General features: G+C 39.1%; 8 protein-coding genes and 3 long non-coding RNA genes across 11 annotated transcripts; all 11 read right to left on the reverse strand.

The window, feature by feature from the left end:
* Positions 1-1,222: 1,222 nt before the first annotated feature.
* On the reverse strand, positions 1,223-6,240 carry LOC307037752 (zona pellucida sperm-binding protein 3-like; the record flags this gene model as incomplete). Its single annotated transcript, XM_079678820.1, has 8 exons — positions 1,223-1,355; positions 1,555-1,640; positions 1,739-1,844; positions 1,920-2,100; positions 2,190-2,278; positions 5,737-5,840; positions 5,929-6,095; positions 6,177-6,240. 8 exons carry the CDS (start codon positions 6,238-6,240, stop codon positions 1,223-1,225), a joined length of 930 nt encoding a protein of 309 aa, XP_079534946.1.
* A 1,382-nt stretch (positions 6,241-7,622) lies between these two features.
* On the reverse strand, positions 7,623-9,667 carry LOC307037861 (zona pellucida sperm-binding protein 3-like; the record flags this gene model as incomplete). The annotated part of the gene is made up of 8 exons (XM_079679049.1): positions 9,512-9,667; positions 9,249-9,433; positions 9,068-9,171; positions 8,904-8,995; positions 8,649-8,829; positions 8,470-8,575; positions 8,306-8,394; positions 7,623-7,749 (listed from the first exon to the last, which is right to left on the reverse strand). Exons 1-8 carry the CDS (start codon positions 9,576-9,578, stop codon positions 7,623-7,625), a joined length of 951 nt encoding a protein of 316 aa, XP_079535175.1. The 5' UTR covers positions 9,579-9,667.
* Positions 9,668-17,677: 8,010 nt separating this feature from the next.
* Positions 17,678-21,406, reverse strand: LOC307037186 (uncharacterized protein; the record flags this gene model as incomplete). The annotated part of the gene is made up of 5 exons (XM_079677964.1): positions 17,678-17,785; positions 17,876-18,234; positions 20,903-21,006; positions 21,095-21,261; positions 21,343-21,406. 4 exons carry the CDS (start codon positions 21,404-21,406, stop codon positions 18,138-18,140), a joined length of 432 nt encoding a protein of 143 aa, XP_079534090.1. The 3' UTR covers positions 17,678-17,785; positions 17,876-18,137.
* A 1,401-nt stretch (positions 21,407-22,807) lies between these two features.
* Positions 22,808-24,836, reverse strand: LOC307037187 (zona pellucida sperm-binding protein 3-like; the record flags this gene model as incomplete). The annotated part of the gene is made up of 8 exons (XM_079677965.1): positions 24,705-24,836; positions 24,442-24,626; positions 24,257-24,360; positions 24,093-24,184; positions 23,838-24,018; positions 23,659-23,764; positions 23,495-23,583; positions 22,808-22,934 (listed from the first exon to the last, which is right to left on the reverse strand). Exons 1-8 carry the CDS (start codon positions 24,769-24,771, stop codon positions 22,808-22,810), a joined length of 951 nt encoding a protein of 316 aa, XP_079534091.1. The 5' UTR covers positions 24,772-24,836.
* Positions 24,837-28,322: 3,486 nt separating this feature from the next.
* On the reverse strand, positions 28,323-35,906 carry LOC307037188 (zona pellucida sperm-binding protein 3-like; the record flags this gene model as incomplete). Its single annotated transcript, XM_079677966.1, has 8 exons — positions 35,791-35,906; positions 33,067-33,155; positions 32,797-32,977; positions 32,579-32,684; positions 32,395-32,480; positions 32,104-32,195; positions 28,646-28,806; positions 28,323-28,532 (listed from the first exon to the last, which is right to left on the reverse strand). The coding sequence occupies exons 2-8, from the start codon at positions 33,119-33,121 to the stop codon at positions 28,323-28,325; spliced, it is 891 nt and encodes a 296-aa protein (XP_079534092.1). The 5' UTR covers positions 33,122-33,155; positions 35,791-35,906.
* Positions 35,907-38,360: 2,454 nt separating this feature from the next.
* LOC307038058 (zona pellucida sperm-binding protein 3-like) lies at positions 38,361-40,954 on the reverse strand. The gene is made up of 7 exons (XM_079679356.1): positions 40,827-40,954; positions 39,322-39,506; positions 39,141-39,244; positions 38,977-39,068; positions 38,722-38,902; positions 38,543-38,648; positions 38,361-38,467 (listed from the first exon to the last, which is right to left on the reverse strand). Exons 1-7 carry the CDS (start codon positions 40,891-40,893, stop codon positions 38,375-38,377), a joined length of 828 nt encoding a protein of 275 aa, XP_079535482.1. The 5' UTR covers positions 40,894-40,954; the 3' UTR covers positions 38,361-38,374.
* A 5,960-nt stretch (positions 40,955-46,914) lies between these two features.
* Positions 46,915-47,689, reverse strand: LOC307037173. Its single transcript, XR_013807622.1, has 3 exons — positions 47,581-47,689; positions 47,397-47,482; positions 46,915-47,197 (listed from the first exon to the last, which is right to left on the reverse strand). It is a non-coding gene; the product is annotated as an uncharacterized lncRNA (long non-coding RNA).
* A 71-nt stretch (positions 47,690-47,760) lies between these two features.
* On the reverse strand, positions 47,761-51,062 carry LOC307037191 (zona pellucida sperm-binding protein 3-like; the record flags this gene model as incomplete). The annotated part of the gene is made up of 5 exons (XM_079677969.1): positions 47,761-47,957; positions 48,047-48,135; positions 50,607-50,710; positions 50,799-50,965; positions 51,047-51,062. 5 exons carry the CDS (start codon positions 51,060-51,062, stop codon positions 47,761-47,763), a joined length of 573 nt encoding a protein of 190 aa, XP_079534095.1.
* Positions 51,063-56,332: 5,270 nt separating this feature from the next.
* LOC307037875 lies at positions 56,333-56,558 on the reverse strand. Its single transcript, XR_013807796.1, has 2 exons — positions 56,519-56,558; positions 56,333-56,451 (listed from the first exon to the last, which is right to left on the reverse strand). It is a non-coding gene; the product is annotated as an uncharacterized lncRNA (long non-coding RNA).
* Positions 56,559-61,880: 5,322 nt separating this feature from the next.
* Positions 61,881-62,116, reverse strand: LOC307037184. Its single transcript, XR_013807623.1, has 2 exons — positions 62,079-62,116; positions 61,881-61,990 (listed from the first exon to the last, which is right to left on the reverse strand). It is a non-coding gene; the product is annotated as an uncharacterized lncRNA (long non-coding RNA).
* Positions 62,117-62,224: 108 nt separating this feature from the next.
* LOC307037192 (zona pellucida sperm-binding protein 3-like) lies at positions 62,225-64,632 on the reverse strand (the record flags this gene model as incomplete). Its single annotated transcript, XM_079677970.1, has 8 exons — positions 64,473-64,632; positions 64,210-64,394; positions 64,028-64,131; positions 63,865-63,956; positions 63,610-63,790; positions 63,431-63,536; positions 63,267-63,355; positions 62,225-62,357 (listed from the first exon to the last, which is right to left on the reverse strand). Exons 1-8 carry the CDS (start codon positions 64,537-64,539, stop codon positions 62,225-62,227), a joined length of 957 nt encoding a protein of 318 aa, XP_079534096.1. The 5' UTR covers positions 64,540-64,632.
* Positions 64,633-71,188: the final 6,556 nt, after the last annotated feature.

The following is a 71,188-nucleotide window of genomic DNA, read 5'->3' on the forward strand; positions in this document are numbered from 1 at the left end:
AAAAGATTTAAAAAATACAGATTTCAATGTTCTGAGGCTCTGGGCCCCATTTATTTTCCTCAGACGGAAACAAAAGTCCGAAATTATACGATTTAAAATAAAAGCAATAATTGTGGCTTGATATTGGGTAAGAACATGTTTTTATGAACCACACAGCTTCCGGTCTTCCACAACCCGACCGGAGAAAAAGACGTGCTGCAGGCACGAAACACATTACCAGTAGAAATACATTGCTTTTAAAATCGTGCTGTGCAACACGAAAAAAAGGGGAAAATCGTGTTGGTGAACACAAACTGCCATGAGACTGGGTTGGAGGAGCACATGAAACATACATGTTTGCTAGGAACCAAGTATTCTTTAGAGCAGTGGTTCCCAACCTTTTATCCCAAATGACTCCTGTTAGGCTAAATTATAGTCTCTTTAGTCATGAAGCAAAACAGCAACATATTTCAGCTAAGGTGAATAGGAGCGATAGAGTGTATTATGTACCAAGAATCAGTCTGCAATTGACAGTTTGACAATTACATGTTGAACCTTATGGAACAAGTCCATACAACAACAACGCCAATTGAGTACAGTGCTGAAAAGCTTTGAATCCATTCTTTTCATTGTTCAGCCATAATATTCTTTGGAAAATTACTGAGTTTAGCTTTGACCTGCTTGAAGAATACAGAATTAACAGTTAATGCTTATCATGTAAGTATTTTTAGAATTCTTGTTTGGAAATTTGAACAAAAAGTTGAACGTAATCATATTGCTTTCAAAGATTTAGTGTGATCAATATTTCTGGGAAATTGACAGGAAAAAAGTTCATGACATTGAACAGAGCTGGAAATGTTCCCAGAAATAAGACAAGGTCATCAAGATTCAGTAATACAGCTTAGTTTAAACCATTTCACACAAAAGGCAAGTCAAACCCAATAATTTCAGAACTTCAATTAAGTGGTTTGGAAACTTTTTTATTTTTTTTTATTGGCCACATACAATCTGAAATGCAAAGAGAACCAAGAATAAAAAACTAATTCAGATTGAAGAAACCAGTCAGCGAAATGGATCCATTCCTGTTGGGAGAACAAAGTTTAATATTTTCGTTCAGAATAAATGTATATTGTAATACGAAACCCTTACCTTCAGGAATTCACATCTGTGATGGTAAATGGCCCAATGACTGCTTTTTGTACCATTCCATGGTTCTCTGCAAAAATATATATTTTAGTACAAGTCAACCAAACAAGTGTAAAACAGCAGAAGTTGTGTACATACCTGACGCAACACTCCTCTGCCTCCTTGACTTGCATTTCGATTCACAGCAGTCACAAAGATTGCTCTGGGCCAAGTTGTCCAGCAACTCCCAACTGAGTTCATGAAGATTGGATGAAAAGATAATTAAAATGCATCTCAACTCTTTCAAATAAAGTCTCCACAAAGTTTGAATAGTTATGAACGGGATCCATCTGTATCTTCAGTAGACTGGGCTTAAGCTGAATAAGTCATCTCATGTAAAACAAATTAACTTACAAGTCAGATTCTGATATATTAAAGTACTATTTTTACCCATGCCCTTCGACAAAGTGGCAGGCTTTCTTAGTGCTGTCAAGACCATTGGGATCCCAAGCCAAAAGTTTGCAGTGGATAAAGACCTGTTGAGTAGAGGGGAAATATAGGCGTCATGGCATCAATTAATCTCAGTATCCACAATAAAACCTTCAATCTGAAAAAAATGTAAAGGCCAATTTACCTCTTCTCCCATAGCAAACTTAAAGGTCTGAAGTGATAGGCGGATCTCCGATGACTTTTGCCTTGGTTCGAATTTTGATCGTGACGACACACTTTCCAAAAGACATCTGTTGGGTTAAAGAAAATGTATTAGCATTACTACCAAGGTTTCCACCAAAATCAATGCTCATTGCCGAGAGTACCCTTTATTGGAGATGATGGGGTACATGGTGCTTTCAGGGTACAGCTCTGGCGTGGTAGCTGCTACACATTCCTCAAGAAGCAGCAGCAAGGGCTGATGGGTGTTCTGCACCACACTAGCCATGATGGGGATGATGGAGCCCAGAGGAAAGCGTGTAGATTCAGCAGGGCCTGAGAAGTCGTCTAGGGCAGTAAACAGAGGAAGAGTCATTAAGTTACAAAAGTCAGGGAGAGCTGCTGTTCGTAGAGAGTTTCTCATGTTGTTTACCCACCATTCATGAGGCCAATGTTAAACTGCAGATCTCCTAGACTGTAGGTTTTAAACACCGGGTCATAGATCGTAGCATACCAGTCTTTGGGCCTGCACAAAATAAAGCAGAAGGGTACAGAAAATGCTGCAAAGTGAAACTATTGAACTTTTTAGTGCAAGCTTGTTTACTCCTACGGACAAATTCTTTATTCTTATTCCGCCGGGTTATTTTGTCCATCTTCTTCTCCCACATCGCAGAAACTCCGTTCAAATATTACTTCTCATTCATAACTTTCATAATTCCCGCGATACATCCCAGAATTTCCCATTTTTAACATGGAAGTCAATGGAGAAACTCTTCAGACTTGAAAAATCGTCATGCAACTTCAACTGCAAACTGTTCCTTCACACTTCCACTCCGAAACATCATTCTACCTTTAACACTAGAACCGCCAACGGGTAAATTTTACCTGCAGCTGTTTGATTGTATGTAACTTGTTTTCAATAACATATTAAAGTCTCCCAGTCCGTGACATTTCCTGAAAGTGTGTTATGTAGCACCCTCTGTTGTTAACAATTGTCAATATGAAGTCAGATTGAAAAAAATCGCCCCAAAAAATGCCATTTATACCTATATCCGCCAGCGGGTAATATTTACCTCATTGAAAATGCAGCGTAAACATGAAGTGTTGCTATAGCAACGCCTTTTGTCTACTGCGGTTCCTTATGATAGAGAGATTGAGAGAGAGAGAGAGTTATAGATAGTGTAACATCTTGGAGAATACAAGATTTTGGATGACTGAGCTCACGTTGAGGACGTAATGCATGTGTGCAGGTTACGTGTCAGTTGAATAAAGATGGACACTCGGAATGAGAGAAGTAGTCCGCGTCGTCTGTTTATGTACTGTAGACAATTATATGTCCATTGAACAGAACATTACAGATAGATCGATATATAGTTATAGATAGAGAGATTTGTACCTAAACAAAACACAAGTCTAACACCAGGCGTTTAAATCAGCACTCTTAGCGATATTTTATACTTCATGTAATCTGCACAAACTATATCATATGAAAAGCTGAGAGTCCACATATTCTATTGGTATAAGTTTCATCCCTGTGCGATCAAAACTCACTGTTCTGTATGATAAATAAAAGAACATTGGACCTTGAAAATCAATAGTGGGTACATTTTACCCGTTGGCGGTTTTAGGTATACAGCGACCTCTGGCGGTTCTAGTGTTAAAATGTTACACATCTTTCTGACATTATTCATATTAAACAACTTTTAAATCAGATTTATACTTTTAGAAATATTAAACATTGCTCAGACCTTGGTAAATAGGCCTTCTTCAGATTTTAACATTAGTGTGTATTGCGCAGCTCGTTAATGCTGGAGTGCTTGAGTCACAGCTAGAGTGGAGGACTGCTTGAAATTCGCCTTCATATATATATATATTTTTAAACCTGCCATAATTCCCAAACCCTACACTCCTGAGACATCCTTTCTCATGAGAAACGTAGAAAAACATGTCGTAGCTCCATTAAAGCCCGTTGTACATTCAGGCTCATCTTTCCTCACAGCAGCAGCCGCACACCTTTAGTTAGTCTGCCAAAAATGCCACATTATTGACCCAAAACTACAACAAAAAAAGCACACTTCAGATTCCAAGGGTTCTTGAGATGCTTCACACGTTGAAATTTCACCGATAACTGTTACGGTTCTTCAACAAAACGTGCACATACAAGAGGTTTATCTCTCATTCAGAACAATGAAAAGTCTCTCCTCTCACTGATGACTGCACATCACCATGGAAACCTTTGATCTCTGGGCTCAAGGACAGGTGCTTCATAACGTTGTTAGCTCAAATATAAACACCTGTGTGATGGATCATGATGTCATAACTCCAATTGGCATGCTCAGAACGCCACCAAACACATGATGGTTAACACTGTGGCCCTGAACAGCTCTACATCAAATCTGATTTGCAGTAATCTGGTGTTACTATGGCAACGAATCCCTCACCATAAAACATGATATCTCTGTAACTCCAATGGACACGGTCCAATCGTCCCCCAATCTTCACTTGTATATCACCGGTCAATGGCTCTACGCCAAATCTGAGATTTCAGTATATGCCGTTTCCATGGAAATGCATCCCTCAGCTTAAAACACAATGAGGTTGTGATACCTAAGCAAATCGTCTAAAACAGCACCTGACTTCAGATAATGGTCTGGCCCTCAACAGCTCTATGTAAATTATGGAGTTTCATCATGTGCCGTTTCCATGGAAATGCATCCCTCGCCATAAAACACGATGTTGCTGTAACTCCAATGGTCACGGTCCGATCGTCCCCAAAACTTTGCTTGTACATCACCTGTCCATGCCTAAACAGCTCTATGCAAAATCTGAGGTCTCACCAAAGGCTGTTTCCATGGAAACGCACCCCTTGCCATAAAACACGATGTTGTCGTAACTGATATGAAAATGGTCAAAACACCACCAGACTTCAGATGACAGTTAATTGTCCAGCCCTCAATATGTCAATTAGTGAATTTTCCTCAAAAGCTTGCAATAAAACACAGTATTGCTATAACTCCAATGAAAAGTGTCAAAAAGTGCTAAAACTTCACATGTGTGCTAACAGTACTGCCGTGAAGACACCTAAGGGACAGCTTTGAGATTTCTTCAAATTCCGTTGCCATGGCAACACAATGCTCGCCATGAAACATGGTTCTCATAACTTCAGTGAAAATGAAACTGCCCAAAACTTCGCAGGTTTGGTAATGATGAAGCCATCCACATATCTAAGCGTATTATGGGGAGTCATCAAATACCATTGCCATGGTGACAGATCATTCGCCATCAAGTTAGTTCAATTGTTTGTAGTTCAAATATTCTGCTGCTTTTCCAAGCTTTTTTACTTTCTTTTCTTCTCAGACATTCCAGGCCCCCCCCAGTGTTCATGTATGATTTCAATCTAAAATTCTTCACTTTCTTCTTACATATTACATTTCAGCATAGCAATTCAGCATCAGCATAAAGTTTTCCCACTAGCAATTTCTTCAGGAATTGCATTCTCTATAGTTATGAACTGTTACTCCTATGCTAAAAGATAGACCAAAAATAAGTAGACATTAACTACTTCCTCCAAAATGCAAAACACTAGAGTGAATTTAAATGTATGATGTTCAATTAAAACTATGGGAAAAACTCAATTGACAATGAATTGGGGAAAACACAGTGTACCTTAGGGATTGTTCTCAGTAAATGGGTATATGTTTTGTTGAGAATACGTCAATAGATAAAGCTAATTTGGGAATAGAACAGAAACAGGCTGGAGATTCTCTAAATCAGTCTCCCATTCATTGTCGATAAAGCAGCTTCAGACTTTATACCTGATGACATCACAAGTTTGGGATGTACTTCCATGCTTGGTGGCATTGAGAGGGAGAAGCTTATTATCAAATTGAACTTTCCCAGGCCATGAAAATGCCACATTGGAATTGTTTGTTAAGGGTAGTGTCACCCTTTAGCACCTTACAGTATGTTGGTACGGAAACTAACCTCTCATATGCACAGACAACTGGGTGGGTGAAGGCCAAATTGTAAGAATCTGCAGAAGCAACGTAGGTCAGATCATTGCTGTACACCAGTGCATCCCCGGTGACCTGTTAGAGAGACAAAGATCCCCCTGAGAGAGCTGTAGGAAATATAGCAGACTCACAGCTTGCAGGTTTAAAATATATATACACATACCAGTCTCCTAAAGTTACAGTCAGTGAGATCCACATAGAAGTAGGCCTCTCCTGCTGAGAAGCTAGTTGGGAAACAGTTACCCAGACGGAGAAGCGACGTATCGGCCTGGGGTCGGCTTTCTGTCCACATCAGCGTCACAACATCTGGCCCACAGTCCACTTTCATGTCTGCAACACAAATAAATTAAGTTCAGACTCAAATATTTGAGTCAAGGTTAATAACAAGACTTTAATTGTTTCCAGTCTTACCTGCATATACTGCCATGGCAGCTGCCAGGCTCAGAAGCAGTGCACCTTGACAAAATGAAACCATCATGACCGAATGCTTGCTACTGACACAGTGCATGTTCTTATACCTTGTTCCTGAGAGGCATTCATCAAGATAACGTATTTCACCTGGTGCCTGTCAACAGTCCCAGCTGCAGCAGATAACACACTGATTACAGCATGGGGAGCATCCAATCACATTAGTCCTTACACCCAATTCATTTTTATTCAGCTTCATCAGCAGCACAAAATCACCATTTGTTAATCAATTTATTATCCTGTGTGACTACCTTACATTCTTATTTAAAACACTTTAAGGATGATAGTGCATGGGTTGTCTTAATGTTTTGCTGTTATTTATATTAACATTAATATATGTATACGTTGGGATTTTTTGTTCAACTTCAAGTCATGCAAGAAAAGGTTTTCTTTGAGAATTAAAAGGAGTCATTTCTAAACAAATGATCATTTGGGGGAAGGTAGTATTCCTTCATCAGATGTCCTCCCCTATTCAAATGTGTCATTTTTATATCTTTGACCTAATGGAAACTCAAGGTAAGGGAAAAAGGTACATTTAAGTTGTAATTGAGAAAATATCCACACTCACACATCTGAATATTAGTTGGTGCTATGATGTCCTCTTTTAACTGCATAAACACGTGCCATGCAGGCCATCCCTATTGGTTTTATATTCATGGCCAGAAAGTAAACTATGCTACATTCAACTGCAGGCATGAGTGCCCAGAAAATAAATTCAGATCAGAATTGCCTTTTCAAATGAGGCTCAACATAAATAATTGCCATAGTTGTAATACCAGACAGATCACAATAGCTTTTCAATCTGGTGGTGTATGTAATGTCAGAATGTACAGAGCTCAATCTAAAATAGAAAGTGAAAGAAATTCAGGGGCTATACTCCAACTCACACGGCCATTGAAGGTTACATTATAATTGACGGTATCTTTCAATGACAAAAGTCACACATAATTAGGAAAGTTCTACTGATGGGACAGATGGACACAGTTGAGGACAGTAGGACCTTCATATGAAGTAAAGATACTCGTTTTATACTCAACAGGAGTTAACAACAGTTTTATTTATACAGAGATTATAGACTACTTTAATCTGCATATGGATGTCGTCCACCTGGGCCCTCTGTTCAGTCTCCCCAATCTTAGACTGGACTTCCTGTTGAGAAAATGTTTAGCAACGTTAGTCTTATGGCAAGTTTTGAACAAAACTTCAAGACGAATACCATAAATAAATACTCATTAACCTTGGTCAGCAATGGAAACTTCTGATGCATTGTGGGCATTTTGTTGCGTTGGATCCATTATGATCAGGGGTCCCAACATAGAAGTGTGCATGAAGCCGTTGGATTCTGAGGTGGAAAAAAAAAACAATGACTTCATAATGAAAAAGACTAGATTAAAAAAGCACACAAGTTAGCATGAGAGAGATACCCCATTCGTCTCCTCTCTTGGAGCGAGTGTTGCAGGTCCTAGAACAGCAGTCACACATGGAGCTCTGCATGGGGTCATCCAGGAGTTCCCATCTGAGGAGGCAGCAATCGTTAAGGCTCAAATACATCAGCATGGCTTTAAAACATTTTGTATACACAGAAGAAAAAAGCCGTTATAAAAAGGTGTGATGTTTCTATAAAAAACAAAAACTGGTAAAATTATAAATATCAAGTTAATGACCAAAAGATATATTTCCATCTACAGTGCAGAAAAAGGTTAGCATTTTACAAAAGCTCAGGGCTTTTTTTATTTTATAAATCTCAATAGGTTGGCTAATCATTTGAGTGCCCCTCCTTTTAAAACAAATATATTGTTATTCTCAAATATTTTAAAAATATCATTCGTCACAATTGTTATCTATAATTTGTTAGTTAGCAGGATATCATTTATTATAGATATATAAAAGCACAATACTGATCAAAGTACATGCATTGATCTACTTCAAGTTGGATATGTTATGCTAAAATAAGCTAGCATCCTTGGCTAATGGTGCATACTTGTTGCTCATGGCATCAGTTGCATTCATCATATTAAACTGCTGGCCAGAACATTTTCACGTACTTCCAACAAATCAAACTCTTCCCTTACCGCTCATTTTCCTTTACATAGTGGCAAGCTTTCTTGCTCTCACTTAGAACTTCAGGATCCCATGCGAGCAGTTTGCAGTGAATGTACACCTGAGGAGCACATGAAACATACATGTTTGCTAGGAACCAAATATTCTTTAGAGCACTTTACATTTACCCCCTCACCTCCTCGCCGAGACCAAACTTGAAGGACTGCAGGTAGAGGATGATTGCAGACGAGTGGTACCGAGGGAGAAACCTGGAGTTTCCCTTCACACTGTCCAGGAGACACCTGAAGAAATTCAGATAAGCGATAAGGACTAAACTCCAGAAAACAATGAAAGAAATCAGAGACTGGATCTCACCCCTTATTTCTAATGATGGGGTACACATTGCTGTTAGCCTGCAGCTCAGGCGTAGTGGCTGCCACACATTCCTCCATGAGCAGCAGCAATGGCTGATGGGACTTCTGCTCCACTGTTGCCCATATTGGCATGAAGGAGCCCAGGGGGATGACATTTGTCTCCGCTACCGCTGTCATTTGTTCTGTAAGGGGAAAAGTAAAAACGGCTCAGTGTGCATTTTTTGAGTGTTTGGCCTTTGGGAGCATGAGCCCTCACCATTTAGGAGCAGCATGTGGAACTTCAGCCCTCCTCGGCCTTCGGCAACACCTGACCCCGGGTTCAGGAAAGGAGGAACCCACCCCTTAGGTCTGAAACATATTAACAACATTTATCCATATATCAGCTTTAAACTTGAATTTAAATAAGAAAGAAGCTCCTACCTTGGATAAACGCACTCGATGGGATACACATAAGCTGCAGGACTCGACCTTGGTTGGGGCCTGAAAGTCAGCTCATTTTTGTAGATGAGATTCTTCCCTTTCACCTGAAGAAAAAAAAGAAGCTCATTATGACATTGAAAAGGCTGAGAGGTATTTTGGTGAAACATGGCAGTTACATTACCAGTCTTTTAAAATTGCAGTCATCTAGTTTGTAGTTAAACTCAGCTTTCCCCTCTCCCCTGGGCAGAACATGAAACCCAGATGGCATGCAGGTTCCGAGGAAGTGACGAGCTGCATATTGCCGCAGCCTCGAGGGGATCGTCCATGTGATGCTTATGGAGTCTTTTTCACACTGTACTTTGATTTCTGCAAACAAATCATTATTATATATTTCCCTACATTCCCCAACAAAAGCAGATGTTTACATACATGTGCTAAGCATACCTGCATTGGCAACAGTCGTTGCAAAAAGAGTCACGACTATCACACCTAGGTAGAGTTGAGTCCCCATGACTGAATGATCTAGATCACACAGGAAGTGGCACCATTTGTAGACTCCCTGCCAAATGAGCTGAACGAGCAACACCTGTGTGAGAGCAGGGCAGCACCTGTCTACTTATACTGGGGTGTCATTTCACATTCAATTTCATTGTAGAGTTTTCATTTGGATCATTTCTATTAAACTTATTCAAGTACATTTTTATTTATCTGCCTAATTGCTTTTTTTTTTTATTCTACTGAATTTATTTTTCAAAAACTACCTGATTATTTTACATACAACACTATTTATAAAACAATACAACAATTCAGATGAAACTACTTAAAGGCAATTTTCTAAAATCAGCCCAACCATAACATGCTTCCAGGTCTATATACCTACAGGTTAGTAAGTCAGAGATGTGAAACTACATTTAACCTTTTGTTTTACATTAATTAATAAATGATTATGGGAAGTGCCCTTTTTCTCACTTGAGCTCCCGCCCCCCAAAATGTCTGTGCACGTCCCTGGCCCCCACCGTCGGTAAATGGAAGTACTACAAAGAACCCTGTTAATTATGTGCAGTTATTTCACGACTTGTATTACATGGCTTAGTTGAATACTCGATTTTGATTGGTCAATTCAGAACACGTGACACATTGTTAATCCAGAACAGACAGATCGCTGTCATGGACTGAAATGAATAGAGCAGCGTCCTCTGGTGGCCTCTGTATAGATCAGTCAGTCCAAAAAGAAACAAAAAGATAATTACCAACATTAAAGTGTAAGAGACATTTATTTAAAGTTAGCTTTAGCCTTTTTGATTGAGTTGGTGCAGATGCCCAAAGTGCATTAAGGTGGGAAAGATGTACAGAGTGTAACGCTCCAACAGTTGATCTTTGTAAGGAGGCTTTCACATCAGAGACCGAGGCAGGCCCGGCTCCAGGATGAAATGACTGAGGGGGCTGTTAAAAAATCCGAGGGGGCGATTTTTTTTTCACAACAACGAAAAATACTGGCAATGTAATGAATTGACACACCAAGCTTTTTTCCTTCTCACTGCTTTACAATCTCTTTGCTTCTTTATTTGTTATTCTGGATTTACCTCTGTCGTTCTGTTCTTTTCCTCTGATCTTTAATATTAGGTAGTACATTATTAGATGGCCGAACTTTGTTTAACAGACTAACATTGATTTCCTCAATTTATAAATGGACAGGCTCTGTAATTATACCATAACCTTTTCTCCTCTATCCCTTAACTCGTCTTCCTATACAGATTTACTTACCTCTAGTCAAGTCAGGATTAAATAAACATTAATCTGGTTGATTTTTTATTTTCAGGATTGAATGTTCAAATCAAGGCCTAAAACCTGGCATTTCATAAGAAAGTTACTAATATATAAACCAAATGTAATATTGGATCAAATACTACACCAAATGGACAGACACAGATTAAAAATTAAAATAAAGTCCCCTGGTTTGTCCCTAGAGTCTAACTGCCATGAGAAAAATCAAATCAATGTTCCAAAATCTGTCACGAGATGTCGCTCATTGTACCAATATGGTTGATATAATACATAACATATTATTATTCTAGTAAAAGAGCTCGCTTTGGCAAAAACCTGATCCATTCAGCCCTAAATAATAACAAGTAACCATCACGTGTGGTGCTATCTGTAGTTGTTTGTCTTATTTTTTGTTGATGTCAAACAACATGGATTTCAAGTCAATATACGAAAGTAAATCAAGAAATTAAGCAAACAAGCTGATCTTCAAGTTCCTCAAAAACACTGGTCTGAGGACAAGGATTTAATATGAACATTTAATAAATCAACAGTAGGTGGCGATATATGCTCCAAGGGGAAGCGATTCGCCAATAAAGACAAAAGAAGAAGAAGAAGAAGAAGAAGAAGTAGTAGAAGAAGAAGAAATACGCTAACTCTACAAACAGGCACAACACTGTTACTCTGTTGTTACTGACATGTAACATTTGATTTCACCTTGCTCTATTTTTTTTAACGCACGTTCAAAAACGGGGACATTTTCGGGAGTTTCAACCGGGTACCAGCCACCGAAAACGGGGACGTTTTGGTCACCCATCCGACTGTGTTTACAGCTAAGCACACACGCTAACATTAAGACTAGCTCACTTGGGGTTGAGGCTTTTTTACACGTTGCTTGACTGCCTGCCCACATATCTGATCTAAACATAGTAACGTGTATTGTGGAAAAAAAATATTTAAAGTTATTTAATAATTGTGACATTTATTGTACTTTTTGATGGATGAATGATGCTCAAAGTGAGCGCCGGGCCCGGACCGAGGCCTGGATCCAACTTAAAAAGGAGTTCTCGATTTAGGTTCAAATTTACTAAAGTACTTTTCGCTTTAGGTGAGAAAACGACTGCTGTGTCTCAAGTATTTTTTTCCAATACATAAATCTTAGTATCGCTTTTAACAGCTCATACAGACTGCATTATAAGCCTATTAAAAGTGATACTAGGCGAAAAAGGACTCTATAAAAAAGTTGCATGAGGAGACTACCTACATTTCCACGTTTGTAAGGTGTCATGTGTTACGTTAAGCTAATTCCATTGGATGTTGTCATATAATGACTCCTACTGTTCTGTGCTTTAGTAAAACCTCCAGGATGTGAGTGTTGAAGATATGCATAGCATACAGTGTTCTTCCAGTTATGCACTTTGGCGGTGGTGGTGTTCGAGGGAATTTGGGGATCTTTGCACAGATGTATGAGAAAATAAACGTTTTTATTTTATGTACAGTATGTTTTTAAACAACTGGGATTGGAACTGGCTCAGATTTAGTTTTGATTGTTGGTGTTTTGTCATATTCTGTGTTTTTAAAAAGGCTCTTTTTAGTCGGAGCCGTTCACCGTCATTGTGAATGACTCCGTGCTGTGTGCCGTCATGGATCACTCTGGAAATGTTCCAACAAATATATAAAACATTTCAGAATCATCCTAAACTTGTTTTCTTTTGCTTTCACCTCATAAATATTGACTCACCTCACGTCATGTTTCAGTATTATCAGAAATGATTTATCCTGAAAACATGCATGAAAATATCCTGCTCCATCTATTAAAAATGTTTTGATTTATTTTGATTTGATAACATTTTAATTACACGTAAAAAAAGAAAATTCACAAAGAACACAAAAACAAAATGTTCAAATAGAAAGTTTACTGAACTCAATCAAAATATATATTTATTATTTAATTAAAACCAGATTTGTTTTGTATCAGATCATTATCAAGCTACTTTTTGTATAACATTCTTAATTCCTTAATATGCAGTATCTCTAAGTAAAAGCTAAATAAATGTCATATTGACAAAAAATGTCTTTAATTGCAATCATGTTAAGCCATATTTATGCATGAAGGTGTAGTAAAACGGCTAACACTAAGATAAAGCAACTTGATCATGACCAGACGTTTTGGAGTTGCTGATTTAATAGAAACATTTTAAGCATGTGACCTGTTGCAAGTTATTAAAACAAATGTTTTTCATTCTTCATAATCAGTCAACCTGCAGATAGGGTTAAATACAAACACCAAATTCGTTTTTCTGTTTGATCCACCTGCTGGTAGGAACAGAAAATATGTCCAGTTAAAACAGTTACAGTTATAAAACAAATACTCTGCACCTCATTGTTGCTTGAACCGAATTAGATGAAGTAACTGAGTTATTAGAAACTGCTCATAAAAAAAGTTACCCACCAACAAAATGTGTTTTCTGTAGGCCTTGAGACTTTCCTGTATTCTTTACCTGGTTCTCGTTCACATGCCCCTGGCTGTTCCTTAAGAATTGCTCAGTTGCGTCATGGCCTCGTCAAACAGCGCTCTGGCAGTCCCTTTATACTCACTCCATGGCTTATCTCGGGTTTTCTCCTTGACCTCTTCAGCCAACTTCTCTTTCACTACTTTCATCAAAACCTCTTCCAGTACATGTTCTTCTTCTGTGAATATCAGTTCCTCAATCAGATGTTTACTGTCGAAACAACATGGTACTTTTTCACAGCATTTGCATCGTTCACAGAATGACAAGATGAAAGCCACAATAGTGATACAAAAGGCCCAAAAGCCACCGTAATGCTGAAGAAAGATAAAGAAAGAAAGATGGTTATATTATAACAGCAAAACTGCATTCCTGTTGTTCTTTTTTAATATGGACGTGATGCTGGTAAAGTAGATCAAGAGTGGAAGCACTCACCTGGGAAGAGTTTTTCAGTTCTTCAATGATGACTCTCTGGTTGTCCGTGATATTCGCCTCAGCTTTGCAGGCTAACTGTACCTGTTTCTCAGAGCCGTCATTCTTACAGCAAACATACCAGTCTCCATAGAGGAGCACAAAAGCAACCCACAGCACACCAACTAAAAAAGCCTTGAGAATGTGAAGGAAATAAAAACACCAAGGAACTTCGTGGCATTTAGTGCATGAGCACCAGTTTCTACAGGCACTTTGAAAATAACTGTTTGTCCACAGTGTGAAGAAAGTCATTAAGACTAGCAGAACCATGAACGAGTCGCAGCCTGAGTGTTGTGGTTCGCAATCGCACGCAAAGTCCTTTTCAAGCAGAATATTGTAGGTCAGGGGTGCCCACACTTTTTTGGCTGGTGAGCTACTTTTGAAATGACCAGCTCTACCAACCAAAAATAAAATCCCAAATTGCAAGGGGGCTGAATAACATGTTTTATTTATAACAACTCTATTTGGGTTCTTGAACAGAAACAAATACATAAAACTCAAAACACATGTTAACCTCTCTCCCTCTCCTCTCTCTCTGTTAAGAAACACATAACAAGCAGGCTAAGAAACCACTCTCCAATAAGCAAGTGGAATGGATTTGATAGTGAAGCACTGACACAGCTCTCTACAAAGTGTGGCGAGTGGATAGACCGATTCACGGACTTTCTACATGGTTAAAGTGGGGGGGTCAAAACTAATCATTTCAAAAAGTGTCATATAATGGCTGCGACGCCCATGATACAAAAAAGACAGTTCCTCTCCTAGTTCAATACATAATAGGCTAAATCATCATCTCTTTAGTCATGAAGCACAGAGACAGCTCTGGTTAAAGTCACAAATGACATTCTAATAGCCTCAGACAAGGGACTTGTCTCTATTCTTGTCTTGCTCGATCTTAGTGCTGCATTTGATACTATCGACCATGATATCCTATCGCAAAGACGAGAGCACTTAGTTGGCATACAGGGAACTGCTTTAGGCTGGTTTAGGTCCTATCTATCTGAACGCTCTCAGTTTGTACGTGTCAACGATGAATCTTCCATGCAAACCAAAGTTAGCCATGGAGTGCCACAGGGCTCAGTGCTTGGACCTATTTTGTTCACACTATATATGCTTCCGTTAGGCAATATTATAAGGAATCATTCTGTAAACTTTCATTGTTATGCGGATGATACTCAACTATATTTATCAATCAAGCCTGATAAAATTAATCATCTAAATAAAATTCAAGACTGCCTCAAGAACTTAAAAACGTGGATGAGCTTACTTTTTTTGATGTTAAACACGACCAAAACTGAAGTTATTGTACTTGGCCCGAAGAATCTACGAAACAAATTATCTAAAGATATATTAACTATGGATGGCATTAATTTTGCCTCCAGTGAGACTGTAAGGAATCTTGGTGTTATATTTGATCAGGATTTATCCTTTAACACCCACATAAAATCTATTTCAAGGACCGCCTACTTCCATCTACGTAACATTGCAAAAATCAGGCATATCTTGCCTCAAAACGATGCAGAGAAGCTAGTCCATGCATTTGTTACTTCAATGCTGGATTATTGTAACTCCTTATTATCAGGGTGTACCAAGAAGTCAGTCAAGTCGCTTCAGCTGATTCAAAACGCTGCAGCTCATGTACTAACCAGAGTTAGGAAAAGGGACCACATTACTCCTGTTCTGGCTGCCTTACACTGGCTCCCTATAGAACACAGGATATAATTTAAAATTCTTCTTCTCGCCTACAAAGCCCTTAATGGGCAGGCGCCATCTTACCTTAAAGAACTCATTATACCCTATTGTCCTACTAGGGCATTGCGTTCTAAGAATGCAGGGTTGTTGGTTGTTCCTAGAGTCTCTAAAAGTACAATGGGAGCCAGAGCCTTTTCTTATCAAGCTCCACTTTTGTGGAATCAGCTTCCAGTTTGTGTTTGGGCGGCAGACAGCCTATCCGTTTTTAAGAGTGCGCTTAAGAACTTCCTTTTTGATAAAGCTTATAGTTAGGGCTGATTAGATTCAGCCCCTAGTTTTGCTGATATAGGCTTAGTTTGTCGGGGGACATCATACTTCTTCCTTCTCTCTGTCTATACCTGTGTACTCTCATGTTCCGATTAACCCAGCTTCCCCAAATGTCTTTCTTTTTGGTGTCTATATACGCCGGGATCCGGAGTCATGGATGATCCTGCGGTCCTGTGTCATTTATCGCGAGTCCTGGATGGATATCCTCGTGGATTCATCTTCCTATTATACACATGCATTTCCAAACATTTGGACTACCTATGTTGCAAATGTATCTTTTCAATTTACACACGGCATCTATTGCACGTCTGTCCGTCCTGGGAGAGGGATCCCTCCTCTGTTGCTCTCCCTGAGGTTTCTCCATGTTTCCCTTTAAACTGTGGGGTTTTCTCTGGAAGTTTTTCCTTGTACGATGTGAGGGTCTAAGGACAGAGGGTGTCGTATTGTCATACTGATATTCTGTACAAACTGTGAAGTCCGAGACAAATGTAACATTTGTGATATTGGGCTATATAAATAAACATTGATTGATGAAGCAAAACAGCAACATATTTCAGCTAAGGTGAATAGGAGCGATAGAGTGTATTATGTACCAAGAATCAGTCTGCAATTGAAAGAGTTTGACAATTACATGTTGAACCTTATGGAACAAGTCCATACAACAAAAAAAGGGCCAATTGAGTACAGTGCTGAAAAGCTTTGAATCCATTCTTTTTATTGTTCAGCCATAATATTCTTTGGACAATTACTGAGTTTAGCCTTGACCTGCTTGAAGAATACAGAATTAACAGTTAATGCTTATCATGTAAGTATTTTTAGAATTCTTGTTTGGAAATTTGAACAAAAAGTTGAACCTAATCATATTGCTTTCAAATATTTAGTGTGATCAATATTTCTGGGAAATTGACACAGGAAAAAAGTTCTTGACATTGAACAGAGCTGGAAATGTTCCCAGAAATAAGACAAGGTCATCAAGATTCAGTAATACAGCTCAGTTTAAACCATTTCACACAAAAGGCAAGTCAAACCCAATAATTTGAGAACTTCAATTAAGTGGTTCGGAAACTTTTTTTTATTTTTATTTTTATTGGCCACATACAATCTGAAATGCAAAGAGAACCAATAATAAAAACCAAATTCAGATTGAAGAAACCAGTCAGCGAAATGGATCCAATCCTGTTGGGAGAACAAAGTTTAATATAGCCGTTCAGAATAAATGTATATTGCAATACGAAACCCTTACCTTCAGGAATTCATATCTATGATGGTAAATGGCCCAATGACTGCTTTTTGTACCATTCCATGGATCTCTGCAAAAATAAATATTTTAGTACAAGTCAACCAAAAAAGTGTAATACAGCAGAAGTTGTGTACATACCTGACGCAACACTCCTCTGCCTCCTTGACTTGCATTTCGATTCACAGCAGTCACAAAGATTGCTCTGGGCCAAGTTGTCCAGCAACTCCCAACTAAGTTCATGAAGATTGGATGAAAAGATAATTAAAATGCATCTCAACTCTTTCAAATAAAGTCCCCACAAAGTTTGAATAGTTATGAACGGGATCCATCTGTATCTTCAGTAGACTGGGCTTAAGCTGAATAAGTCATCTCATGTAAAACAAATTAACCTACAAGTCAGATTCTGATATATTAAAGTACTATTTTTACCCATGCCCTTCGACAAAGTGGCAGGCTTTCTTAGTGCTGTCAAGACCATTGGGATCCCAAGCCAAAAGTTTGCAGTGGATAAAGACCTGTTGAGTAGAGGGGAAATATAGGCGTCATGGCAGAAATTAATCTCAGTATCCACAATAAAACCTTGAATCTGAAAAAAATGAAGGCCAATTTACCTCTTCTCCCATAGCAAACGTAAAGGTCTGAAGTGATAGGCGGATCTCCGATGACTTTTGCCTTGGTTCGAATTTTGATCGTGACGACACACTTTCCAAAAGACATCTGTTGGGTTAAAGAAAATGTATTAGCATTACTACCAAGGTTTAGACCAAAATAACTTTTTTTTAAATCAATGCTCATTGCCGAGAGTACCCTTTATTGGAGATGATGGGGTACATGGTGCTTTCAGGGTACAGCTCTGGTGTGGTAGCTGCTACACATTCCTCAAGAAGCAGCAGCAAGGGCTGATGGGTGTTCTGCACCACACTAGCCATGATGGGGATGATGGAGCCCAGAGGAAAGCGTGTAGATTCAGCAGGGCCTGAGAAGTCGTCTAGGGCAGTAAACAGAGGAAGAGTCATTAAGTTACAAAAGTCAGGGAGAGCTGCCGTTCGTAGAGAGTTTCTCATGTTGTTTACCCACCATTCATAAGGCCAATGTTAAACTGCAGATCTCCTAGACTGTAGGTTTTAAACACCGGGTCATAGATCGTAGCATACCAGTCTTTGGGCCTGCACAAAATAAAGCAGAAGGGTACAGAAAATGCTGCAAAGTGAAACTTTTGAACTTATTAGTGCAAGCTTGTTTACTCCTACGGACAAATTCTTTATTCTTATTCCGCCGGGTTATTTTGTCCGTCTTCTTCTCCCACATTGCAGAAACTCGGTTCAAATACTACTTCTCATTCATAACTTTCATAATTCCCGAGATACATCCCATTTTTAACATGGAAGTCAAAGGAGAAACTCTTCAGACTTGAGAAATCGTCATGCGACTTCAATTGCAAACTGTTCCTTCACACTTTCACTCAGAAACCTCATTCCAACTTTAAAATGTTACATCTTTCTGACATTATTCATATTTAACAACTTTTAAATCAGATTCATACTTTTAGAAATATTAAACATTGTTCAGACCTTGGTAAAGAGGCCTTCTTCAGATTTTAACATTAGTCTGTATTGCGCAGCTCGTTAAGCACTCTAGCCTTGAGTCACAGCTAGAGTGGAGGGCCGCTTGAAATTCGCCTTCATATATATATTTTTAAACCTGCCATAATTCCCAAACCCTACACTCCTAAGACATCATTTCTCATGAGAAACATAGAAAAACATCTCGTAGCTCCATTAAAGCCCGTTGTACATTCAGGCTCATCTTTCCTCACAGCAGCAGCCGCTCACCTTTAGTTAGTCTGCCAAAAATGCCACATTATTGACCCAAAAAAAAAGCACACTTCAGATGCCAAGGGTTCTTGAGATGCTTCACACGTTGAAATTTCACCGATATATGTTACGGTTCTTCGACAAAACGTTCACATGCTACACGTTTCTCTCTCATTCAGAACAATGGAAAGGCTCTCCCCTCACTGATAACTGTACATCACCATGGAAACCTTTGACCTCTGGGCTCAAGGAAAGGCGTTTCATAACGTTGTTAGCTCAAACACCTTTGTGATGGAACATGATGATGTCATAACGCCAACTGACATGCTCAGAACGCCACCAATCACCACATGATGGTTAACACTGTGGCCCTGAACAGCTCTACATCAAATCTGATGTTACGTAACATTAGTGTGTTTTGCGCAGCTCGTTAATGCCAGTGTTACTATGGCAACGCATCCCTCGCCTTAAAACACGATGTCGCTGTAACTCCAATCGACACGGTCCAATCGTCCCCCAATCTTCACTTGTATATCACCGGTCCATGCCTCAACAGCTGTACGCCAAATCTGAGATTTCACCATATGCCGTTTCCATGGAAACGCATCCATCGCCTTAAAACACGATGTTGTCGTGATACCTAAGCAAATGGTCTGAAACAGCACCATACTTCAGATAATGGTTAATGATCTGGCCCTCAACAGCTCTGTGTCAATTATGGGGTTTCATCCCATGCTGTTTCCATGGAAACGCATCCCTCGGCATGAAACACGATGTCGCTGTAATGCCAATGGAGACAGTCCAATCGTCCCCCAAACTTCGCTTGTATATCACCGGTCCATGCCTTAACAGCTCTACGCAAAATCTGAGATCTCACCATAGGCTGTTTCCATGAAAACGCATCCCTCGTCATAAAACACGATGTTGTCGTAACTGATATGAAAATGGTCAAAACACCACCAGACTTCAGACGACAGTTAATGGTCCAGCCCTCAACATATCTGTGCCATTAGTGAATTTTCCTCAAAAAGCTGTTGCCATGGGAACGCATCCCTTGCAATAACACAATATTGCTATAACTCTTATGGAAATGGTCAAAAAGTGCTAAAACTTCACATGTGTGCTAACAGTCCAGCCGTGAAGACATCGAAGGGACAGTTGAGATTTCTTCAAATTCCGTTGCCATGGTAACACGATGCTCGCCATGAAACATGGTTCTCTTCAGTGAAAACGCTCCAAACTGCCCAAAATGTAACAGGTTCGATAACAATGAAGCCATGCACATATCTAAGCGTATTATGGGGAGTCATCAAATACCGTTGCCATGGTGACAGATAATTTGCCATCAAGTTAGTTCAATTGTTTGCAGTTCAAATATTCTGCTGCTTTTCCACTTTATTTTCTTCTCAGACATTCAAGCCCCCAGTGTTCATGTATCATTTCAATCAAATTCTTCACTTTCTTTTTACATATTACATTTCAGCATAGCATTTCAGCATCAGCATAAAGTATTCCCACTTGCAATTTCTTCAGGAATTGCATTCTCTAGTTATTAACTGTTACTCCTATGCTACAAGATAGACCAAAAATAAGTAGACATGAACTACTTCCTCCAAAATGCAAAAAACTAGAGTGAACTTAAATTTGTGATGTTCAATTAAAACTATGGGAAAAACTCAATTGACAATGAATTGGGAACACAGTGTACCTTAGGGATTGTTCTCAGTAAATGTACATTTTTTTTTGTTGAGAATACTTCAATAGATAAAGCTAATTTGGGAATAGAACAGAAACAGGCTGGAGATTCTCTAAATCATTCTCCCATTCATTGTCTATAAAGCAGCTTCAGACTTTATACCTGATGACATCACAAGTTTGAGACGTACTTCCATGCTTGGTGGCTTTGAGAGGGAGAAGCTTTAACAAATTGAACTTTCCCAGGCCATAAAAATTCCACATTGGAATTGTTGGTTAAGGGTAGTGTCACCCTTTAGCACCTTATGTTGGTATGAACACTAACCTCTCATATGCACAGACAACTGGGCGGGTGAAGGCCAAATTGTAAGAATCTGCAGAAGCAACGTAGGTCAGATCATTGCTGTACACCAGTGCATCCCCGGTGACCTGTTAGAGAGACAAAGATCCCCCTGAGAGAGCTGTAGGAAATATAGCAGACTCACAGCTTGCAGGTTTAAAATATATATACACATACCAGTCTCCTAAAGTTACAGTCAGTGAGATCCACATAGAAGTAGGCCTCTCCTGCTGAGAAGCTAGTTGGGAAACAGTTACCCAGACGGAGAAGCGACATATCGGCCTGGGGTCGGCTTTCTGTCCACATCAGAGTCACAAAATCTGGCCCACAGTCCACTTTCATGTCTGCAACACAAATAAATTAAGTTCAGACTCAAATATTTGAGTCAAGGTTAATAACACGGATTTAATTGTTTCCAGTCTTACCTGCATATACTGCCATGGCAGCTGCCAGGCTCAGAAGCAGTGCACCTTGACAAAATGAAACCATCATGACCGAATGCTTGCTACTGACACAGTGCATGTTCTTATACCTTGTTCCTGAGAGGCATTCATCAAGATAACGTATTTCACCTGGTGCCTGTCAACAGTCCCAGCTGCAGCAGATAGCACACTGATTACAGCATGGGGAGCATCCAATCACATTAGCCCTTACACCCAATTCATTTTTATTCAGCTTCATCAGCAGCACAAAATCACCATTTGTTAATCAATTTATTATCCTGTGTGACTACCTTACATTCTTATTTAAAACACTTTAAGGATGATAGTGCATGGGTTGTCTTAATGTTTTGATTTAGTTTTGCTGTTATATATATTAACATTAATATATGTATACGTTGGGATTCTTTGTTCAACGTCAAGTCATGCAAGAAAAAGTTTTCTTTGAGAATTAAAAGGAGTCATTTCTAAACAAATGATCATTTGGGGGAAGGTAGTATTCCTTTATCAGATGTCCTGTCCTATTGAAATGTGTTATTTTTATATCTTTGACCTAATGGAAACTCAAGGTAAGGGAAAAAGGTACATTTAAGTTGTATTCAGTTAGAAAATATCCACACTCACATCTGAATATTAGTTGTGTTGCTATGATGTCCTCTTTTAACTGCATAAACACGTGCCATGCAGGCCATCACTATTGATTTTATAGTCATGGCCAGAAAGTAAACTATGCTATATTCAACTGCAGGCATGAGTGCCCAGAAAATAAATTCAGATCAGAATTGTCTTTTCAAATGAGGCTCAACATAAATAATTGCCATAGTTGTAATACCAGACAGATCACCATAGCTTTTCAATCTGCTGGTGTATGTAATGTCAGAATGTGTATCATGTACAGAGCTCAATGTAAAATAGAAAGTGAAAGAAATTCAGGGGCTATACTCCAACTCACATGGCCATTAAATGTTACATTATAATTGACGGTATCTTTCAATGACAAAAGTCACACATAATTAGTAAAGTTCTACTGATGGGACAGATGGACACAGTTGAGGACAGTAGGACCTTCATATGAAGTAAAGATACTCGTTTTATACTCAACAGGAGTTAAAAGTTTTATTTATACAGAGATTATAGACTACTTTAATCTGCATATGGATGTCGTCCACCTGGGCCCTCTGTTCAGTCTCCCCAATCTTAGACTGGACTTCCTGTTGAGAAAATGTTTAGAAACATTAGTCTTAAGGCAAGTTTTGAACAAAACTTCAAGACAAATACCATAAATAAATACTCATTAACCTTGGTCAGCAATGGAAACTTCTGATGCATTGTGGGCATTTTGTTGCGATGGATCCATTATGATCAGGGGACCCAACACAAAAGTGTGCATGAAGCCGTTGGATTCTGAGGTGGAAAAAAAAACAATAACTTCAGAATGAAAAAGACTATATTAAAAAAGCATACAAGTTAGCATGAGAGAGATACCCCATTCGTCTCCTCTCTTGGAGCGAGTGTTGCAGGTCCTAGAACAGCAGTCACACATGGAGCTCTGCATGGGGTCATCCAGGAGTTCCCATCTGAGGAGGCAGCAATCGTTAAGGCTCAAATACATCAGCATGGCTTTAAAACATTTTGTATACACAGAAGAAAAAAGCCGTTATAAAATGGTGTGATGTTTCTATAAAAAAAAAAAACGTAATTATAATTATAAATATCAAGTTAATGACCAAAAGATATATTTCCATCTACAGTGCAGAAAAAGGTTAGCATTTTACAAAAGCTCAGGGCTTTTTTTATTTCATAAATCTCATTAGGTTGGCTGATCATTTGAGTGCCCCTCCTTTTAAAAACATATATATTGTTATTCTCAAATATTTTAAAATTATCATTCGTCACAATTGTTATCTATACTTTGTTAGTTAGCAGGAGATAATTTATTATAGATATATAAAAAGCACAATACTGATCAAAGTACATGCATTGATCTACTTCAAGTGGGATATGTTTTGCTAACATAAGCTAGCATCCTTGGCTAATGGTGCATACTTGTTGCTCATGGCATCAGTTGCATTCATCATATTAAACTGCTGGCCAGAACATTTTCACGTACTTCCAACAAATCAAACTCTTCCCTTACCGCTCATTTTCCTTTACATAGTGGCAAGCTTTCTTGCTCTCACTTAGAACTTCAGGATCCCATGCGAGCAGTTTGCAGTGAATGTACACCTGAGGAGCACATGAAACATACATGTTTGCTAGGAACCAAATATTCTTTAGAGCACTTTACATTTACCCCCTCACCTCCTCGCCGAGACCAAACTTGAAGGACTGCAGGTAGAGGATGATTGCAGACGAGTGGTACCGAGGGAGAAACCTGGAGTTTCCCTTCACACTGTCCAGGAGACACCTGAAGAAATTCAGATAAGCGATAAGGACTAAACTCCAGAAAACAATGAAAGAAATCAGAGACTGGATCTCACCCCTTATTTCTAATGATGGGGTACACATTGCTGTTAGCCTGCAGCTCAGGCGTAGTGGCTGCCACACATTCCTCCATGAGCAGCAGCAATGGCTGATGGGACTTCTGCTCCACTGTTGCCCATATTGGCATGAAGGAGCCCAGGGGGATGACATTTGTCTCCGCTACCGCTGTCATTTGTTCTGTAAGGGGAAAAGTAAAAACGTCTCAGTGTGCATTTTTTGAGTGTTTGGCCTTTGGGAGCATGAGCCCTCACCATTTAGGAGCAGCATGTGGAACTTCAGCCCTCCTCGGCCTTCGGCAACACCTGACCCCGCGTTCAGGAAAGGAGGAACCCACCCCTTAGGTCTGAAACATATTAACAACATTTATCCATATATCAGCTTTAAACTTGAATTTCAATAAGAAAGAAGCTCCTACCTTGGATAAACGCACTCGATGGGATACACATAAGCTGCAGGACTCGACCTTGGTTGGGGCCTGAAAGTCAGCTCATTTTTGTAGATGAGATTCTTCCCTTTCACCTGAAGAAAAAAAAAAAAGAAGCTCATTATGACATTGAAAAGGCTGAGAGGTATTTTGGTGAAACATGGCAGTTACATTACCAGTCTTTTAAAATTGCAGTCATCTAGTTTGTAGTTAAACTCAGCTTTCCCCTCTCCCCTGGGCAGAACATGAAACCCAGATGGCATGCAGGTTCCGAGGAAGTGACGAGCTGCATATTGCCGCAGCCTCGAGGGGATCGTCCATGTGATGCTTATGGAGTCTTTTTCACACTGTACTTTGATTTCTGCAAACAAATCATTATTATATATTTCCCTACATTCCCCAACAAAAGCAGATGTTTACATACATGTGCTAAGCATACCTGCATTGGCAACAGTCGTTGCAAAAAGAGTCACGACGATCACACCGAGGTAGAGTTGAGTCCCCATGACTGAATGATCTAGATCACACAGGAAGTGGCACCATTTGTAGACTCCCTGCCAAATGAGCTGAACGAGCAACACCTGTGTGAGAGCAGGGCAGCACCTGTCTACTTATACTGGGGTGTCCTTTCACATTCAATTTCATTGTAGAGTTTTCATTTGGATCATTTCTATTACACTTATTCAAGTACATTTTTATTTATCTGCCTAATTGCTTCTTTTTTTTTATTCTACTGAATTTATTTTTCAACAATTACCTGATTATTTTACATACAACACTATTTATAAAACAATACAACAATTCAGATGAAACTACTTAAAGGCAATTTTCTAAAATCAGCCCAACCATAACATGCTTCCAGGTCTATATACCTACAGGTTAGTAAGTCAGAGATGTGAAACTACATTTAACCTTTTGTTTTACATTAATTAATAAATGATTATGGGAAGTGCCCTTTTTCTCACTTGAGCTCCCGCCCCCCAAAATGTCTGTGCACGTCCCTGGCCCCCACCGTCGGTAAATGGAAGTACTACAAAGAACCCTGTTAATTATGTGCAGTTATTTCACGACTTGTATTACATGATTTAGTTGAATACTCGATTTTGATTGCTCAATTCAGAACACGTGACACATTGTTAATCCAGAACAGACAGATCGCTGTCATGGACTGAAATGAATAGAGCAGCGTCCTCTGGTGGCCTCTGTATAGATCAGTCAGTCCAAAAAGAAACAAAAAGATAATTACCAACATTAAAGTGTAAGAGACATTTATTTAAAGTTAGCTTTAGCCTTTTTGATTGAGTTGGTGCAGATGCCAAAAGTGCATTAAGGTGGGAAAGATGTACAGAGTGTAACGCTCCAACAGATGATCTTTGTAAGGAGGCTTTCACATCAGAGACCGAGGCAGGCCCGGCTCCAGGATGACATGACTGAGGGGGCTGTTAAAAAATCAGAGGGGGCGATTTTTTTTTCACAACAACGAAAAATACTGGCAATGTAATGAATTGACACACCAAGCTTTTTTCCTTCTCACTGCTCTACAATCTCTTTGCTTCTTTATTTGTTATTCTGGATTTACCTCTGTCGTTCTGTTCTTTTCCTCTGATCTTTAATATTAGATAGCACATTATTAGATGGCCGAACTTTGTTTAACAGACTAACATTGATTTCCTCAATTTATAAATGGACAGGCTCTGTAATTATACCATAACCTTTTCTCCTCTATCCCTTAACTCGTCTTCCTATACAGATTTACTTACCTCTAGTCAAGTCAGGATTAAATAAACATTAATCTGGTTGATTTTTTATTTTCAGGATTGAATGTTCAAATCAAGGCCTAAAACCTGGCATGTCATAAGAAAGTGACTAATATATAAACCAAATGTAATATTGGATCAAATACTACACCAAATGGACAGACACAGATTAAAAATTAAAATAAAGTCCCCTGGTTTGTCTCTAGTCTAGAGTCTAACTGCCATGAGAAAAATCAAATCAATGTTCCAAAATCTGTCACGAGATGTCACTCATTGTACCAATATGGTTGATATAATACATAACATATTATTATTCTAGTAAAAGGGCTCGCTTTGGCAAAAACCTGATCCATTCATCCCTAAATAATAACAAGTAACCATCACGTGTGGTGCTATCTGTAGTTGTTTGTCTTGTTTTTTGTTGATGTCAAACAACATGGATTTCAAGTCAATATACGAAAGTAAATCAAGAAATTAAGCAAACAAGCTGATCTTCAAGTTCCTCAAAAACACTGGTCTGAGGACAAGGATTTAATATGAACATTTAATAAATCAACAGTAGGTGGCGATATATGCTCCAAGGGGAAGCGATTCGCCAATAAAGACAAAAGAAGAAGAAGAAGAAGAAGAAGAAGTAGAAGAAGAAATACGCTAACGCTACAAACAGGCACAACACTGTTACTCTGTTGTCACTGACATGTAACATTTGATTTCACCTTGCTCTATTTTTTTTAACGCACGTTCAAAAACGGGAACATTTTCGGGAGTTTCAACCGGGTACCATCACCGAAAACGGGGACGTTTTGTTCACCCATCCGACTGTGTTTACAGCTAAGCACACACGCTAACATTAAGACTAGCTCACTTGGGGTTGAGGCTTTTTTACACGTTGCTTGACTGCCTGCCCACATATCTGATCTAAACATAGTAACGTGTATTGTGGAAAAAAATTATTTAAAGTTATTTAATAATTGTGACATTTATTGTACTTTTTGATGGATGAATGATGCTCAAAGTGAGCGCCGGGCCCGGACCGAGGCCTGGATCCAACTTGAAAAGGAGTTCTCGATTTAGGTTCAAATTGACTAAAGTACTTTTCGCTTTAGGTGAGAAAACGACTGCTGTGTCTCAAGTATTTTTTTCCAATACATAAATCTTAGTATCACTTTTAACAGCTCATACAGACTGCATTATAAGCCTATTAAAAGTGATACGAGGCGAAAAAGGACACTATAAAAAAAGTTGCATGAGGAGACTACCTACATTTCCACGTTTGTAAGGTGTCATGTGTTACGTTAAGCTAATTCCATTGGATGTTGTCCTATAATGACTCCTAGTGTCCTGTGCTTTAGTAAAACCTCCAGTATGTGAGTGTTGAAGATATGCATAGCATACAGTGTTCTTCCAGTTATGCACTTTGGCGGTGGTGGTGTTCGAGGGAATTTGGGGATCTTTGCACAGATATATGAGAAAATAAACGTTTTTATTTTATGTACAGTATGTTATTAAACAACTGGGATTGGAACTGGCTCAGATTTAGTTTTGATTGTTGGTGTTTTGTCATATTCTGTGTTTTTAAAAAGGCTCTTTTTAGTCGGAGCCGTTCACCGTCATTGTGAATGACTCCGTGCTGTGTGCCGTCATGGATCACTCTGGAAATGTTCCAACAAATATATAAAACATTTCAGAATCATCTTAAACTTGTTTTCTTTCGCTTTCACCTCATAAATATGACACAAAAAAAAAAAAATGTCTTTAATTGCAATCATGTTAAGCCATATTTATGCATGAAGGTGTAGTAAAACGGCTAACACTAAGATAAAGCAACTTGATCATGACCAGACGTTTTGGAGTTGCTGATTTAATAGAAACATTTTAAGCATGTGACCTGTTGCAAGTTATTAAAACAAATGTTTTTCATTCTTCATAATCAGTAAACCTGCAGATAGGGTTAAATACAAACACCAAATTCGTTTTTCTGTTTGATCCACCTGCTGGTAGGAACAGAAAATATGTCCAGTTAAAACAGTTACAGTTATAAAACAAATACTCTGCACCTCATTGTTGCTTGAACCGAATTAGATGAAGTAACTTAGTTATTAGTAATTGCTCATAAAAAAAGTTACCAACCTACAAAATGTGTTTTCTGTAGGCCTTGAGACTTTCTTGTATTCTTTACCTGGTTCTCGTTCACATGCTCCTGGCTGTTCCTCTTGTTAAGAATTGCTCAGTTGCGTCATGGCCTCGTCAAACAGCGCTCTGGCAGTCCCTTTATACTCACTCCATGGCTTATCTCGGGTTTACTCCTTGACCTCTTCAGCCAACTTCTCTTTTACTGCTTTCATCAAAACCTCTTCCAGCACATTTTCTTCTTCTGTGAATATCAGTTCCTCAATCAGATGTTTACTGTCGAAACAACATGGTACTTTTTCACAGCATTTGCATCGTTCACAGAATGACAAGATGAAAGCCACAATAGTGATACAAAATGCCCAAAAGCCACCGTAATGCTGAAGAAAGATAAAGAAAGATGGTTATATTATAACAGCAAAACTGCATTCCTGTTGTTTTTTTTAATATGGAAGTGATGCTGGTAAAGTAGATCAAGAGTGGAAGCACTCACCTGGGAAGAGTTTTTCAGTTCTTCAATGATGACTCTCTGGTTGTCCGTGATATTCGCCTCAGCTTTGCAGGCTAACTGTACCTGTTTCTCAGAGCCGTCATTCTTACAGCAAACATACCAGTCTCCATCGAGGAGCACAAAAGCAACCCACAGCAGACCAACTAAAAAAGCCTTGAGAATGTGAAGGAAATAAAAACACCAAGGAACTTCCTGGCATTTAGTGCATGAGCACCAGTTTCTACAGGCACTTTGAAAATAACTGTTTGTCCACAGTGTGAAGAAAGTCATTAAGACTGGCAGAACCATGAACGAGTCGCAGCCTGAGTGTTGTGGTTCACAATCGCACGCAAAGTCCTTTTCAAGCAGAATATTGTAGGTCAGGGGTGCCCACACTTTTTTGGCTGGTGAGCTACTTTTGAAATGACCAGCTCTACCAACCAAAAATAAAATCCCAAATTGCAAGGGGGCTGAATAACATGTTTTATTTATAACAACTCTATTTGGGTTCTTGAACAGAAACAAATACATAAAACTCAAAACACATGTTAACCTCTCTCCCTCTCCTCTCTCTGTTAAGAAACACATAACAAGCAGGCTAAGAAACCACTCTCCAATAAGCAAGTGGAATGGATTTGATAGTGAAGCATTGACACAGCTCTCTACAAAGTGTGGCGAGTGGATAGACCGATTCACGGACTTTCTACATGGTTAAAGTGGGGGGGTCAAAACTAATCATTTCAAAAAGTGTCATATAATGGCTGCGACGCCCATGATACAAAAAAGACAGTTCCTCTCCTAGTTCAATAAATAATAGGCTAAATCATCGTCTCTTTAGTCATGAAGCACAGAGACAGCTCTGGTTAAAGTCACAAATGAGATTCTAATAGCCTCAGACAAGGGACTTGTCTCTATTCTTGTCTTGCTCGATCTTAGTGCTGCATTTGATACTATCGACCATGATATCCTATTGCAAAGACGAGAGCACTTAGTTGGCATACAGGGAACTGCTTTAGGCTGGTTTAGGTCCTATCTATCTGAACGCTCTCAGTTTGTACGTGTCAACGATGAATCTTCCATGCAAACCAAAGTTAGCCATGGAGTGCCACAGGGCTCAGTGCTTGGACCTATTTAGTTCACACTATATATGCTTCCGTTAGGCAATATTATAAGGAATCATTCTGTAAACTTTCATTGTTATGCGGATGATACTCAACTATATTTATCAATCAAGCCTGATGAAATTAATCATCTAAATAAAATTCAAGACTGCCTCAAGAACTTAAAAACGTGGATGACCTTACTTTTTTTGATGTTAAACACGACCAAAACTGAAGTTATTGTACTTGGCCCGAAGAATCTACGAAACAAATTATCTAAAGATATACTAACTATGGATGGCATTAATTTTGCCTCCAGTGAGACTGTAAGGAATCTTGGTGTTATATTTGATCAGGATTTATCCTTTAACGCCCACATAAAATCAATTTCAAGGACCGCCTACTTCCATCTACGTAACATTGCAAAAATCAGGCATATCTTGCCTCAAAACGATGCAGAGAAGCTAGTCCATGCATTTGTTACTTCAAGGCTGGATTATTGTAACTCCTTATTATCAGGGTGTACCAAGAAGTCAGTCAAGTTGCTTCAGCTGATTCAAAATGCTGCAGCTCGTGTACTAACCAGAGTTAGGAAAAGGGACCACATCACTCCTGTTCTGGCTGCCTTACACTGGCTCCCTATAGAACACAGCATAGAATTTAAAATTCTTCTTCTCGCCTACAAAGCCCTTAATGGGCAGGCGCCATCTTACCTTAAAGAACTCATTATACCCTATTGTCCTACTAGGGCATTGCGTTCCAAGAATGCAGGGTTGTTGGTTGTTCCTAGAGTCTCTAAAAGTACAATGGGAGCCAGAGCCTTTTCTTATCAAGCTCCACTTTTGTGGAATCAGCTTCCAGTTTGTGTTCGGGCGGCAGACACCCTATCCGTTTTTAAGAGTGCGCTTAAGACCTTCCTTTTTGATAAAGCTTATAGTTAGGGCTGATTAGATTCAGCCCCTAGTTTTGCTGATATAGGCTTAGTTTGTCGGGGGACATCTTACTTCTTCCTTCTCTGTCTATACCTGTGTACTCATGTTCCGATTAACCCAGCTTCCCCAAATTTCTTTCTTTTTGGTGTCTATATACGCCGGGATCCGGAGTCATGGATGATCCTGCGGTCCTGTTTCATGGATCGCGAGTCCTGGATCTTGAGTCGTGGCTGTGGTCCTGGATCATAAGTCCTGTATGGATATCCTCGTGGATTCATCTTCCTATTATACACATGCATTTCCAAACATTTGGACTACCTATGTTGCAAATGTATTATCTTTTCAATTTACACACGGCATCTATTGCACGTCTGTCCGTCCTGGGAGAGGGATCCCTCCTCTGTTGCTCTCCCTGAGGTTTCTCCCTTTTTTCCCTTTAAACTGAGAGTTTTCTCTGGAAGTTTTTCCTTGTACGATGTGAGGGTCTAAGGACAGAGGGTGTCGTATTGTCATACTGATATTCTGTACAAACTGTGAAGTCCACTGAGACAAATGTAACATTTGTGATATTGGGCTATATAAATAAACTCATTGAACCAGAACAGCAACATATTTCAGCTAAGGTGAATAGGAGCGATAGAGTGTATTATGTACCAAGAATCAGTCTGCAATTGACAGAGTTTGACAATTACATGTTGAACCTTATGGAACAAGTCCATACAACAAAAAAGGGCCAATTGAGTACAGTGCCTAAAAGCTTTGAATCCATTTTCATTGTTCAGCCATAATATTCTTTGGACAATTACTGAGTTTAGCCTTGACCTGCTTGAAGAATACAGCATTAACAGTTAATGCTTATCATGTAAGTATTTTTAGAGTTCTTGTTTGGAAATTTGAACAAAAAGTTGAACCTAATCATATTGCTTTCAAAGATTTAGTGTGATCAATATTTCTGGGAAATTGACACAGGAAAAAAGTTCTTGACATTGAACAGAGCTGGAAATGTTCCCAGAAATAAGACAAGGTCATCAAGATTCAGTAATACAGCTCAGTTTAAACCATTTCACACAAAAGGCAAGTCAAACCCAATAATTTGAGAACTTCAATGAAGTGGTTCGGAAATTTTTTTTAATTTTTATTGGCCACATACAATCTGAAATGCAAAGAGAACCAATAATAAAAACCAAATTCAGATTGAAGAAACCAGTCAGCGAAATGGATCCATTCCTGTTGGGAGAACAAAGTTTATAATAGCCGTTCAGAATAAATGTATATTGCAATACGAAACCCTTACCTTCAGGAATTCATATCTATGATGGTAAATGGCCCAATGACTGCTTTTTGTACCATTCCATGGTTCTCTGCAAAAATACATATTTTAGTACCAGTCAACCAAACAAGTGTAAAACAGCAGAAGTTGTGTACATACCTGACGCAACACTCCTCTGCCTCCTTGACTTGCATTTCGATTCACAGCAGTCACAAAGATTGCTCTGGGCCAAGTTGTCCAGCAACTCCCAACTGAGTTCATGAAGATTGGATGAAAAGATCATTCAAACGCATCTCAACTCTTTCAAATAAAGTCTCCACAAAGTTTGAATAGTTATGAACGGGATCCATCTGTATCTTCAGTAGACTGGGCTTAAGCTGAATAAGTCATCTCATGTAAAACAAATTAACCTACAAGTCAAATTCTGATATATTAAAGTACTATTTTTACCCATGCCCTTCAACAAAGTGGCAGGCTTTCTTAGTGCTGTCAAGACCATTGGGATCCCAAGCCAAAAGTTTGCAGTGGATAAAGACCTGTTGAGTAGAGGGGAAATATAGGCGTCATGGCATAAATTAATCTCAGTTTCCACAATAAAACCTTGAATCTGAAAAAAATGTAAAGGCCAATGTACCTCTTCTCCCATAGCAAACGTAAAGGTCTGAAGTGATAGGCGGATCTCCGATGACTTTTGCCTTGGTTCGAATTTTGATTGTGACGACACACTTTCCAAAAGACATCTGTTGGGTTAAAGGAATGTATTAGCATTACAACCAAGGTTTAGACCAAAATAAGTTTTTTTGTTTGTTTTTAAAAACATTTTTTTAAATCAATGCTCATTGCCATGAGTACCCTTTATTGGAGATGATAGGGTACATGGTGCTTTCAGGGTACAGCTCTGGTGTGGTAGATGCTACACATTCCTCAAGAAGCAGCAGCAAGGGCTGATGGGTGTTCTGCACCACACTAGCCATGATGGGGATGATGGAGCCCAGAGGAAAGCGTGTAGATTCAGCAGGGCCTGAGAAGTCGTCTAGGGCAGTAAACAGAGGAAGAGTCATTAAGTTACAAAAGTCAGGGAGAGCTGCCGTTCGTAGAGAGTTTCTCATGTTGTTTACCCACCATTCATCAGGCCAATGCTAAACTGCAGATCTCCTAGACTGTAGGTTTTAAACATCGGGTCATAGATCGTAGCATACCAGTCTTTGGGCCTGCACAAAATAAAGCAGAAGGGTACAGAAAATGCTGCAAAGTGAAACTTTTGAACTTATTAGTGCAAGCTTGTTTACTCCTACGGACAAATTCTTTATTCTTATTCCGCCGGGTTATTTTGTCCGTCTTCTTCTCCCACATTGCAGAAATTCCGTTCAAATATTACTTCTCATTCATAATTCCCGAGATACATCCCATAATTCATCACATTTTTAACATGGAAGTCAATGGAGAAACTCTTCAGACTTCAAAAATCGTCATGTGACTTCAACTGCAAACTGTTCCTTCACACTTTCACTCAGAAACCTCATTCCAACTTTAAAATGTTACACATCTTTGACATTATTCATATTCAACTTTTAAATCAAATTCATATTAACCATTGCTCAGACCTTGATAAAGAGGCCTTCTTCAGATTTTAACATTAGTGTGTATTGCGCAGCTCGTTAATGCTAGAGTGCGTGAGTCACAGCTAGAGTGGAGGACCGCTTGAAATTCGCCTTCATATATATATTTTTAAACCTGCCTCAGTTCCCAAACCCTACATTCCTGAGACATCATTTTTCATGGGAAATGTAGAAAAACATCTCGTAGCTCCATTAAAGCATGTTGTACATTCAGGCTCATCTTTCCTCACAGCAGCAGCCGCACACCTTTAGTTAGTCTGCCAAAAATGGCAAATTACTGACGCAAAACTACAAACAAAGCAAACTTCAGATGCCAAGGGTTCTTGAGATGCTTCAACGATATATGTTACGGTTCTTCGACAAAACGTTCACATGCAACACGTTTCTCTCTCATTCAGAACAATGGAAAGGCTCTCCCCTCACTGATAACTGCACATCACCATGGAAACCTTTGACCTCTGGGCTCAAGGAAAGGCGTTTCATAACGTCGTTAGCTCAAACACCTGTGTGATGGAACATGATGATGTCATAACGCCAACTGACATGCTCAGAACGCCACCAACCAACACATGATGGTTAACACTGTGGCCCTGAACAGCTCTACATCAAATCTGATGTTACGTAACATTAGTGTGTTTTGCGCAGCTCGTTAATGCCAGTGTTACTATGGCAACGCATCCCTCGCCTTAAAACACGATGTCGCTGTAACTCCAATCGACACGGTCCAATCGTCCCCAATCTTCACTTGTATATCACCGGTCCATGCCTCAACAGCTGTACGCCAAATCTGAGATTTCACCATATGCCGTTTCCATGGAAACGCATCCATCGCCTTAAAACACGATGTTGTCGTGATACCTAAGCAAATGGTCTGAAACAGCACCATACTTCAGATAATGGTTAATGATCTGGCCCTCAACAGCTCTGTGTCAATTATGGGGTTTCATCCCATGCCGTTTCCATGGAAACGCATCCCTCGGCATGAAACACGATGTCGCTGTAATGCCAATGGAGACAGTCCAATCGTCCCCCAAACTTCGCTTGTATATCACCGGTCCATGCCTTAACAGCTCTACGTAAAATCTGAGATCTCACCATAGGCTGTTTCCATGAAAACGCATCCCTCGTCATAAAACACGATGTTGTCGTAACTGATATGAAAATGGTCAAAACACCACCAGACTTCAGACGACAGTTAATGGTCCAGCCCTCAACATATCTGTGCCATTAGTGAATTTTCCTCAAAAAGCTGTTGCCATGGGAACGCATCCCTTGCAATAACACAATATTGCTATAACTCTTATGGAAATGGTCAAAAAGTGCTAAAACTTCACATGTGTGCTAACAGTCCAGCCGTGAAGACATCGAAGGGACAGTTGAGATTTCTTCAAATTCCGTTGCCATGGTAACACGATGCTCGCCATGAAACATGGTTCTCTTCAGTGAAAACGCTCCAAACTGCCCAAAATGTAACAGGTTTGGTAACAATGAAGCCATGCACATATCTAAGCGTATTATGGGGAGTCATCAAATACCATTGCCATGGTGACAGATAATTTGCCATCAAGTTAGTTCAATTGTTTGCAGTTCAAATATTCTGCTGCTTTTCCACTTTATTTTCTTCTCAGACATTCAAGCCCCCAGTGTTCATGTATCATTTCAATCAAATTCTTCACTTTCTTTTTACATATTACATTTCAGCATAGCAATTCAGCATCAGCATAAAGTATTCCCACTTGCAATTTCTTCAGGATTAGTTATTAACTGTTACTCCTATGCTACAAGATAGACCAAAAATAAGTAGACATTAACTACTTCCTCCAAAATGCAAAAAACTAGAGTGAACTTAAATTTGTGATGTTCAATTAAAACTGTGGGACAAACTCAATTGACAATGAATTGGGAACACAGTGTACCTTAGGGATTGTTCTCAGTAAATGTACATTTTTTTTGTTGAGAATACTTCAATAGATAAAGCTAATTTGGGAATAGAACAGAAACAGGCTGTAGATTCTCTAAATCATTCTCCCATTCATTGTCTATATAGCAGCTTCAGACTTAATACCTGATGACATCACAAGTTTGAGACATACTTCCATGCTTGGTGGCTTTGAGAGGGAGAAGCTTTAACAAATTGAACTTTCCCAGGCCATAAAAATTCCACATTGGAATTGTTGGTTAAGGGTAGTGTCACCCTTTAGCACCTTATGTTGGTATGAACACTAACCTCTCATATGCACAGACTACTGGGTGGGTGAAGGCCAAATTGTAAGAATCTGCAGAAGCAACGTAGGTCAGATCATTGCTGTACACCAGTGCATCCCCGGTGACCTGTTAGAGAGACAAAGATCCCCCTGAGAGAGCTGTAGGAAATATAGCAGACTCACAGCTTGCAGGTTTAAAATATATATACACATACCAGTCTCCTAAAGTTACAGTCAGTGAGATCCACATAGAAGTAGGCCTCTCCTGCTGAGAAGCTAGTTGGGAAACAGTTACCCAGACGGAGAAGCGACGTGTCGGCCTGGGGTCGGCTTTCTGTCCACATCAGAGTCACAAAATCTGGCCCACAGTCCACTTTCATGTCTGCAACACAAATCAATTAAGTTCAGACTCAAATATTTGAGTCAAGGATAATAACATGGATTTAATTGTTTCCAGTCTTACCTGCATATACTGCCATGGCAGCTGCCAGGCTCAGAAGCAGTGCACCTTGACAAAATGAAACCATCATGACCGAATGCTTGCTACTGACACAGTGCATGTTCTTATACCTTGTTCCTGAGAGGCATTCATCAAGATAACGTATTTCACCTGGTGCCTGTCAACAGTCCCAGCTGCAGCAGATAGCACACTGATTACAGCATGGGGAGCATCCAATCACATTAGTCCTTACACCCAATTCATTTTTATTCAGCTTCATCAGCAGCACAAAATCACCATTTGTTAATCAATTTATTATCCTGTGTGACTACCTTACATTCTTATTTAAAACACTTTAAGGATGATAGTGCATGGTCTTACTGATGTTTTGATTTAGTTTTGCTGTTATATATATTAACATTAATATATGTATACGTTGGGATTCTTTGTTCAACTTCAAGTCATGCAAGAAAAAGTTTTCTTTGAGAATTAAAAGGAGTCATTTCTAAACAAATGATCATTTGGGGGAAGGTAGTATTCCTTTATCAGATGTCCTGTCCTATTCAAATGTGTTATTTTTATATCTTTGACCTAATGGAAACTCAAGGTAAGGGAAAAAGGTACATTTAAGTTGTATTCAGTTAGAAAATATCCACACTCACACATCTGAATATTAGTTGTGTTGCAATGATGTCCTCTTTTAACTGCATAAACACGTGCCATGCAGGCCATCCCTATTGATTTTATAATCATGGCCAGAAAGTAAACTATGCTACATTCAACTGCAGGCATGAGTGCCCAGAAAATAAATTCAGATCAGAATTGTCTTTTCAAATGAGGCTCAACATAAATAATTGCCATAGTTGTAATACCAGACAGATCACCATAGCTTTTAAATCTGCTGGTGTTTGTAATGTCAGAATGTATATCATGTACAGAGCTCAATGTAAAATGGAAAGTGAAAGAAATTCAGGGGCTATACTCCAACTCACATGGCCATTAAATGTTACATTATAATTGACGGTATCTTTCAATGACAAAAGTCACACATAATTAGTAAAGTTCTACTGATGGGACAGATGGACACAGTTGAGGACAGTAGGACCTTCATATGAAGTAAAGATACTCGTTTTATACTCAACAGGAGTTAACAGTTTTATTCATACAGAGATTATAGACAACTTTAATCTGCATATGGATGTCGTCCTCCTGGGCCCTCTGTTCAGTCTCCCCAATCTTAGACTGGACTTCCTGTTGAGAAAATGTTTAGAAACATTAGTCTTAAGGCAAGTTTTGAACAAAACTTCAAGACAAATACCATAAATAAATACTCATTAACCTTGGTCAGCAATGGAAACTTCTGATGCATTGTGGGCATTTTGTTGCGATGGATCCATTATGATCAGGGGACCCAACACAGAATTGTGCATGAAGCCGTTGGATTCTGAAGTGGAAAAAAAAAACAATAACTTCATAATGAAAAAGACTAGATTAAAAAAGCACACAAGTTAGCATGAAAGAGATACCCCATTCGTCTCCTCTCTTGGAGCGAGTGTTGCAGGTCCTAGAACAGCAGTCACACATGGAGCTCTGCATGGGGTCATCCAAGAGTTCCCATCTGAGGAGGCAGCAATCGTTAAGGCTCAAATACATCAGCATGGCTTTAAAACATTTTGTATACACAGAAGAAAAAAGCCGTTATAAAATGGTGTGATGTTTCTATAAAAAACAAACTGGTAAAATTATAAATATCAAGTCAATGACCAAAATATATATTTCCATCTACAGTGCAGAAAAAGGTCAACATTTTACAAAAGCTCAGAGCTTTTTTTATTTCATAAATCTCATTAGGTTGGCTAATCATTTGAGTGCCCCTCCTTTTAAAACAAATATATTGTTATTCTCAAATATTTTAAAATTATCATTCGTCACAATTGTTATCTATACTTTGTTAGTTAGCAGGAGATCATTTATTATAGATATATAAAAGCACAATACTGATCAAAGTACATACATTGATCTACTTCAAGTTGGATATGTTATGCTAAAATAAGCTATCATCCTTGGCTAATGGTGCATACTTGTTGCTCATGGCATCAGTTGCATTCATCATATTAAACTGCTGGCCAGAACATTTTCACGTACTTCCAACAAATCAAACTCTTCCCTTACCGCTCATTTTCCTTTACATAGTGGCAAGCTTTCTTGCTCTCACTTAGAACTTCAGGATCCCATGCGAGCAGTTTGCAGTGAATGTACACCTGAGGAGCACATGAAACATACATGTTTGCTAGGAACCAAATATTCTTTAGAGCACTTTACATTTACCCCCTCACCTCCTCGCCGAGACCAAACTTGAAGGACTGCAGGTAGAGGATGATTGCAGACGAGTGGTACCGAGGGAGAAACCTGGAGTTTCCCTTCACACTGTCCAGGAGACACCTGAATAAATTCAGATAAGAGATAAGGACTAAACTCCAGAAAACAATGAAAGAAATCAGAGACTGGATCTCACCCCTTATTTCTAATGATGGGGTACACATTGCTGTTAGCCTGCAGCTCAGGCGTAGTGGCTGCCACACATTCCTCCATGAGCAGCAGCAATGGCTGATGGGACTTCTGCTCCACTGTTGCCCATATTGGCATGAAGGAACCCAGGGGGATGACATTTGTCTCCGCTACCGCTGTCATTTGTTCTGTAAGGGGAAAAGTAAAAACGGCTCAGTGTGCATTTTTTGAGTGTTTGGCCTTTGGGAGCATGAGCCCTCACCATTTAGGAGCAGCATGTGGAACTCCAGCCCTCCTCGGCCTTCGGCAACACCTGACCCCGGGTTCAGGAAAGGAGGAACCCACCCCTTAGGTCTGAAACATATTAACAACATTTATCCATATATCAGCTTTAAACTTGAATTTCAATAAGAAAGAAGCTCCTACCTTGGATAAACGCACTCGATGGGATACACATAAGCTGCAGGACTCGACCTTGGTTGGGGCCTGAAAGTCAGCTCATTTTTGTAGATGAGATTCTTCCCTTTCACCTGAAGAAAAAAAAGAAGCTCATTATGACATTGAAAAGGCTGAGAGGTATTTTGGTGAAACATGGCAGTTACATTACCAGTCTTTTAAAATTGCAGTCATCTAGTTTGTAGTTAAACTCAGCTTTCCCCTCTCCCCTGGGCAGAACATGAAACCCAGATGGCATACAGGTTCCGAGGAAGTGACGAGCTGCATATTGCCGCAGCCTCGAGGGTATCGTCCATGTGATGCTTATGGAGTCTTTTTCACACTGTACTTTGATTTCTGCAAACAAATCATTATTATATATTTCCCTTTATAAAACGGACAAGTCAAATCAAGCAATCTGATTGGTTCTTAGCCGTGATATACTGAGCGTATACCACGGGTAGAATTGTAAGTTACTTTTCACAACAAGTCAGTATCCCTCCGCGTCTGAGAAAAACAGTATACCGTTGAGCTGAAAATATTGGAACAAGAAAGCAGCGGAGAAGTAATGGGGCAAAAAGCCTCCTTTTTACACAGCGGTCCAGACATAGACATCAAAGGGCAAAACATATTCAGTGTGCAGTTCCTTTGGCATTAGGGCAGGGATATCTAGACACTTTCCAAGGTTTGACATAATGAATTGTGCTACTTTTAAAGCAAGCAACGATGTTTTCAAATCTGTAATCAAAGAGGTCCGCAAAAACACTATCGACCAATCAGATTGCTTGATTTGACTTGTCAGTTTTGTAAATATATTTAATTTTCTTCCGTTACGAAACAAACTTACAAAGCATAAGATGGAAACATTTAAGATTAACTTTGACCTCCGGGGGTGCATTACTATGGAGGAGTGGATTTAGCAGTGCCTATCTCCAGAAAAAAAAAAAGCATCTAAACGACGGCATGCAGAGCTACGCGAAGAGCAGGTAGACCAACTGGAAAAGTACCACCGTTCAAAAGCTTTCTGATGCGGGTCTTGAAACAAAGCAGAGAAATTATGACCGTTAGTGGCCACAGGTGCGAAAGCTCTCTCCAGAGCTACTGGAAGCCCAATCTCGGGGACCGGAGAAAGTGGAGCAATATTCTCGCCACGCCAAGAAGTAACAGCCTAGAACAACCTCAACCTATACAAGTCACCTCGTAAGCCATGCTACTAATGCTGGACAGTTTTTCAGTGGGTGCACAATAAACGGCAACATACATTAATGTAAATAAACAGCCAATTAATGGATCAACGTAAGCTCTCTGTCTAATATGTTCGCCGGCTGTTAGTGTTGTTGCATAGCAACCACGTCGCACTATGTTTTGTGCAGAAGGCAACGGAGGGACTATTTTATTTTGAACATCATTATTTACTAATAAAAACTATTTAAATTAGAGTGTGTATTTTTCTTTCATATTGCCACACTTGGTAACCGTTTTATAAAAGCAATAGCTCACTTCAGGCCGTGGTATATGCTCATTATATCACAGCTAAGGGGCGTGGTTCAGCGCGAAGCGGAGGGTCGACAACCCCCTTAGCTGTGATATAATGAGCATATCCCACGGCCCGTCGTGAGCTATTGCTTAAACATTCCCCAACAAAAGCAGATGTTTACATACATGTGCTAAGCATACCTGCATTGGCAACAGTCGTTGCAAAAAGAGTCACGACTATCACACCTAGGTAGAGTTGAGTCCCCATGACTGAATGATCTAGATCACACAGGAAGTGGCACCATTTGTAGACTCCCTGCCAAATGAGCTGAACGAGCAACACCTGTGTGAGAGCAGGGCAGCACCTGCCTACTTATACTGGGGTGTCATTTCACATTCAATTTCATTGTAGAGTTTTCATTTGGATCATTTATAGTAAACTTATTCAAGTACATTTTTATTTATCTGCCTAATTGCTTCTTTTTTTTTAATTCTACTGAATTTATTGTTCAACAATTACCTGATTATTTTACATACAACACTATTCATAAAACAATACAACAATTCAGATGAAACTACTTAAAGGCAATTTTCTAAAATCAGCCCAACCATAACAAGCTTCCAAGTCTATATACCTACAGGTTAGTAAGTCAGAGATGTGCAACTACATTTAACCTTTTAATTTAAAACATTTTTTTATAAATGATTATAGGAAGTGCCCTTTTTCTCACTTGAGCTCCCGCCCCCCAAAATGTCTGTGCACATCCCTGGCCCCCACCGCCGGTAAATGGAAGTACTACAAAGAACCCTGTTAATTATGTGCAGTTATTTCACGACTTGTATTACTACATGGTTTAGTTGAATACTTGATTTTGATTGGTCAATTCAGAACAAGTGACATGTCGTTAATTCAGAACAGACAGACCGCTGTTATGGATTGAAATGAATAGAGCGGCGTCCTCTGGTGGCCTCTGTCTAGATCAGTCCAAAAAGAAACAAAAAGATAATTACCAACATTAAAGTGTAAGAGACATTTATTTAAAGTTAGCTTTAGCCTTTTTGATTGAGTTGGTGCAGATGCCCAAAGTGCATTAAGTAAGGAAAGATGTACAGACTTTCACATCAGAGACCGAGGCCTGGATCCAACTTGAAAAGGAGTTCTCGAGTTTGGTTCAAATTTACAAAAGTAGGCCTACTGTTCGCTTTACGTGAGAAAACGACTGCTGTGTCTCAAGTATTTTTTTCCAATACATAAATCTTAGTATCACTTTTAACAGCTCATACAGACTGCATTATAAGCCTATTAAAAGTGATACTAGAAGAAAAAGGACTCTATAAAAAAGTTGCATGAGGAGACTACCTACATTTCCACGTTTGTAAGGTGTCATGTGTTACGTTAAGCTAATTCCATTGGATGTTGTCATATAATGACTCCTCCTGTCCTGTGCTTTAGGAAAACCTCCAGTATGTGAGTGTTGAAGATATGCATAGCATACAGTGTTCTTCCAGTTATGCACTTTGGCGGTGGTGGTGTTCGAGGGAATTTGGGGATCTTTGCACAGATGTATGAGAAAATAAACGTTTTTATTTTATGTACAGTATGTTATTAAACAACTGGGATTGGAACTGGCTCAGATTTAGTTTTGATTGTTGGTGTTTTGTCATATTCTGTGTTTTTAAAAAGGCTCTTTTTAGTCGGAGCCGTTCACCGTCATTGTGAGTGACTCCGTGCTGCGTGCCGTCATGGATCACTCTGGAAATGTTCCAACAAATATATAAAACATTTCAGAATCATCCTAAACTTCTTTTCTTTTGCTTTCACCTCATAAATATTGACTCACCTCACGTCATGTTTCAGTATTATCAGAAATGATTTATCCTGAAAACATGCATGAAAATATCCTGCTCCATCTATTAAAAATGTTTTGATTTATTTTGATTTGATAACATTTGAATTACACGTAAAAAAAAGAAAATTCACAAAGGACACAAAAACAAAATGTTCAAATAGAAAGTTTACTGAACTCAATCAAAATATATATTTATTATTTAATTAAAACCAGATTTGTTTTGTATCAGATCATTATCAAGCAAGTTTTTGTATAACATTCTTAATTCCTTAATATTCAGTATCTCTAAGTAAAAGCTAAATAAATGTTGTCATATTGACAAAAAATGTCTTTAATTGCAATCATGTTAAGCCATATTTATGCATGAAGGTGTAGTAAAACGGCTAACACTAAGATAAAGCAACTTGATCATGACCAGACGTTTTGGAGTTGCTGATTTAATAGAAACATTTTAAGCATGTGACCTGTTGCAAGTTATTAAAACAAATTTTTTTCATTCTTCATAATCAGTAAACCTGCAGATAGGGTTAAATACAAACACCAAATTCGTTTTTCTGTTTGATCCACCTGCTGGTAGGAACAGAAAATATGTCCAGTTAAAACAGTTACAGTTATAAAACAAATACTCTGCACCTCATTGTTGCTTGAACCGAATTAGATGAAGTAACTGAGTTATTAGAAACTGCTCATAAAAAAAGTTACCCACCAACAAAATGTGTTTTCTGTAGGCCTTGAGACTTTCTTGTATTCTTTACCTGGTTCTCGTTCACATGCTCCTGGCTGTTCCTCTTGTTAAGAATTGCTCAGTTGCGTCATGGCCTCGTCAAACAGCGCTCTGGCAGTCCCTTTATACTCACTCCATGGCTTATCTCGGGTTTTCTCCTTGACTTCTTCAGCCAACTTCTCTTTTACTGCTTTCATCAAAACCTCTTACAGCACATGTTCTTCTTCTGTGAATATCAGTTCCTCAATCAGATGTTTACTGTCGAAACAACATGGTACTTTTTCACAGCATTTGCATCGTTCACAGAATGACAAGATGAAAGCCACAATAGTGATACAAAAGGCCCAAAAGCCACCGTAATGCTGAAGAAAGATAAAGAAAGAAAGATGGTTATATTATAACAGCAAAACTGCATTCCTGTTGTTTTTTTTAATATGGAAGTGATTCTGGTAAAGTAGATCGAGAGCGGAAGCACTCACCTGGGAAGAGTTTTTCAGTTCTTCAATGATGACTCTCTGGTTGTCCGTGATATTCGCCTCAGCTTTGCAGGCTAACTGTACCTGTTTCTCAGAGCCGTCATTCTTACAGCAAACATACCAGTCTCCATCGAGGAGCACAAAAGCAACCCACAGCAGACCAACTAAGAAAGCCTTGAGAATGTGAAGGAAATAAAAACACCAAGGAACTTCGTGGCATTTAGTGCATGAGCACCAGTTTCTACAGGCACTTTGAAAATAACTGTTTGTCCACAGTGTGAAGAAAGTCATTATTAAGACTGGCAGAACCATGAACGAGTCGCAGCCTGAGTGTTGTGGTTCGCAATCGCACGCAAAGTCCTTTTCAAGCAGAATATTGTAGGTCAGGGGTGCCCACACTTTTTTGGCTGGTGGGCTACTTTTGAAATGACCAGCTCTACCAACCAAAAATAAAATCCCACATTGAAAGGGGGCTGAACAACATGTTTTATTTATAACAACTCTATTTGGGTTCTTGAACAGAAACAAATACATAAAACTCAAAACACATGTTAACCTCTCTCCCTCTCCTCTCTCTGTTAAGAAACACATAACAAGCAGGCTAAGAAACCACTCTCCAATAAGCATGTGGAATGGATTTCATAGTGAAGCACTGACACAGCTCTCTACAAAGTGTGGCGAGTGGATAGACCGATTCACGGACTTTCTACATGGTTGAAGTGGGGGGGTCAAAACTAATCATTTCCAAAAGTGTCATATAATGGCTGCGACGCCCATGATACAAAAAAGACAGTTCCTCTCCTAGTTCAATAAATATTAGGCTAAATCATCGTCTCTTTAGTCATGAAGCACAGAGACAGCTCTGGTTAAAGTCACAAATGACATTCTAATAGCCTCAGACAAGGGACTTGTCTCTATTCTTGTCTTGCTCGATCTTAGTGCTGCATTTGATACTATCGACCATGATATCCTATTGAAAAGACAAGAGCACTTAGTTGGCATACAGGGAACTGCTTTAGGCTGGTTTAGGTCCTATCTATCTGAACGCTCTCAGTTTGTACGTGTCAACGATGAATCTTCCATGCAAACCAAAGTTAGCCATGGAGTGCCACAGGGCTCGGTGCTTGGACCTATTTGGTTCACACTATATATGCTTCCGTTAGGCAATATTATAAGGAATCATTCTGTAAACTTTCATTGTTATGCAGATGATACTCAACTATATTTATCAACCAAGCCTGATGAAATTAATCATCTAAATAAAATTCAAGACTGCCTCAAGGACTTAAAAACGTGGATGACCTTAACTTTTTTGATGTTAAACACGACCAAAACTGAAGTTATTGTACTTGGCCCGAAGAATCTACGAAACAAATTATCTAAAGATATACTAACTATGGATGGCATTAATTTGGCCTCTAGTGAGACTGTAAGGAATCTTGGTGTTATATTTGATCAGGATTTATCCTTTAACACCCACATAAAATCTATTTCAAGGACCGCCTACTTCCATCTACGTAACATTGCAAAAATCAGGCATATCTTGCCTCAAAACGATGCAGAGAAACTAGTCCATGCATTTGTTACTTCAAGGCTGGATTATTGTAACTCCTTATTATCAGGGTGTACCAAGAAGTCAGTCAAGTCGCTTCAGCTGATTCAAAACGCTGCAGCTCATGTACTAACCAGAGTTAGGAAAAGGGACCACATTACTCCTGTTCTGGCTGCCTTACACTGGCTCTCTATAGAACACAGGATATAATTTAAAATTCTTCTTCTCGCCTACAAAGCCCTTAATGGGCAGGCGCCATCTTACCTTAAAGAACTCATTATACCCTATTGTCCTACTAGGGCATTGCGTTCCAAGAATGCAGGGTTGTTGGTTGTTCCTAGAGTCTCTAAAAGTACAATGGGAGCCAGAGCCTTTTCTTATCAAGCTCCACTTTTGTGGAATCAGCTTCCAGTTTGTGTTTGGGCGGCAGACAGCCTATCCGTTTTTAAGAGTGCGCTTAAGAACTTCCTTTTTGATAAAGCTTATAGTTAGGGCTGATTAGATTCAGCCCCTAGTTTTGCTGATATAGGCTTAGTTTGTCGGGGGACATCATACTTCTTCCTTCTCTGTCTATACCTGTGTACTCTCATGTTCCGATTAACCCAGCTTCCCCAAATGTCTTTCTTTTTGGTGTCTATATACGCCGGGATCCGGAGTCATGGATGATCCTGCGGTCCTGTGTCATGGATCGCGAGTCCTGGATGGATATCCTCGTGGATTCATCTTCCTATTATACACATGCATTTCCAAACATTTGGACTACCTATGTTGCAAATGTATCTTTTCAATTTACACACGGCATCTATTGCACATCTGTCCGTCCTGGGAGAGGGATCCCTCCTCTGTTGCTCTCCCTCAGGTTTCTCCATGTTTCCCTTTAAACTGTGGGGTTTTCTCTGGAAGTTTTTCCTTGTACGATGCGAGGGTCTAAGGACAGAGGGTGTCGTATTGTCATACTGATATTCTGTACAAACTGTGAAGTCCGAGACAAATGTAACATTTGTGATATTGGGCTATATAAATAAACATTGATTGATGAAGCAAAACAGCAACATATTTCAGCTAAGGTGAATAGGAGCGATAGAGTGTATTATGTACCAAGAATCAGTCTGCAATTGAAAGAGTTTAACAATTACATGTTGAACCTTATGGAACAAGTCCATACAACAAAAAAAGGGCCAATTGAGTACAGTGCTGAAAAGCTTTGAATCCATTCTTTTTATTGTTCAGCCATAATATTCTTTGGACAATTACTGAGTTTAGCCTTGACCTGCTTGAAGAATACAGAATTAACAGTTAATGCTTATCATGTAAGTATTTTTAGAGTTCTTGTTTGGAAATTTGAACAAAAAGTTGAATGTAATCATTTTGCTTTCAAAGATTTAGTGTGATCAATATTTCTGGGAAATTGACACAGGAAAAAAGTTCATGACATTGAACAGAGCTGGAAATGTTCCCAGAAATAAGACAAGGTCCTAAAGATTCAGTAAAACAGCTCAGTTTAAACCATTTCACACAAAAGGCGAATCAAACCCAATAATTTGAGAACTTCAATTAAGTGGTTCGGGATTTTTTATTTTATTTTTATTGGCCACATACAATCTGAAATGCAAAGAGAACCAAGAATAAAAACCAAATTCAGATTGAAGAAACCAGTCAGTGAAATGGATCCATTCCTGTTGGGAGAACAAAGTTTAATATAGCCGTTCAGAATAAATGTATATTGCAATACGAAACCCTTACCTTCAGGAATTCATATCTATGATGGTAAATGGCCCAATGACTGCTTTTTGTACCATTCCATGGTTCTCTGCAAAAATATATATTTTAGTACCAGTCAACCAAACAAGTGTAATACAGCAGAAGTTGTGTACATACCTGACGCAACACTCCTCTGCCTCCTTGACTTGCATTTCGATTCACAGCAGTCACAAAGATTGCTCTGGGCCAAGTTGTCCAGCAACTCCCAACTGAGTTCATGAAGATTGGACGAAAAGATAATTAAAATGCATCTCAACTCTTCCAAATAAAGTCTCCACAAAGTTTGAATAGTTATGAACGGGATCCATCTGTATCTTCAGTAGACTGGGCTTAAGCTGAATAAGTCATCTCATGTAAAACAAATTAACCTACAAGTCAAATTCTGATATATTAAAGTACTATTTTTACCCATGCCCTTCGACAAAGTGGCAGGCTTTCTTAGTGCTGTCAAGACCATTGGGATCCCAAGCCAAAAGTTTGCAGTGGATAAAGACCTGTTGAGTAGAGGGGAAATATAGGCGTCATGGCATAAATTAATCTCAGTTTCCACAATAAAACCTTGAATCTGAAATAAATGTAAAGGCCAATTTACCTCTTCTCCCATAGCAAACGTAAAGGTCTGAAGTGATAGGCGGATCTCCGATGACTTTTGCCTTGGTTCGAATTTTGATCGTGACGACACACTTTCCAAAAGACATCTGTTGGATTAAAGAAAATGTATTAGCATTACTACCAAGGTTTCCACCAAAATACGGTTTTTTTTAATCAATGCTCATTGCCATGAGTACCCTTTATTGGAGATGATAGGGTACATGGTGCTTTCAGGGTACAGCTCTGGTGTGGTAGCTGCTACACATTCCTCAAGAAGCAGCAGCAAGGGCTGATGGGTGTTCTGCACCACACTAGCCATGATGGGAATGATGGAGCCCAGAGGAAAGCGTGTAGATTCAGCAGGGCCTGAGAAGTCGTCTAGGGCAGTAAACAGAGGAAGAGTCATTAAGTTACAAAAGTCAGGGAGAGCTGCCGTTCGTAGAAAGTTTCTCATGTTGTTTACCCACCATTCATAAGGCCAATGTTAAACTGCAGATCTCCTAGACTGTAGGTTTTAAACACCGGGTCATAGATCGTAGCATACCAGTCTTTGGGCCTGCACAAAATAAAGCGGAATGTTACAGAAAATGCTGCAAAGTGAAACTATTGAACTTATTAGTGCAAGCTTGTTTACTCCTACGGACAAATTCTTTATTCTTATTCCGCCGGGTTATTTTGTCCGTCTTCTTCTCCCACATCGCAGAAACTCCGTTCAAATATTACTTCTCATTCATAACTTTCATAATTCCCGAGATACATCCCATAAGTCATCACATTTTTAACATGGAAGTCAATGGAGAAACTCTTCAGACTTGAAAAATCGTCATGCAACTTCAACTGCAAACTGTTCCTTCACACTTTCACTTAGAAACATCATTCCAACTTTAAAATGTTACACATCTTTCTGACATTATTCACATTAAACAACTTTTAAATCAGATTCATACTTTTAGAAATATTAAACATTGCTCAGACCTTGGTAAAGAGGCCTTCTTCAGATTTTAACATTAGTGTGTATTGCGCAGCTCGTTAAGGCTAGAGTGCTTGAGTCACAGCTAGAGTGGAGGACTGCTTGAAATTCGCCTTCATATATATATTTTTAAACCTGCCATAATTCCCAAACCCTACACTCCTGAGACATCATTTTTCATGAGAAATGTAGAAAAACATCTCGTAGCTCCATTAAAGCCCATTCAGGCTCATCGTTCCTCACAGCAGCACACAGTTGGTCTGCCAAAAATGCCACATTATTGACCCAAAACTACAAACAAAGCACACTTCAGATGCCAAGGGTTCTTGAGATGCTTCACACGTTGAAATTTCACCGATATATGTTACGGTTCTTCGACAAAACGTTCACATGCAACACGTTTATCTCTCATTCAGAACAATGGAAAGGCTCTCCTCTCACTGATAACTGCACATCACCATGGGAACCTTTGATCTCTGGGCTCAAGGACAGGTGTTTCATAACGTTGTTAGCTCAAACACCTGTGTGATGGAACATGATGATGTCATAACGCCAACTGACATGCTCAGAACGCCACCAATCACCACATGATGGTTAACACTGTGGCCCTGAACAGCTCTACATCAAATTTGATGTTACTATGGCAACGCATCCCTCGCCTTAAAACACGATTTCGCTGTAACTCCAATGGACACGGTCCAATCGTCCCCCAATCTTCACTTGTATATCACCATCCATGCCTCAACAGCTGTACGCCAAATCTGAGATCTCACCAAATGCCGTTTCCATGGAAACGCATCCCTCGCCTTAAAACACGATGTTGTTGTGATACCTAAGCAAATGGTCTTAAACAGCACCAGACTTCAGATAATGGTTAATGATCTGGCCCTCAACAGCTCTATGTCAATTATGGGGTTTCATCCTATGCCGTTTCCATGGAAACGCATCCCTCACCATAAAACATGACGTCGCTGTAACGCCAATGGACAGTCCAATCGTCCCCCAATCTTCACTTGTATATCACTATATTGGTCCATGCCTTAACAGCTCTACGCAAAATCTGAGATCTCACCATAGGCTGTTTCCATGAAAACGCATCCCTCGCCATAAAACACGATGTTGCTATAACTCTTATGAAAATGGTAAAAAAGTGCTAAAACTTCACATGTGTGCTAACAGTCCAGCCGTGAAGACATCTAGGGGACAGTTGAGATTTCTTCAAATTCCGTTGCCATGGTAACACAATGCTCCCCATGAATCATGGTTCTCATAACTTCAGTGAAAAACGCTCCAAACTGCCCAAAATTTCACAAGTTCGATGACGATGAAGCCATCCACAGATCTAAGCATATTATGGGGTGTCAAATACCGTTGCCATGGCGATAGATCATTCATCATCAAGTTAGTTCAATAGTTTGCAGTTCAAATATTCTGCTGCTTTCCCAAGCTTTTTTACTTTCTTTTCTTCTCACACATTCAAGCCCCCAGTGTTCATGTATCATTTCAATCTAAATTCTTCACTTTCTTCTTACACATTACATTTAAGCATAGAAATTCAACGTCAGCATAAAGTATTGCCACTAGCAATTTCTTCAGGAATTGCATTCTCTAGTTATGAACTGTTACGCCCAAGCTAAAAGACTTCCTCCAAAATGCAAAAAACTGGAGTGAACTTAAATTTGTGATGTTCAATTAAAACTATGGGGAAAAACTCAATTGACAATGAATTGGGAACACAGTGTACCTTAGGGATTGTTCTCAGTAAATGTACTTTTTTTTTGTTGAGAATACTTCAATAGATAAAGCTAATTTGGGAATAGAACAGAAACAGGCTGTAGATTCCCTAAATCAGTCTCCCATTCATTGTCTATATAGCAGCTTCAGACTTTATACCTGATGACATCACAAGTTTGGGATGTACTTCCATGCTTGGTGGCATTGAGAGGGAGAAGCTTATTAACAAATTGAACTTTCCCAGGCCATGAAAATGCCACATTGGAATTGTTAGTTAAGGGTAGGGTCACCCTTTAGCACCTTATGTTGGTACGAAAACTAACCTCTCATATGCACAGACAACAGGGCGGGTGAAGGCCAAATTGTAAGAATCCGCAGAAGCAACGTAGGTCAGATCATTGCTGTACACCAGTGCATCCCCGGTGACCTGTTAGAGAGACAAAGATCCCCCTGACAGAGCTGTAGGAAATATAGCAGACGCACAGCTTGCAGGTTTAAAATATATATACACATACCAGTCTCCTAAAGTTACAGTCAGTGAGATCCACATAGAAGTAGGCCTCTCCTGCTGAGAAGCTAGTTGGGAAACAGTTACCCAGACGGAGAAGCGACGTATCGGCCTGGGGTCGGCTTTCTTTCCACATCAGCGTCACATAATCTGGCCCACAGTCCACTTTCATGTCTGCAACACAAATAAATTCAGTTCAGACTCAAATATTTGAGTCAAGGTTAATAACAAGACTTTAATTGTTTCCAGTCTTACCTGCATATACCGCCATGGCAGCTGCCAGGCTCAGAAGCAGTGCACCTTGACAAAATGAAACCATCATGACCGAATGCTTGCTACTGACACAGTGCATTTTCTTATACCTTGTTCCTGAGAGGCATTCATCAAGATAACGTATTTCACCTGGTGCCTGTCAACAGTCCCAGCTGCAGCAGATAGCACACTGATTACAGCATGGGGAGCATCCAATCACATTAGCCCTTACACCCAATTCATTTTTATTCAGCTTCATCAGCAGCACAAAATCGCCATTTGTTAATCAATTTATTATCCTGTGTGACTACCTTACATTCTTATTTAAAACACTTTAAGGATGATAGTGCATGGGTTGTCTTAATGTTTTGATTTAGTTTTGCTGTTATATATATTAACATTAATATATGTATACATTGGGATTCTTTGTTCAACGTCAAGACATACAAGAAAACGTTTTCTTTGAGAATTAAAAGGCGAGTCATTTCTAAACAAATGATCATTTGGGGGAAGATAGTATTCCTTTATCAGATGTCCTGTCCTATTCAAATGTGTTATTTTTATATCTTTGACCTAATGGAAACTCAAGGTAAGGGAAAAAGGTACATTTAAGTTGTAATTGAGAAAATATCCACACATCTGAATATTAGCTGTGTTGCTATGATGTCCTCTTTTAACTGCATAAACACGTGCCATGCAGGCCATCCCTATTGGTTTTATATTCATGGCCAGAAAGTAAACTATGCTACATTCAACTGCAGGCATGAGTGCCCAGAAAATAAATTCAGATCAGAATTGTCTTTTCAAATGAGGCTCAACATAAATAATTGCCATAGTTGTAATACCAGACAGATCACCATAGCTTTTCAATCTGGTGGTGTATGTAATGTCAGAATGTGTATCATGTGCAGAGCTCAATGTAAAATGGAAAGTGAAAGAAATTCAGGGGCTATACTCCAACTCACATGGCCATTAAAGGTTACATTATAATTGACGGTATCTTTCAATGACAAAAGTCACACATAATTAGTAAAGTTCTACTGATGGGACAGATGGACACAGTTGAGGACAGTAGGACCTTCATATGAAGTAAAGATACTCGTTTTATACTCAACAGGAGTTAACAACAGTTTTATTTATACAGAGATTATAGACAACTTTAATCTGCATATGGATGTCGTCCACCTGGGCCCTCTGTTCAGTCTCCCCAATCTTAGACTGGACTTCCTGTTGAGAAAATGTTTAGCAACGTCAGTCTTATGGCAAGTTTTGAACAAAACTTCAAGACAAACACCATAAATAAATACTCATTAACCTTGGTCAGCAATGGAAACTTCTGATGCATTGTGGGCATTTTGTTGCGTTGGATCCATTATGATCAGGGGTCCCAACACAGAAGTGTGCATGAAGCCGTTGGATTCTGAGGTGGAAAAAAAAACAATAACTTCATAATGAAAAAGACTAAACTAGATTAAAAAAGCATACAAGTTAGCATGAGAGAGATACCCCATTCGTCTCCTCTCTTTTTTATAGATATATAAAAGCACAATACTGATCAAAGTACATGCATTGATCGACTTTAAGTTGTATATGTTATGCTAAAATAAGCTAGCATCCTTGGCTAATGGTGCATACTTGTTGCTCATGGCATCAGTTGCATTCATCATATTAAACTGCTGGCCAGAACATTTTCACATACTTCCAACAAATCAAACTCTTCCCTTACCGCTCATTTTCCTTTACATAGTGGCAAGCTTTCTTGCTCTCACTTAGAACTTCAGGATCCCATGCGAGCAGTTTGCAGTGAATGTACACCTGAGGAGCCAACCCAGTCTCATGTAATTTCGTGTTCACCAACACGATTTTCTCATTTTTTTCGTGTTGCACAGCACGATTTTAAAAGCTATGTATTTCTACTGGTAATGTGTTTCGTGCCTACGGGCACGTCTTTTTCTCCGGTCGGGTCGTGGAAGACCGGAAGCTGTGTGGTTCATAAAAACATGTTCTTACTCAATATCAAGCCACAATTATTGCTTTTATTTTAAATCGTATAATTTCGGACTTTTGTTGCCGCCTGTGAGGAAAATAAATGGGGCTCAGAGCCTCAGAATACTGAAATCTGTATTTTTAAATCTTTTTTTCCTTCTAATTTGTTATTCTTTTCAAAATAACACACTGTTATTTACTCACCAATAACACACAATTATCCTTGCTTTTATTTATTGGTTTAATTCCATAATCTCTGGCTTTTTTGGCGTCCGTCAGGAACTGAATTTCAAAATAAAAATAACCGGAAACAGACGTAGGCCTCTAGGAGTTTAGGATGGCCGAAGACACTACACTACCCATAATCCCCAGCTATCGTTTAGGACTACAGTCCCCGTGATTAATCTTCAAGCGCTGGGATTGGATGTTGGAGTGGCAGTGCGCCAAGGCTACGCCGAGCTTCAAACAGCTGTTTGAAATGGAACAAAACCACGCCAGACTATCCAAAACTGGAATCGAACGCCCCCCCCAGAACTACACATGCTGGCTATTGTGTTTCGCAAAATGTTCCATGGGACGTCTCGACTGAACGTTTTCGTTTTTCCCACAATTAGAAGTTGCCATTATTAAACACATTGGTGTTTTCAAATGTAAAACATATAATTAATACATGGGTGAAAATCGCTTGTGTCCATAATGCGCAGCATTAATATATACCCACGTGACAGCTCATTGTTACTTTGTAATTCTACTCCACAATTCAGAGGTTAACCTGATTGCCAAGTGCCAACAATCAGGAGAGATATTTGATAGTTGGTGCTTGAGAAGACTAAACATTTATCTGCAATTGACATGAATGGAAACGAGTAATAAAGTATATTCATTACTTGTTATTCTCTACTAATAGTTAATTAAAGACTGTATAATGGCTATTTTGCACATCCCTTTCAAGATTTCAAGATTTTCAAAGGTTATTGACATATCATATACACAACTACGGTGTATGCAATGAATGAAAATCTTGGGTCACAGGTTCCTCAACAGCACATTACAAGACATCTATCAATATGTGTTTGTACCTCCACCATTAAACTGTCATATTCTGCACATTTCTTATACTATCTACATACATAAGAGTATAATTCATATGTATAATATCAGATAAAATAAGTGCTTCAACATAGTTAACATTGCAGGAAAGCAATATATTAGACGTTAAGTACTTTGTCAGGCTAAATATTTATCTGGAGATACCCCCAAAGTTTTTTTCTTATTCAAAAGAGGACCTTAATCTAAAGTATTATTTAATGTTTAAATAAAGGTTAATTCGTTTTTCTGTTTTGCACCTCCTCCTATTAATATCTTTGTACATCCTGCTCGAAACTGTTTTATTGTAGAGATCACTTACAGTATCTTCTTGATTTTTTATATTCTATATTTCTATCACAGACCTTCTACTTTCCCCCTATGAAAGTATGTACTCTTAATATTTTTTTAATCAAATATAACACATAAAAACAATAATTCAATAACGTGCTTTAACCACTAGGCGGTGCACACAAGGTACACGCAGCCATAATGACTTTGTATTATTAGTGTAGGACACTTATGTATGTACAACATCTGAAGATGTGTAGTTTTATTCATGTTTTCACATAATTTTATAGCATATTGCTATACTATTTCAGACTCAGTATTTACATTCTTATATTCAAAGAAAATCAAAGTCCTTTTATATCAGCTGTGCTGTGCTGTGGTGTAAATATAACCTATCTACGAATTAGATCAAATATAAAAGTAGGCCGAATTAAGGTCGTTACTGCAAGGAGACGTATTGTGTGAAGAGAAATTGAAGATGTTGTTTAATTGTTGATATATTTATGATCCACGTTAAGTATTCAGTTTCGGCGGCATTTCTTCCAGTTTTTCCAAAGGTCTTCTCATCAGGGCTCTATAAATAAAGAACTACGGCAGATCTGTAATATTTAATGCAGCCGAACCGTGTATTACAATGCCGTTATGTGATGACTTTCAAAGAGAAAAGCAAAAACACTCGGAATTGAGTATTATTTTATTCTTTTAAAATGTTTTCCGGATTTCTTATCATATAAACACCAAATCCCAGCATGCATTGCGGCTAAAACATCCAATCAGCGAGCTTAAACCACAGCTGAGGATCTTGGGTAATCGCTCGAAATGCCTACGTCTGTTTCCGGTTATTTTTATTTTGAAATTCAGTTCCTGACGGACACCAAAAAAGCCCGAGATTATAGAATCAAACCAATAAATAAAAGCAAGGATAATTGTGTGTTATTGGTGAGTAAATAACTGTTATTTAGAAAAGAATAACAAATTAGAAGGAAAAAAAGATTTAAAAAAAATACAGATTTCAATGTTCTGAGGCTCTGGGCCCCATTTATTTTCCTCAGACGGAAACAAAAGTCCGAAATTATACGATTTAAAATAAAAGCAATAATTGTGGCTTGATATTGGGTAAGAACATGTTTTTATGAACCACACAGCTTCCGGTCTTTCACAACCCGACCGGAGAAAAAGACGTGCTGCAGGCACGAAACACATTACCAGTAGAAATACATTGCTTTTAAAATCGTGCTGTGCAACACGAAAAAAAGGGGAAAATCGTGTTGGTGAACACAAACTGCCATGAGACTGGGTTGGAGGAGCACATGAAACATACATGTTTGCTAGGAACCAAGTATTCTTTAGAGCAGTGGTTCCCAACCTTTTATCCCAAATGACTCCTGTTAGGCTAAATTATAGTCTCTTTAGTCATGAAGCAAAACAGCAACATATTTCAGCTAAGGTGAATAGGAGCGATAGAGTGTATTATGTACCAAGAATCAGTCTGCAATTGACAGTTTGACAATTACATGTTGAACCTTATGGAACAAGTCCATACAACAACGCCAATTGAGTACAGTGCTGAAAAGCTTTGAATCCATTCTTTTCATTGTTCAGCTATAATATTCTTTGGAAAATTACTGAGTTTAGCTTTGACCTGCTTGAAGAATACAGAATTAACAGTTAATGCTTATCATGTAAGTATTTTTAGAGTTCTTGTTCGGAAATTTGAACAAAAAGTTGAATGTAATCATATTGCTTTCAAAGATTTAGTGTGATCAATATTTCTGTGACATTGACACAGGAAAAAAGTTCATGACATTGAAGAGAGCTGGAAATGTTCCCAGAAATAAGACAAGGTCATCAAGATTCAGTAATACAGCTCAGTTTAAACCATTTCACACAAAAGGCAAGTCAAACCCAATAATTTCAGAACTTCAATTAAGTGGTTCGGAAACCTTTTAATTTTTATTGGCCACATACAATCTGAAATACAAAGAGAACCAAGAATAAAAACCAAATTCAGATTGAAGAAACCAGTCAGCGAAATGGATCCATTCCTGTTGGGAGAACAAAGTTTAATATAGCCGTTCAAAATAAATGTATATTGCAATACGAAACCCTTACCTTCAGGAATTCATATCTGTGATGGTAAATGGCCCAATGACTGCTTTTTGGACCATTCCATGGTTCTCTGCAAACATATATATTTTAGTACCAGTCAACCAAACAAGTGTAATACAGCAGAAGTTGTGTACATACCTGACGCAACACTCCTCTGCCTCCTTGACTTGCATTTCGATTCACAGCAGTCACAAAGATTGCTCTGGGCCAAGTTGTCCAGCAACTCCCAACTGAGTTCATGAAGATTGGATGAAAAGATCATTAAAATGCATCTCAACTCTTTCAAATAAAGTCTCCACAAAGTTTGAATAGTTATGAACGGGATCCATCTGTATCTTCAGTAGACTGGGCTTAAGCTGAATAAGTCATCTCATGTAAAACAAATTAACCTACAAGTCAGATTCTGATATATTAAAGTACTATTTTTACCCATGCCCTTCGACAAAGTGGCAGGCTTTCTTAGTGCTGTCAAGACCATTGGGATCCCAAGCCAAAAGTTTGCAGTGGATAAAGACCTGTTGAGTAGAGGGGAAATATAGGCGTCATGGCAGAAATTAATCTCAGTTTCCACAATAAAACCTTGAATCTGAAATAAATGTAAAGGCCAATGTACCTCTTCTCCCATAGCAAACGTAAAGGTCTGAAGTGATAGGCGGATCTCCGATGACTTTTGCCTTGGTTCGAATTTTGATCGTGACGACACACTTTCCAAAAGACATCTGTTGGGTTAAAGAAAATGTATTAGCATTACTACCAAGGTTTCCACCAAAATAACTTTTTTCTTTTTTTAAATCAATGCTCATTGCCGAGAGTACCCTTTATTGGAGATGATAGGGTACATGGTGCTTTCAGGGTACAGCTCTGGTGTGGTAGCTGCTACACATTCCTCAAGAAGCAGCAGCAAGGGCTGATGGGTGTTCTGCACCACACTAGCCATGATGGGGATGATGGAGCCCAGAGGAAAGCGTGTAGATTCAGCAGGGCCTGAGAAGTCGTCTAGGGCAGTAAACAGAGGAAGAGTCATTAAGTTACAAAAGTCAGGGAGAGCTGCCGTTCGTAGAGAGTTTCTCATGTTGTTTACCCACCATTCATAAGGCCAATGTTAAACTGCAGATCTCCTAGACTGTAGGTTTTAAACACCGGGTCATAGATCGTAGCATACCAGTCTTTGGGCCTGCACAAAATAAAGCAGAAGGGTACAGAAAATGCTGCAAAGTGAAACTATTGAACTTTTTAGTGCAAGCTTGTTTACTCCTACGGACAAATTCTTTATTCTTATTCCGCCGGGTTATTTTGTCCGTCTTCTTGTCCCACATCGCAGAAACTCCGTTCAAATATTACTTTTCATTCATAACATTCATAATTCTGAGATACATCCCATTTTTAACATGGAAGTCAATGGAGAAACTCTTCAGACTTGAAAAATCGTCATGCGACTTCAACCGCAAACTGTTCCTTCACACTTTCACTTAGAAACATCATTCCAACTTTAAAATGTTACACATCTTTCTGACATTATTCATATTAAACAACTTTTAAATCAGATTCATACTTTTAGAAATATTAAACATTGCTCAGACCTTGGTAAAGAGGCCTTCTTCAGATTTTAACATTAGTCTGTATTGCGCAGCTCGTTAAGGCTAGAGTGCTTGAGTCACAGCTAGAGTGGAGGACCGCTTGAAATTATATATATATATATATATTTTTTTTTTTTAAACCTGCCATAATTCCCAAACCCTACACTCCTGAGACATAATTTCTCATGAGAAATGTAGAAAAACATCTCGTAGCTCCATTAAAGCCCGTTGTACATTCAGGCTCATCGTTCCTCACAGCAGCAGCCGCACACCTTTAGTTAGTCTGCCAAAAATGCCACATTATTGACCCAAAAAAAAAACACGTCAGATGCCAAGGGTTCTTGACACGTTGAAATTTCACCGATATATGTTACGGTTCTTCAAAACAAAACGTTCACATGCAACACGTTTATCTCTAATTCAGAACAATGGAAAGGCTCTCCTCTCACTGATAACTGCACATCACCATGGAAACCTTTGATCTCTGGGCTCAAGGACAGGTGCTTCATAACGTTGTTAGCGCAAACACCTGTGTGATGGAACATGATGATGTCATAACTCCAACTGACATGCTCAGAACGCCACCAATCATCACATGATGGTTAACACTGTGGCCCTGAACAGCTCTACATCAAATCTGATGTTACGTAACATTAGTGTGTATTGCGCAGCTCGTTAATGCTAGTGTTACTATGGCAACGCATCCCTCGCCTTAAAACACGATGTCGCTGTAACTCCAATGGACACGGTACAATCGTCCCCCAATCTTCACTTGTATATCACCGGTCCATGCCTCAACAGCTGTACGCTAAATCTGAGATCTCACCATATGCTGTTTCAATGGAAACGCATCCCTCGTCTTAAAACACGATGTTGTCGTGATACCTAAGCAAATGGTCTGAAACAGCACCATACTTCAGATAATGGTTAATGATCTGGCCCTCAACAGCTCTATGTCAATTATGGGGTTTCATCCTATGCCGTTTCCATGGAAACGCATCCCTCGCCATGAAACACGATGTTGCTGTAACGCCAATGGACACAGTCCGATCGTCCCCCAAACTTCGCTTGTATATCACCGGTCCATGCCTTAACAGCTCTACGCAAAATCTGAGATCTCCCCATAGGCTGTTTCCATGAAAACGCATCCCTCGCCATAAAACACGATGTTGTCGTAACTCATATGAAAAGGGTCAAAACACCACCAGACTTCAGATGACAGTTAACGGTCCAGCCCTCAACATATCTGTGCCATTAGTGAATTTTCCTCAAAAAGCTGTTGCCATGGGAACGCATCCTTTGCAATAACACGATACTGCTATAACTCCTATGGAAATGGTCAAAAAGTGCTAAAACTTCACATGTGTGCTAACAGACCAGCCGTGAAGACATCTACGGGACAGTTGAGATTTCTTCAAATTCCGTTGCCATGGTAACACGATGCTCGCCGTGAAACATGGTTCTCTTCAGTGAAAACGCTCCAAACTGCCCAAAATATAACAGGTTCGATAACAATGAAGCCATCCACATATCTAAGCATATTATGGGGTGTCAAATACCATTGCCATGGTGACAGATCATTCTTCATCAAGTTAGTTCAATAGTTTGCAGTTCAAATATTCTGCTGTTTTTCCAAGCTTTTTTCACTTTCTTTCCTTCCAACACATTCAAGCCCCCAGTGTTCATGTATCATTTCAATCTAAATTCTTCACTTTCTTCTTACACATTACATTTCAGCATCAGCATAAAGTATTGCCACTAGCGATTTCTTCAGGAATTGCATTCTCTAGTTATGAACTGTTACGCCTAAGCTAAAAAACTTCCTCCAATGCAAAAAACTACAGTGAACTTAAATTTGTGATGTTCAATTAAAACTATGGGAAAAACTCAATTGACAATGAACTGGGAACACAGTGTACCTTAGGGATTGTTCTCAGTAAATGTACATTTTTTTTGTTGAGAATACTTCAATAGATAAAGCTAATTTGGGAATAGAACAGAAACAGGCTGTAGATCCCCTAAATCAGTCTCCCATTCATTGTCTATATAGCCGCTTCAGACTTTATACCTGATGACATCACAAGTTTGAGACTGACATCCATGCTTGGTGGCTTTGAGAGGGAGAAGCTTATTAACAAATTGAACTTTCCCAGGCCATGAAAATTCCACATTGGAATTGTTAGTTAAGGGTAGTGTCACCCTTTAGCACCTTATGTTGGTATGAACACTAACCTGTCATATGCACAGACAACTGGGCGGGTGAAGGCCAAATTGTAAGAATCCGCAGAAGCAACGTAGGTCAGATCATTGCTGTACACCAGTGCATCCCCGGTGACCTGTTAGAGAGACAAAGACCCCCTGAGAGAGCTGTAGGAAATATAGCAGACTCACAGCTTGCAGGTTTAAAATATATATACACATACCAGTCTCCTAAAGTTACAGTCAGTGAGATCCACATAGAAGTAGGCCTCCCCTGCTGAGAAGCTAGTTGGGAAACAGTTACCCAGACGGAGAAGCGACGTGTCGGCCTGGGGTCGGCTCTCTGTCCAAATCAGCGTCACAAAATCCGGCCCACAGTCCACTTTCATGTCTGCAACACAAAGAAATTAAGTTCCGACTCAAATATTTGAGTCAAGGATAATAACATGGATTTAATTGTTTCCAGTCTTACCTGCATATACCGCCATGGCAGCTGCCAGGCTCAGAAGCAGTGCACCTTGACAAAATGAAACCATCATGACCGAATGCTTGCTACTGACACAGTGCATGTTCTTATACCTTGTTCCTGAGAGGCATTCATCAAGATAACGGCTTTCACCTGGTGCCTGTCAACAGTCCCAGCTGCAGCAGATAGCACACTGATTACAGCATGGGGAGCATCCAATCACATTAGCCCTTACACCCAATTCATTTTTATTCAGCTTCATCAGCAGCACAAAATCACCATGTGTTAATCAATTTATTATCCTGTGTGACTACCTTACATTCTTATTTAAAACACTTTAAGGATGATAGTGCATGGGTTGTCTTGATGTTTTGATTTAGTTTTGCTGTTATATATATATTAACATTAATATATGTATACGTTGGGATTCTTTGTTCAACTTCAAGTCATGCAAGAAAAAGTTTTCTTTGAGAATTAAAAGGAGTCCTTTCTAAAATGATCATTTGGGGGAAGGTAGTATTCCTTTATCAGATGTCCTGACCTATTCAATAGTGTTATTTTGATATCTTTGACCTAATGGAAACTCAAGGTAAGGGAAAAAGGTACATTTAAGTTGTATTCAGTGAGAAAATATCCACACTCACATCTGAATATTAGCTGTGTTGCTATGATGTCCTCTTTTAACTGCATAAACACGTGCCATGCAGGCCATCCCTATTGGTTTTATATTCATGGCCAGAAAGTAAACTATGCTACATTCAACAGCAGGCATGAGTGCCCAGAAAATACATTCAGATCAGAATTGTCTTTTCAAATGAGGCTCAACATAAATAATTGCCATAGTTGTAATACCAGACAGATCACCAATAGCTTTTCAATCTGCTGGTGTATGTAATGTCAGAATGTATATCATATACAGAGCTCAATGTAAAATGGAACGTGAAAGAAATTCAGGGGCTATACTCCAACTCACATGGCCATTAAAGGCTACATTATAATTGACGGTATCTTTCAATGACAAAAGTCACACATAATTAGTAAAGTTCTACTGATGGGACAGATGGACACAGTTGAGGACAGTAGGACCTTCATATGAAGTAAAGATACTCGTTTTATACTCAACAGGAGTTAACAACAGTTTTATTTATACAGAGATTATAGACAACTTTAATCTGCATATGGATGTCGTCCACCTGGGCCCTCTGTTCAGTCTCCAATCTTAGACTGGACTTCCTGTTGAGAAAATGTTTAGCAACGTTAGTCTTATGGCAAGTTTTGAACAAAACTTCAAGACAAATACCATAAATAAATACTCATTAACCTTGGTCAGCAATGGAAACTTCTGATGCATTGTGGGCATTTGGTTGCGTTGGATCCATTATGATCAGGGGTCCCAACACAGAAGTGTGCATGAAGCCGTTGGATTCTGAGGTGGAAAAAAAAACAATAACTTCATAATGAAAAAGACTATATTAAAAAAAGCATACAAGTTAGCATGAGAGAGATACCCCATTCGTCTCCTCTCTTGGAGCGAGTGTTGCAGGTCCTAGAACAGCAGTCACACATGGAGCTCTGCATGGGGTCATCCAGGAGTTCCCATCTGAGGAGGCAGCAATCGTTAAGGCTCAAATACATCAGCATGGCTTTAAAACATTTTGTATACACAGAAGAAAAAAGCCGTTATAAAATGGTGTGATGTTTCTATAAAAAACAAAACTGGTAAAATTATAAATATCAAGTTAATGACCAAAAGATAGATTTCCATCTACAGTGCAGAAAAAGGTCAACATTTTACAAAAGCTCAGGGCTTTTTTTTATTTCATAAATCTCATTAGGTTGGCTAATCATTTGAGTGCCCTTCCTTTAAAGGCAAGGCAATTCAAAGTGCTTTACAAAAAATGAAACACATTAAGAAAATGGCATTTTAAAATCAGTCATTAAAAGAAAAGATAATAAAATAAACATTAAAAGTAGAGTGCAGTTTAAGATGTGAATAGTTCAATTAAAAGCAGCGACAAAAAGAAAAGTCTTCAGCCTGGATTTAAAAGTAGTCAGAGTTGCAGCGAAACTGCAGGTTTCTGGGAGTTTGTTCCAGATGTTTGGAGCATAATAACTGAACGCTGCTTCTCCATGTTTAGTTCTGACTCTGGGGACAGAAAGCTGACCAGTCCCTGAAGACCTGAGAGACCTGGATGGTTCATCATTTAGCAGGAGGTCAGAAATATATTTTGGGCCTTTAAAACAAATATTGTTATTCTCAAATATGTTGTATTGATATCTATACTTTGTTAGTTAGCAGGATATCATTTATTATAGATATATAAAAGCACAATACTGATCAAAGTACATGCATTGATCAACTTCAAGTTGGATATGTTATGCTAAAATAAGCTAGCATCCTTGGCTAATGGTGCATACTTGTTGCTCATGGCATCAGTTGCATTCATCATATTAAACTGCTGGCCAGAACATTTTCACATACTTCCAAGAAATCAAACTCTTCCCTTACCGCTCATTTTCCTTTACATAGTGGCAAGCTTTCTTGCTCTCACTTAGAACTTCAGGATCCCATGCGAGCAGTTTGCAGTGAATGTACACCTGAGGAGCACATGAAACATACATGTTTGCTAGGAACCAAATATTCTTTAGAGTACTTTGCATTTACCCCCTCACCTCCTCGCCGAGACCAAACTTGAAGGACTGCAGGTAGAGGATGATTGCAGACGAGTGGTACCGAGGGAGAAACCTGGAGTTTCCCTTCACACTGTCCAGGAGACACCTGAAGAAATTCAGATAAGCGATAAGGACTAAACTCCAGAAAACAATGAAAGAAATCAGAGACTGGATCTCACCCCTTATTTCTAATGATGGGGTACACATTGCTGTTAGCCTGCAGCTCAGGCGTAGTGGCTGCCACACATTCCTCCATGAGCAGCAGCAATGGCTGATGGGACTTCTGCTCTACTGTTGCCCATATTGGCATGAAGGAGCCCAGGGGGATGACATTGGTCTCCGCTACCGCTGTCATTTGTTCTGTGAGGGGAAAAGTAAAAACGGCTTAGTGTGCATTTTTTGAGTGTTTTGCCTTTGGGAGCATGAGCCCTCACCATTTAGGAGCAGCATGTGGAACTCCAGCCCTCCTCGGCCTTCGGCAACGCCTGACCCCGGGTTCAGGAAAGGAGGAACCCACCCCTTAGGTCTGAAACATATTAACAACATTAATCCATAGATCAGCTTTAACTTGAATTTAAATAAGAAAGCAACTCCTACCTTGGATAAACGCACTCGATGGGATACACATAAGCTGCAGGACTCGACCTTGGTTGGGGCCTGAAAGTCAGCTCATTTTTGTAGATGAGATTCTTCCCTTTCACCTGAAGAAAAAAAAAGAAGCTCATTATGACATTGAAAAGGCTGAGAGGTATTTTGGTGAAACATGGCAGTTACATTACCAGTCTTTTAAAATTGCAGTCATCTAGTTTGTAGTTAAACTCAGCTTTCCCCTCTCCCCTGGGCAGAACATGAAACCCAGATGGCATGCAGGTTCCGAGGAAGTGACGAGCTGCATATTGCCGCAGCCTCGAGGGGATCGTCCATGTGATGCTTATGGAGTCTTTTTCACACTGTACTTTGATTTCTGCAAACAAATCATTATTATATATTTCCCTACATTCCCCAACAAAAGCAGATGTTTACATACATGTGCTAAGCATACCTGCATTGGCAACAGTCGTTGCAAAAAGAGCCACGACGATCACACCTAGGTAGAGTTGAGTCCCCATGACTGAATGATCTAGATCACACAGGAAGTGGCACCATTTGTAGACTCCCTGCCAAATGAGCTGAACGAGCAACACCTGTGTGAGAGCAGGGCAGCACCTGTCTACTTATACTGGGGTGTCATTTCACATTCAATTTCATTGTAGAGTTTTCATTTGGATCATTTATATTACACTTATTCAAGTACATTTTTATTTATCTGCCTAATTGCTTCTTTTTTTTTATTCTACTGAATTTATTTTTCAAAAACTACCTGATTATTTTACATACAACACTATTTATAAAACAATACAACAATTCAGATGAAACTACTTAAAGGCAATTTTCTAAAATCAGCCCAACCATAACAAGCTTCCAAGTCAATATACCTACAGGTTAGTAAGTCAGAGATGTGAAACTACATTTAACCTTTTGTTCTACATTAATTAATAAATGATTATGGGAAGTGCCCTTTTTCTCACTTGAGCTCCCGCCCCCCAAAATGTCTGTGCACGTCCCTGGCCCCCACCGTCGGTAAATGGAAGTACTACAAAGAACCCTGTTAATTATGTGCAGTTATTTCACGACTTGTATTACATGGCTTAGTTGAATACTCGATTTTGATTGGTCAATTCAGAACACGTGACACATTGTTAATCCAGAACAGACAGACCGCTGTCATGGACTGAAATGAATAGAGCAGCGTCCTCTGGTGGCCTCTGTATAGATCAGTTACTCCAAAAAGAAACAAAAAGATAATTACCAACATTAAAGTGTAAGAGACATTTATTTAAAGTTAGCTTTAGCCTTTTTGATTGAGTTGGTGCAGATGCCCAAAGTGCATTAAGGTGGGAAAGATGTACAGAGTGTAACGCTCCAACAGATGATCTTTGTAAGGAGGCTTTCACATCAGAGACCGAGGCAGGCCCGGCTCCAGGATGAAATGACTGAGGGGTCTGTTAAAAAATCAGAGGGGGCGATTTTTTTTTCACAACAACGAAAAATACTGGCAATGTAATGAATTGACACACCAAGCTTTTTTCCTTCTCACTGCTCTACAATCTCTTTGCTTCTTTATTTGTTATTCTGGATTTACCTCTGTCGTTCTGTTCTTTTCCTCTGATCTTTAATATTAGATAGCACATTATTAGATGGCCGAACTTTGTTTAACAGACTAACATTGATTTCCTCAATTTATAAATGGACAGGCTCTGTAATTATACCATAACCTTTTCTCCTCTATCCTCTTAACTCGTCTTCCTATACAGATTTACTTACCTCTAGTCAAGTCAGGATTAAATAAACATTAATCTGGTTGATTTTTTATTTTCAGGATTGAATGTTCAAATCAAGGCCTAAAACCTGGCATTTCATAAGAAAGTGACTAATATATAAACCAAATGTAATATTGGATCAAATACTACACCAAATGGACAGACACAGATTAAAAATTAAAATAAAGTCCCCTGGTTTGTCTCTAGTCTAGAGTCTAACTGCCATGAGAAAAATCAAATCAATGTTCCAAAATCTGTCACGAGATGTCGCTCATTGTACCAATATGGTTGATATAATACATAACATATTATTATTCTAGTAAAAGAGCTCGCTTTGGCAAAAACCTGATCCAAACAGCCCTAAATAATAACAAGTAACCATCACGTTTGGTGCTATCTGTAGTTGTTTGTCTTATTTTTTGCTGATGTCAAACAACATGGATTTCAAGTCAATATACGAAAGTAAATCAAGAAATTAAGCAAACAAGCTGATCTTCAAGTTCCTCAAAAACACTGGTCTGAGGACAAGGATTTAATATGAACATTTAATAAATCAACAGTAGGTGGCGATATATGCTCCAAGGAGAAGCGATTCGCCAATAAAGACAAAAGAAGAAGAAGAAGAAGAAGAAGAAGTAGTAGAAGAAGAAATACGCTAACGCTACAAACAGGCACAACACTGTTACTCTGTTATTACTGACATGTAACATTTGATTTCACCTTGCTCTATTTTTTTTAACGCACGTTCAAAAACGGGAACATTTTCGGGAGTTTCAACCGGGTACCAGCCACCGAAAACGGGGACGTTTTGGTCACCCATCCGACTGTGTTTACAGCTAAGCACACACGCTAACATTAAGACTAGCTCACTTGGGGTTGAGGCTTTTTTACACGTTGCTTGACTGCCTGCCCACATATCTGATCTAAACATAGTAACGTGTATTGTGGAAAAAAAATATTTAAAGTTATTTAATAATTGTGACATTTATTGTACTTTTTGATGGATGAATGATGCTCAAAGTGAGCGCCGGACCGAGGCCTGGATCCAACTTGAAAAGGAGTTCTCGATTTAGGTTCAAATTGACTAAAGTACTTTTCGCTTTAGGTGAGAAAACGACTGCTGTGTCTCAAGTATTTTTTTCCAATACATAAATCTTAGTATCACTTTTAACAGCTCATACAGACTGCATTATAAGCCTATTAAAAGTGATACTAGGCGAAAAAGGACTCTATAAAAAAGTTGCATGAGGAGACTACCTACATTTCCACGTTTGTAAGGTGTCATGTGTTACGTTAAGCTAATTCCATTGGATGTTGTCATATAATGACTCATACTGTCCTGTGCTTTAGTAAAACCTCCAGTATGTGAGTGTTGAAGATATGCATAGCATACAGTGTTCCTCCAGTTATGCACTTTGGCGGTGGTGGTGTTCGAGGGAATTTGGGGATCTTTGCACAGATGAGAAAATAAACGTTTTTATTTTATGTACAGTATGTTATTAAACAACTGGGATTGGAACTGGCTCAGATGTAGTTTTGATTGTTGGTGTTTTGTCATATTCTGTGTTTTTAAAAAGGCTCTTTTTAGTCGGAGCCGTTCACCGTCATTGTGAGTGACTCCGTGCTGTGTGCCGTCATGGATCACTCTGGAAATGTTCCAACAAATATATAAAACATTTCAGAATCATCCTAAACTTGTTTTCTTTCGCTTTCACCTCATAAATATTGACTCACCTCACGTCATGTTTCAGTATTATCAGAAATGATTTATCCTGAAAACATGCATGAAAATATCCTGCTCCATCTATTAAAAATGTTTTTGATTTATTTTGATTTGATAACATTTGAATTACACGTAAAAAAAAGAAAATTCACAAAGGACACAAAAACAAAATGTTCAAATAGAAAGTTTACTGAACTCAATCAAAATATATATTTATTATTTAATTAAAACCAGATTTGTTTTGTATCAGATCATTATCAAGCAAGTTTTTGTATAACATTCTTAATTCCTTAATATGCAGTATCTCTAAGTAAAAGCTAAATAAATGTTGTCATATTGACAAAAAATGTCTTTAATTGCAATCATGTTAAGCCATATTTATGCATGAAGGTGTAGTAAAACGGCTAACACTAAGATAAAGCAACTTGATCATGACCAGACGTTTTGGAGTTGCTGATTTAATAGAAACATTTTAAGCATGTGACCTGTTGCAAGTTATTAAAACAAATGTTTTTCATTCTTCATAATCAGTAAACCTGCAGATAGGGTTAAATACAAACACCAAATTCGTTTTTCTGTTTGATCCACCTGCTGGTAGGAACAGAAAATATGTCCAGTTAAAACAGTTACAGTTATAAAACAAATACTCTGCACCTCATTGTTGCTCGAACCAAATTAGATGAAGTAACTTAGTTATTAGAAACTGCTCATAAAAAAAAGTTACCCACCTACAAAATGTGTTTTCTGTAGGCCTTGAGACTTTCTTGTATTCTTTACCTGGTTCTCGTTCACATGCTCCTGGCTGTTCCTCTTGTTAAGAATTGCTCAGTTGCGTCATGGCCTCGTCAAACAGCGCTCTGGCAGTCCCTTTATACTCACTCCATGGCTTATCTCGGGTTTTCTCCTTGACCTCTTCAGCCAACTTCTCTTTTACTGCTTTCATCAAAACCTCTTCCAGCACATTTTCTTCTTCTGTGAATATCAGTTCCTCAATCAGATGTTTACTGTCGAAACAACATGGTACTTTTTCACAGCATTTGCATCGTTCACAGAATGACAAGATGCAAGCCACAATAGTGATACAAAATGCCCAAAAGCCACCGTAATGCTGAAGAAAGATAAAGAAAGAAAGATGGTTATATTATAACAGCAAAACTGCATTCCTGTTGTTTTTTATAATATGGAAGTGATGCTGGTAAAGTAGATCGAGAGTGGAAGCACTCACCTTCGAAGAGTTTTTCAGTTCTTCAATGATGACTCTCTGGTTGTCCGTGATATTCGCCTCAGCTTTGCAGGCTAACTGTACCTGTTTCTCAGAGCCGTCATTCTTACAGCAAACATACCAGTCTCCATCGAGGAGCACAAAAGCAACCCACAGCAGACCAACTAAAAAAGCCTTGAGAATGTGAAGGAAATAAAAACACCAAGGAACTTCGTGGCATTTAGTGCATGAGCACCAGTTTCTACAGGCATTTTGAAAATAACTGTTTGTCCACAGTGTGAAGAAAGTCATTATTAAGACTGGCAGAACCATGAACGAGTCGCAGCCTGAGTGTTGTGGTTGGCAATCGCACGCAAAGTCCTTTTCAAGCAGAATATTGTAGGTCAGGGGTGCCCACACTTTTTTGGCTGGTGAGCTACTTTTGAAATGACCAGCTCAACCAACCAAAAATAAAATCCCAAATTGCAAGGGGGCTGAATAACATGTTTTATTTATAACAACTCTATTTGGGTTCTTGAACAGAAACAAATACATGAATACATAAAACTAAAAACACATGTTAACCTCTCTCCCTCTCCTCTCTCTCTGTTAAGAAACACATAACAAGCAGGCTAAGAAACCACTCTCCAATAAGCATGTGGAATGGATTTCATAGTGAAGCACTGACACAGCTCTCTACAAAGTGTGGCGAGTTGATAGACCGATTCACGGACTTTCTACATGGTTGAAGTGGGGGGGGTCAAAACTAATCATTTCAAAAAGTGTCATATAATGGCTGCGATGCCCATGATACAAAAAAGACAGTTCGTCTCCTAGTTCAATAAATAATAGGCTAAATCATCATCTCTTTAGTCATGAAGCACAGAGACAGCTCTGGTTAAAGTCACAAATGACATTCTAATAGCCTCAGACAAGGGACTTGTCTCTATTCTTGTCTTGCTCGATCTTAGTGCTGCATTTGATACTATCGACCATGATATCCTATTGCAAAGACGAGAGCACTTAGTTGGCATACAGGGAACTGCTTTAGGCTGGTTTAGGTCCTATCTATCTGAACGCTCTCAGTTTGTACGTGTCAACGATGAATCTTCCATGCAAACAAAAGTTAGCCATGGAGTGCCACAGGGCTCAGTGCTTGGACCTATTTTGTTCACACTATACAGGACTGTCTCAGAAAATTAGAATATTGTGATAAAGTTCTTTATTTTCTGTAATGCAATTAAAAAAACAAAAATGTCATACATTCTGGATTCATTACAAATCAACTGAAATATTGCAAGCCTTTTATTATTTTAATATTGCTGATTATGGCATACAGCTTAAGAAAACTCAAAAATCCTATCTCAAAAAATTAGAATAGTTCCTCAGACCAAGTAAAAAAAAAAGATTTATAACAGCAAAACACAATCAAACATTTGAAAATGTCCATTAATGCACTCAGTACTTGGTTGGGAATCCTTTTGCACGGATTACTGCATCAATGCGGCGTGGCATGGAGGCAATCAGCCTGTGGCATTGCTGAGGTGTTATGGATGCCCAGGATGCTTCAATAGCGGCCTTTAGCTCATTAGCATTGTTGGGTCTGGTGTCTTTCAGCTTCTTCTTCACAATACCCCACATATTCTCTATGGGGTTCAGGTCAGGGGAATTTGCAGGCCAATCGAGGACAGTAATGCCATGGTCAGTACACCAGTTACTGGTGGTTTTGGCACTGTGGGCAGGTGCCAGATCATGCTGGAAAATGAATTCCTCATCTCCATAGAGCTTTTCAGCAGACGGAAGCATGTAGTGCTCTAAAATCTATTGGTACACAGCTGCATTTACTCTGGGCTTGATGAAACACAGTGGACCAACACCAGCAGCTGACATGGCTCCCCAAACCATCGCTGACTGTGGAACTTCACACTGGATTTCAAGCAACTTGGATTTTGCTCCTCTCCAGCCTTTCTCCAGACTCTGGCGCCTTGACTTCCAAATGAAATACAAAACTTGCTTTCGTCTGAAAAGAGGACTTTGGACCACTGTGCAACTGTCCAGTGCTTCTTTTCCTTAGCCCAAGTCAGACGCCTCTTCCGTTGTCTTGAGTTCAGAAGTGGCTTGACCATGGGAATACGGCTATTGTAGCCCATTTCCCGGACACGTCTGTGAACAGTGACTTTTGATACCTGGACTCCAGCTTCAGTCCACTGTCTTTGAAGCTCCCCCAAATTCTGGAAGCGACTCTTCTTCACAATGCTGTTAAGGCTGCGGTCATCTCTCTTGGTTGTGCAGCGTTTCCTGCCACATTTCCCCCTTCCAACAGACTTTTTGTGGATGTGCTTTGAAACTGCACTCTGTGAACAGCTTGCTCTTTGACACATTTCTTTTTGTGTCTTACCCTCCTGATGGAGGGTGTCAATGACGGTCCTCTGGACAGCAGTCAGATCAGCAGTCTTCCCCATACTTGTGATTTA

Source organism: Notothenia rossii, assembly GCF_949606895.1.
Source record: "Notothenia rossii genome assembly, chromosome: 4".
Lineage (NCBI taxonomy): Eukaryota > Metazoa > Chordata > Actinopteri > Perciformes > Nototheniidae > Notothenia > Notothenia rossii.

Coding starts and splice junctions, on each gene's coding strand:
- LOC307038058 (XM_079679356.1), bottom strand. CDS start 40,893: ATGGGGACTCAACTCTACCTAGGTGTGATAGTCGTGACTCTTTTTGCA. Junction 39,245..39,321: donor ACTGCAATTTTAAAAGACTG/GTAATGTAACTG, acceptor TTTTTTCTTCAG/GTGAAAGGGAAGAATCTCAT. Junction 38,903..38,976: donor CCACATGCTGCTCCTAAATG/GTGAGGGCTCAT, acceptor TTCCCCTTACAG/AACAAATGACAGCGGTAGCG.